This window comes from Antechinus flavipes, chromosome 1, assembly GCF_016432865.1.
Source record: "Antechinus flavipes isolate AdamAnt ecotype Samford, QLD, Australia chromosome 1, AdamAnt_v2, whole genome shotgun sequence".
Lineage (NCBI taxonomy): Eukaryota > Metazoa > Chordata > Mammalia > Dasyuromorphia > Dasyuridae > Antechinus > Antechinus flavipes.
Genome location: NC_067398.1, coordinates 655,119,397 through 655,179,743, shown reverse-complemented (window position 1 = coordinate 655,179,743; position 60,347 = coordinate 655,119,397). Strand labels below are relative to the sequence as shown.

The window sequence follows — 60,347 nt, the reverse complement described above, 5'->3', positions numbered from 1 at the left end:
GAGGAGGAGAAAAAGAAGCCGGAGGGGGAGGAGAAAAAGAAATGGGAGGGGGAGGAAAAAAAGAAGCGGCAGGAGGAGGAAAAGGAGGAGGAGGAGAAAAAGAAGCCGGAGGGGGAGGAGGAAAGAAGCGGGAGGGGGAGGAAAAAAAGAAGCGGGAGGAGGAGGAGGGAAAGGAGAGGAGGAGGAGAAAAAGAAGCCGGAGGGGGAGGAGAAAAAGAAGCGGCAGAGGAGGAGGGAAAGGAGGAGGAGGAGGAGAAAAAGAAGCCGGAGGGGAGAGAAAAAAGAAGCGGCAGGAGGAGGGAAAGGAGGAGGAGGAGGAGAAAAAGAAGCCGGAGGGGGAGGAGAAAAAGAAATGGGAGGGGGAGGAAAAAAAGAAGCGGCAGGAGGAGGAAAAGGAGGAGGAGGAGAAAAAGAAGCCGGAGGGGGAGGAGGAAAGAAGCGGGAGGGGGAGGAAAAAAAGAAGCGGGAGGAGGAGGAGGGAAAGGAGAGGAGGAGGAGAAAAAGAAGCCGGAGGGGGAGGAGAAAAAGAAGCGGCAGAGGAGGAGGGAAAGGAGGAGGAGGAGGAGAAAAAGAAGCCGGAGGGGAGAGAAAAAAGAAGCGGCAGGAGGAGGAAAAGGAGGAGGAGGAGGAAAAAAAGAAGCCGGAGGGGGAGGAGAAAAAGAAATGGGAGGGGGAGGAGAAAAAGAAGCGGCAGGAGGAGGGAAAGGAGGAGGAGGAGAAAAAGAAGCCGGAGGGGGAGGAGGAAAGAAGCGGGAGGGGGAGGAAAAAAAGAAGCGGGAGGAGGAGGAGGGAAAGGAGGAGGAGGAGGAGAAAAAGAAGCGGGAGGGGGAGGAGAAAAAGAAGCCGGAGGGGGAGGAGAAAAAGAAGCCGGAGGGGGAGGAGAAAAAGAAGCGGGAGGGGGAGGAGGAAAAGGAGGAGAAGGAGGAGAACATCTAGCACACAGATTACACATTAAGGTTTGCAAAGGGCTTTATAGGTGTTATCTCATTTGATCCTTATAGTTTTGTGAGGTTGATACTTATTTTATAGAAGAGGAAATAGACCGAAAAAGGTCAAGTGACTGGAGGAGGGGACACAAGGATATTAAGCACATGGGGTGCATAGGGTTCAGGAAGGACTAGGACCTCTGGTGTGAGGGCTGCTATAGCTTCTGGAAGTGCTCATCCACCTTTGGCGACCACCTGCCATCCAGCTCTAACCAGCTGCCATATCTAGTCTCAGCAGATGAGCGAAACCAGGTTCCAGCAGGCTCAAACTTGGCCAGTGAATGAGTCAGTCACCCCAAGCGTGTGAAAACTTCCCCCACTGGTATGGGCAGATAATTTTTTTTCCTACGGCCATGAAGGTGGCTGGAGCAGGTGTTGAGCTTAGAGCTCAGTCAGACATCAGAGATGACAAGGTCATTCTCCACGGTGACCCAGATCATTGCCAGTCCTCCTTTGTATGACTGGGAAAAGGCTGACGTAAGGCTGACAACTACCCAATTCTGTCTCACTTAAATCCAATTCCCTGCAGAGTGACTCTTAGAAAACAAAAGTTCTGAGACGAGCTTCTGAGACAAGGTTGGAAGTCAGGCTTTCCTTATTCCAACGCCAAGAAATCCGTGGTGCAAATCTACTAGCTAACTTGTGATACGGGTTTTCCTGCCAGTGGCTGCTGGAGGTCTAACTCAGACTGTAGAATGGATCTCTTCACGTGCGAGGATGACGATGATACAAGGAGATTGAGAGGCAGTTGCATTCTCTGACCTCTTTCTCCTCTTCCCTCTGCCTCCAATTTATTTCATTCCCAATCCACAAGGAACATCTGTGAAGGCTGCTTTGCAACTCCTTCAAGTATTACTTTCACTGTTAGGGAGGCTCCCGAAGAATTGTCCTGCCCCTTCACTTAGGCATGGTCCTTAACACTGACGTAGTCCGAAGAAAGCAGGGGAGGAACTCCTCTCAGGAAAGTGCTCATTTCTCACTTGGCTGCACTGCTTTGCACTCCCTCTGTCTTTTCTACTAGCTCCTCCTTCCCCTTGGAAAAATCCTTTTCTCTTTCAAGATTTCATTACCCTCTGGCCCTCTGATTGGTGGGTGGAGCCATGAACTCCAAAACCTTCATTAGACATCTTATTTCTCACGTGGTTACACTATTTAGGGACTTTTCTAATTTTTCCACCATCCCTTCTCCTCCCCTCCTTCACTCCTTCCCTTCCTTCCATGCTTCCTTCTTTACTTTCCAGTATCCTTTTGTGTTTTGTCTTTTCCCACTAGATTATAAGCTCTTTGAGGTCAGGGACTTTCTTTCACAGTACCTGGCACAGAATAGATAGTTTAATAAGTGTTTATTGACTGACTGAGGGGTGGTGGACTCTAGGTGCAGGAGGAATGTGTTGTCAGATGTAGTCAATGAATGCCTGGCCCTAGTTTGCTTAATTGTAATTCTTTGTTTAGGTACTAGATGGCACAGTGCACTAAGCATTGAGTTCAAATTTACCCTTCGACCTGACCAAATGGTCAGGTCACTTAACCCTATTTGTCTCAGTTTCTGTATTTGTAAAATGAGCTGGAGAAGAAAATGGTAACTACTCCAGTATCTTTTGTCAAAAAGCAAAAACAAACAAACAAACAAACAAATGGGCAGCTAGGTGGTGCAGTGGATAGAACAGCCCTGAAGTCAGAAGGACCTGAGTTCAAATGTGACTTCAGACACTTAAGACTTCGTAGCTGCATGACCCTGGGCGAGTCACTTAACCCCAATTGCCTCAGCAAAAAAAGAAAAAGGAAAAGAGAAAGAAAGAAATAAAGAAAGAAAAAGAAAAAGAAAAGAAAGAAAAAAAGAAAACCCTAAATGAATCATGAAGAATTGAACATGATTAGCCAACAAAGTGGGCATGGTATTGAGTATTGATAGCTATGTTTGTTGAGTAACAAGAAACCTTTAAAAAGAACAATAACCAACCAGGAAATTGAATAAGTTTCCTCATCTATAAAATGAGCTGGAGAAGAAAATGGTAAACTACTCTAGTATCTTTGTCAAGAAAACTCCAAATGGAACCACAAAGAATCAGACATAACTGAAAAATGACTAAATAACAATAAAAGACCAGAAACGTGTTGGTACTGTTTTAACTCTATTATTAAATCAGTACACTTCCTTCTTGAATTATATAGGCTATATTCATAGTGGGCCTCTGCAGAGATCTCTGAAAGTTGACCTGCAATAGAATCTTGGGAAATAAGGTAGGAACAATGGATATAGGGGGAACTCAACCTATGATTTCACTTTTACAAGGAAGTTCCAGGGAGGAATGTGGCTCTATAATTTCATTCACATGAGCATTCTTTCCATTAGTACAGAAGGAATTACCTCAAAAAAATGTCCATTGTCTTTAAGCTGAAACGAAACTCCTCAAGCTAGCACTGGCAGCCAGGCTTTCCTCTATCTCTCCAGCTTTATTTCATGATCTACTCCTTCACACACTCTTGGTTCTGGCAAAACTGGACAATTAGTCATTCCTCCCACTGCACATTCCATCTCCTACCAACCTACATTTGCACAGGCAGCTTATGGGCTTTGTGTCTGAAAAGTCCTTCCTCCTTTCAGAACTCTTGCTTTTCTTCAAGGCTCAAGTGAGATGCCACCTCCTTCATGAAGTCTTCCCTGATCTCTCTGTTTGTTACTTGCTTCAATTTCCTTGTTGGCTGTTTGTTTGGTTTTTTTTTTTTGGGGGGGGGGAGGTTGTTTCTTTTAAAGGCATATTGATACCTTTTTTATAGCTTTTAATTTACAAAACATATGCATGGGTAATTTTTCAACATTGACTCTTTCAAAACCTTCTGTTCCAACTTTTCCCTCCTTCTCTCTACCCCCTCTCTAGATGGCAGGCTGTCCAATGCATGTTAACTATATTAAAATATATGTTAAATACACTATATGTATAGATATTTGTACAGTTATCTTGCTGCACAAGAAAAATTGGATTTAGAAAAAATGTAAAAATAACCTGAGAAGGAAAATTAAAATGCAAGCAAACAATAACAGATAGAGTGGAAATGCTATGTTGTGGTCCACACTCATTTCCCATAGTTCTTTCACTGGGTGTAGCTGGTTCATTACTTAACAATTGGAACTGATTTGGATCCTCTCATTGTTGAAGAGAGTAAAGGCATATTGATAACAGACCTTCTTCAATACCACCCCCATACTGCTTTGTAATAAAGAATTATAATTAAGCAAAACAGGGCAGTACAGTTGGCCACCTGCTCTGCAACTTGTAGAGTAACCTGGGGCACTGAGAAGTTAAATGCCCCACCCAGGGTTACTCCCACAGTCAGTATGTGTCAAAAAAGAGATGGCATAAAATGCTCCCTACCATGGACAAAAGCTCTTCTTCTCCTCTCCTTTCTTTCTTGGGCTGGAGTCCCATGGAGGGAACAAGATTGTTTTCCTCCCTCCCACCCCACTCCTATCCCTGCCTTAAGCAGGACTGGAGCTTCAGAATAGAAGAAAAACCAAGGTATGCTCCCCTTCAACTGGGGTAGGAGCTAAGATAATAAGGGACAACTCTTCCCCAGAAGATCCCCAAGAGAACAACTGGTTAACCTTGGCAAGGGCATATTCCTTGCAAGTCCTCATCTAGTCTTGTTTTCCTTCAATTCAATTCTCTGAAAATGTTCTGATTTAACCTGATGGTTTCCACATTCACAAACTTTATTAATAATGACTTGATGAATTCTTGAATTCAGCACCATTCTTGTGGGATTGTTTCTCAATAATCATGTTTGGAGGAGCACTTTCATTAAGGCACACTTTCTTTTCTATTTTTTTATTGGTTAATTTGATTTTTTATGTAAATATTTTATTTTTTCCAATTGCATGTAGTTTTCAACATTCATTTTCTTTAAAAAAAAATTTTCAGCTGTATTTTATCTTCCAAATACATGTAAAGCTAGCTTTTAATACCTGTTCCTGTAAGACTTTGGGTTCAAATTTTTTTCCCCCTTCTCCCTACTCCAAGATAGCAAACAATCCATACAGGTTAAATATGTGCAGTTCCTTCAAATATACCTCCATAATTGTCATGTTGTGTAAGAAAAATCAGACCAAAAGGAGAAAAAAACATAAGAAAGAAAAAATCAAAGTGAAAATACTGTACTTTGATTCACACTCTGTCTCCACAGTTCTCTCCTTGGACTCGGACTGCATCCCCCATCCTCCATCCAGTTGGATCAGGAATTGCTCTGAATCATTGCATTTCAACATTCATTTTAAAAAAGATTTTGAGTTCCAAATTTTTCTTCCTATCTTCCTCCTGTCCCTACTCCCCTCCTTCCCTAGATGGCAAGCAATCTGATATAGGTTATACATATGTAATCATGTTAAACATATTTCCACATGTCATGTTGTGAAAGAGGAAACAGAACAGAAGGGAAAAAAACACAAACAAACAAAAAACAGAAAGAAAGTGAAAATAGTTTCAATCTGCATTCAGAATCTATCAGTTCTTTCTCTGGTCATCAATAGCATTTTCCATCATGAGTGTTTTAGAAATTGTCTTGGATCACTGTATTGCTGAGAAGAGCTAAGTCTATCATAGATGATTACTATACAATGTTTCTATTACTTTGTATAATTTTCTGCTGGTCCTGCTCAGTTCCCTCAGTATCAGTACATGTAAGTCTTTCCAGGTTTTTCTGAAAGCATCATTCATATATACAACTTGTTCAGCTATTCATCAATTGATGGCTATTCTTTCAATTTTTAATTCTTTGCCACAAAAAGAACAGATATAAATATTTTTGTGCATGCAGGTCCTTTTTTAAAAAGATCTCTTTGGGATACATATCTAAAAGTGGTATTGTTGGATCAAAGGAAATGTACGATTTGATTGTCCATTGAGCACAGTTGCAAATTCCTCTCCAAATGGTTGGACTAGTTCACAACTTCACTAACAATACATTGATGTCCCAATTCCTCCCTAACTTCTCCAATATTTATCATTTTCCTTTTCTGTCATAGCAGCCAATCTAAATGGCATGAAGTGGTAACTCAGAGTTATTTTAATTTACATTTCTCTAACCAATAGTGACTTAGAGCATTTTTTATGCCTAAATATAACTTTAATTTTTTCAACTGAAAACTGCCTATTTATATCCTTTGATCACTTATCAATTGAGAAATGACTTGTATTCTTCCCCCCAACAATATTTTATTTTTCAAATGCAAATATAGTTTCCAACATTCATTTTTGTAAGATTTTGTGTTACAAATTTTCTCTTTCCTTCCCTTACATTCCTCCCCTCTCTCCAAGACAACAAGCAATCTGATATAGGTTAAACATGCATAATCTTTTAAAACATATTTCCTTATTTGGAATGACTTGTATTCTTATAGATTTGACTCAGTTCTCTATATATTTAACAAATAAAGCCTTTATCAGAAGTGCTAATTGTAAAAAATTGTTTCCCAGGCTTTCTAAGACATACTGTCAGCAGAATGGAAGTTCCTTGAAGGCAAGCATTGTTTCATTTTTGTCTTTGTATCCTTGGCACCTGGCAAAGTGCCTGGTCCTTAATGTCTTTTGAATTAAAGTGAATTTCCTGCCCCATTCCGAGTTAAGAGTTCCTGCCCTCTTCAGATTGTTTCCTATTGCTTTCTGGGTGCACATTCTCTTTCCGTAGATTGTAAAGTCTTTGACTATAAACTCATTTTTGTCTTTTTTAATCTCCATTGCCTGGCACATGGGAGATATTTAATAAATACTTTTTGATTGATTGGTTGATGTAGTGGTATTCTTGTAGTGGAAGCTTTTGGAGGGTAGAGATTGGGTTTTATTTTGCATTTCCAGGAGCCACCAAAGTGTCTCACACAGCGTAAACATTTAATAGATGTCTGCTAAATTAAACTGAGAAGGATAGTGTCAGATCTGAAAAAAAGATTATCTAATAATCTCAGAAACATTATTTTGGTAGCAAATAGAGGATGTGTATATTGAAGAAAGGAGAGGCTGGAAACATGGAGACCAATAAACAAAGTCATAACCAGGAACTCTTTTTTTCCTATTTAATTGTTTGTTTTTTTCTAATTACATATAAAACAAGTTTTAGTATTTTTTTTTTAGCTCTGGTCTTAACCCTAACTTTTTTTTAGCTCTGATCTTTTTTAGCTTTTTTTTTTTTTTTTAAAGCTTTGGTCTTTTCATCATAAATAAATGAAATTCACCTGTATGTCCATCTTCTTCCCCTCCAATTTAGTTGGATAGTTGATTCTTGGCTGCAATCCAAGTTCCTTTGCCTTTCTCAGAGTATCAGATTCCAGGCCCTTTCATCCTTTAAGGTGGAAGTTGCTAGGTCCTGGGTAATCCTGATTGTGGCTCCTCGATATTTAAATTGTTTCTTTGTGGCTGCTTGTAATATCTTTTCTTTGATCTGATAATTCTGAAATTTGCCTACTATATTCCTTGGAGTATTCTTTTTTTTTTTTAATTTTGAGTTTCAAATTCTCTCTTTCCTTCCCTTCCCTATCTCCTCTTTGAGAAGGTATGCAATTTGATATAGTTTATACATGCGTAGTCATGCAAAATATATTCCCATATTAGTCATGTTATGAAAGAAAACCCAAACCAAACCCAACAAAAATAAAGGGAAAAGGTATGATTCAATATGCATTCAAGCTCCAATAGTTTTTTCTCTAGAAATAGATATCATTTTTCATCACAAGTCCTTCAGAATCATCTGGGATCATTCCATTGCTTAGAATACTTACATCATTCACCATTGATCATTGTACAGTATTGCTGCATAGCCAGGAATGCTTGCACCTGGAGTGAATTCCTTTGTGGGAAGAAGGTGATTGCACAGAGGAGAGCATATCATGTGATATGATTGTTTTGGGAGAGAGAATAGATTTATCTCCCAGAGAAACCATCTCATATCTCAAAGCCTGGAACTCCCACCCTAGAAGAAAGCAGAGGGAAGGCAGTTTGAAACAGGAATGACACAGTTATGGTATTTGTAGATGGTGCATTGGGTTTGCAGACTGGAGTGCAAGCAAAGAAGGCTGGAGGAATAATTCTCCTTCTTATAATAATACCCTAAGTGCTCTGCCTTAGTTATATGTTCTGCCAAATAAGAAAATATTGAAAAGTCTAAGTAAAAGATGATAAGGGTCTGAACTGAAGTGGTAGTTGTGTGAGTGGAGGGAAGAGGATAGATGTGAGAGATGTCATGGAGAGAAATGTCAAGACTTAGCAGCCAATCAGATATGGGAATGATAGGGGAGAATAATAAGTCTAGGAGGACTGTAAGATTATGAACATGAGTAGTTTGGAGAGTAGTAGTGTCCTAAGCAGAAATAGGGAAGTTTAGAAGAAGGTCAAGTTTAGAGAGGAAGGTTAACAGGTTTTGTTTTAAATTTGTTGAGTTTAGGGAACCTAGGAAACATTGAAGAGGAAGTCAATGCTTAGCTGGCATTCAGGAGAATTCCTGGCTATAGAGAGAGATTAGGTCTACATATCAGAATTTGGGAATCATAGGATTGTCTCTGTCCTGTCCTCTTAGACTTTGAGATCTACTAGGGAAAACACCATATTTTTGGCTTCCTTTATATCCTTAGCACTTAGCAGAGTGCCTAGCACATAGTAGGAACATAATAAATGCTTGTAAAATGGCTAATATAGAAATATATTTTGTGTGACTCCACATATTGTTATTGATTTGCTTGCTTTCTCAAAAGAGAATTTGTGATTCAAAATTTTTAAATTGTTAAAGAAAATTTTACATGGAATTAAGAAACATTTGGATAAATAAACAAAAAAGAAAATGCAAAAAGTAAGAATGCTTGTGATTGATAGAAAGAAACAGTTAAAATGCCCAAAGGGCTATAAAACTCTGCATATTCTTTAATCCAGCAGCGATTCTACTGGGTCTGTATCCCAAAGAAATCATAAAAGAAGAGAAAAAACCACATATGCAAAAATGTTTGTAGCAGCCCTTTTTTGTGGTGGCAAAGAATTGGAAAATAAGTAGATGTTCATACGTTATGGTATATTAAAGTAATGGAATATTATTGTTCTATTAAAAACAATGAACAAACTGATTTTAGAAAAGATTTACATGAACTGATGCTGAGCTAAACAAGCAGAACCAAGAAAACATGGTACACAACAATAGCAAGATTGTGTAATGATCAGCTATAACAGATTTGTTTCTTCTTGGCTGTTCAGTGACAAGGCAATCCCAATAAACTTTGGATGGAAAATGCCATCTGCATCTAAAGAGAGAACTATGGAGGCTGAATATAAATCAATTTGTGCTATGTTCACTTTGTTTTTCCTTCTGTTTTTTCCTCTCTCATGGTTTTTCCCTTTTGTATTGATTTTTCTCTCCTAACATGATTCATAAGGAAATAGATTTTTTTTTAAATGAATGTACATGTATAACCAAAAAGAAAAATGTTGTTTTTAGATGTAACTGGGGAAAATAAGAATAAAAAAAGAAAGAAAGCAGTTAAGTGACACAGTGAGGTCAGAGTGCAGCACTTTTTCTCCTGAACCCCACTGACTTTTTACAATTGTGTGTACAGAATTGATATTTGAAGGCATGAGAGGTGATGCAATATCCAGAATAATGTGTATAGAGAGTCCACAGCAAGGGGACGAGGCATAGATAATTGACAATCCAGCAAAGGGAACTGAGTTAGACAAGTGGGAAGAGAAAAACTTCCAGTGGAGAAAAAGGGAAATTACCCACATCCCAGGCTACAGTGAAGGCAGGAAGGATAAAGATTGAGACCTTGAAGGGAATGGTTTCAGATGAATCGTGGGATCAGTAGCCAATTGCAAGAGGTTGAGAAATACGTAAGTGATGAGGAATAGAATGAAGAGAGGAAAGATTCAGTTGTTCCAAGTTGTTTGGCAATAAAGAGAGGAGAGATGTAAGGAATACACGTGGAAAAGGTGGGGGTGGTGTGCCTTGGACATAATAGGTGTACTTACTAAATGTTTGTCAATTTTGTTATTATTGGCTATGAGATTGTGCATCTGTAATTGTATGTGATGAGTGTGGGATTCTATATATCTTTGTTTATGGGTGTGACTGGGCTTGGGTATATGAAGTTGTATGTCTGAGTACAATTGGCCTAGTATGTGATTAATATGAATGTTTTCTGGCTCTGTATGACTGGGTGTGACTGCATGTAACTAGGTATCTGGACCATGATGAGCCCCTGTAAACCCCCTAAAGGGAGTGTTGAGTGCCCCCCTCTCTGTGTCTCCAGCACAGGGGCTGTGGAGGCAAAGCTATGACCTCACTGGTCTGCCATTCCAGAGACATCAAACCCCCAGCCTGATCTGTACTCCGGCTTAAAATATAATTAAAGAATATTTAACAAAATAAATAAAAATACAATGAAATAGAGATAACATTTTAGTTTTTTATTAAAGCTTTTTATTTCCAAAACATATGCATGGATAATTTTTCAACATTGATCCTTGCAAAACCTTGCGGTCCAATTTTCTCCACCCTTCCCCAATCTCTCCCCAGATGGCAAATAATCCAATATATGTTTAAAATGGTAGAAATGTATAACATTGTATTTTAAAATTAAGTTAATATGCTGCTCTTACAGATTAGTAGCACCTGTTTCTACTTGAATTGGACACCACTGTTCTAATCCAATCCCTTCATTTTGTTTGTTTGTTTTGGGTTTTTTTTTTTGGCTGAGGCAATTGGGGCTAAGTGACTTGCCCAGGGTCACACAGCAATCCCTTCACTTTTAACTGGGGAAACTGAGACCCTGAGACGTGCAGAGTTTTGCAGGGAGAGAAAGGTCTTTCACTCAGGGTTCCGTCTCCTAGAGCTGGCTTTTGGTCATTGGGTTCATGCCCACTGTCTGTGTTGGACATGCATTTGCAGAGAGAAGCTGGGATCAGGGCTGCCATGATTGGGGTGAGGGGGTCAGTGGGGTCATTATAGGGACAGGACTAGGGTTGGGACTTTTGGGGACAAACCCCACCCCCAGGGCAGGAAGGGTGGAAGGGCAGAGAATGAAGGGTCAACTTCCCCTTCTCCTCGGGCTGCCTCCCACCCCAGCCTGGCCACACCTGCTGATCCCTCTGTGTGGCCCCTCAATGTAATCAGAATTACCCGGCCTGACTCGCGACTGATAGCAGAGCATCCAGACTCAACCGTCCAGCTCTTCAGGCCCAGCTGAGAGACCAGATAAAGAGGCAAGGGTTAGGAGTGGGTAGGTGTTGCCCCACCCCCTCACTCACTAGGGAAACAGAGGAGACTGTACCTGCTTCCAACCCCTGAGGAGTCCCTTCCTCCCCCCCAACATTCATGAGCACACAGTTCACAGTTGGAGTGGGAGCCCTGAATCACCCCCTGGAGCTCCATAATCTAGGCAGGCTTCCTGGAGGAGGTCAGCTTTCATTGAAAACTTTTCAATGCATATACAAATTTTATACAGAAATAGGGACCCAGAGAAGAGGAGTCCTGTGGGTACCCCCAGCCCAAGAAGTTGAGGGGGAAGACCCACAGTCCTATAACACAATCATCCTGGAGGGTCCAGCAAGTCCAAGCTCTGCCCCTCCCCCAGGTCTGATAAGGTGCAGGGCTTGGAAGGAAAGACCTAATTTTGATCTCTCCCGACTTCCACTTCCCTTTTCTGACCCATTCACTCCTGGGGTGCACATAGAGGCTAGAAGCAAAATGGAGCAAGACTTTTGTTTTCTATTTTCGGGCCTTCCTCTGCCTCCCTCCCCAAGCCTCCTCCTTCCCCCCTTGTGGTTCTAGCCTTTGCTCCTGGAAGGGTCCATCCTAGGAGACCCTGGATCTAAGGAATCTTGGGCATGGGAGATGAAGGATCCAGGATTCTCCATCTATGAGAGTTCTCTGTCTCGGTCTAAAGTGTGTATTTGGCACAGCTGGGTATTTGGGGTTTGGGTTTTGGGGGCCCTGGATCTGGAGATCTGGGGGTTCTAGGGTATGGTTCTAGATTCTTGATCCAGGGGTGGGGTCCTAGGTCCTAGATACTGGGTGTTGGATCTGAGGTGGGGCCATGGCTGGAGGAGGCAGGAATCTTTCAGTTGTATGTGTTTGGGGGTGGGGGGGGTTCTTGGTCCTGAACAGTGGGCAGAGTAGAGAGTGCAAGGGGAGGAGCTGAAAGCCATGAGCACCAGGAACAGATATGTTTGTCTCCAGAAATAGTGACCCTGGGGCTGCCCCCCCCCCTTATCAGTCTCTGTCCTCAGCCAATCAGCTGCAGGCAGAGGGGTTAGCTGTAGGGATCCCAAAGCCCTCAGAGTCACATCCAGATGGAGCTAGATGAGAGGACACAAGGCAGGCTGAACTTGGGGGGACAAATTTGGCTGTTGAGATGGCCTCACTGACAGAGCTTTCCTTACCATCGGTCAGCAACCTGGCCAGCCTGGGGCTGGGACCCCTGCAGGACACACAGCCCAGGAGCCACAAGGTGAGAAGGGGGTAATAGGGGTATAGGGGGGCAAGTGGGGTCTGGGGGCTTGTGATCTGGGACTGGGTTTGGTTTGGTCTGGGAGCCCGGGAGGGAGCTTGATAAATCATGGGATTATGGGGAAACTGAGGCCCTAAGTTAGGTGAAATGGGGGGGACATCCCCCTTTGTCTTGGAGGGGTTTTTAATGACCTCTAGAGGTAGTATGCATGGGCAGATATTTTATACCTGGATCTACGTCTCCTCGCACCTGCTTCTAGGGGAAGGGAGCAGGAAGCGGGAAAAAGGCCCTAAGGTGCCCAGTGGGAACCTGAGGGACAGTATGGGACTTCCCGCCTGTTTGAGGTCCATGTGTCCTCGGCTCCCCCATCCCCCTTACCATACCATCTCAACATGTGGGTCGAGATAACAGTCTTATCTATTCCCTCCAGTCTCTGGGCCCAGGAATGCTCGTCCACAGGTTGTGGTTGGGGTGCAAAGGCGGACGGGCAATGGAGAGACCGAACGAAACCCTCTCTCTCAGGACCCCCAGCCCTGACCCCTTTTCTGGACTGGAGGGCAGACTGACCAGGGCCCCTGGCCGCGCTTCTGAGGAGTTCTGACAATGTCTCCTCTCCTCTCTCCCTCCCAGTGGTGGCAGATAGATGAGGCTCCAGAGGTGGAGCTCCCAGGGGCCAGTCACTGGCCCTACCAGGTGAAACAGGAACACCGGGACGCAGGACCCTGGCCTGAGCAAGTGGAGGGGGAGAGAGGGGCGGAGGCGGATGACCCCTGCTGGGACCTGGATTTCTTCCTCACCAACTTCCCTGGGCCAGGACCAGGACCAGGACCAGGACCAGGACCAGGACCAGCGCCAGGGCCAGCATCAGGGCCAGGAACTGAGCTCTGCCTAGGTCATTCCTGTAGCCTGTTCCCCGAGGGCCCTGGATTTGTTGCCGAGCTCCAGGATCCTAAAGAGCAGCCCAGCTGGGGCTGCTCAGCACCTCGGCCCCTGGCCCCCGAGGCAGCGCCCTTTGGAACGAACCCCTTACTTCCAGGCCCCAGCCCTAGTCTCAAAGCCCAGGCAGGGCTGCCCCCATTCCCTGCTGCCTGCCTTAGGGAAGGAGAGGGCAGCTTCCCTCAGCCTGGGGCTGGCTACCCGGGGCCTCCAGTGATGGCCCCCTATGGTTTGTTGGGGACATACTCAGCTTTCTACCCAGCCCCTCACTACCAAGCCCGGTTCCAGCTGTATCGGAGAGAGCCTGGGCCAAGCCCTAGCCCCGGGCCTGGGCCCTTGGCCTTCCTGGGTCCCCCAGCGCCCCCCGAGCCCGGGGATGAGGCCTCTAGGCCCAAGCGGAGTCGCCGCCCTTGGGCCAAGAAGCGCCAGGCCGCCCACACCTGTGGACATCCGGGCTGTGGAAAGACTTACACCAAGAGTTCCCACCTCAAGGCCCATCTCAGAACCCACACAGGTAAGAGAGCCTGGAACTGAGGGAGGGGCCTCCACATCAAGAGTAGTTCTTGGGGAAGCTCTGAGGGGGGAAGGAGGATTGTTCTCTAGAAATCCCCTTCCTTAAGGCCCTACTGAAGGCGCCTTCTTCCCCTGAGATGGGTGGATAATCCCTGGGACATTGGGGGTTCCTTATCCCCTTGGGATAAGTCCATGGAGTCACTGGTTCTCCCTGAGGATTCCTTGACCTGGGAGTCACTGATACATTGGGGGGGAGGGAAGCGATGTCTCCAAGTCCATGTCCAGCAGGTCACTAGCAGAGTACTGAGGGGAAGGCCTGAGGAGCTCCGAGACTGGAGGGAGACCCGGTCTGTAGGCAGATTGACAAGCCCCCCCCAGACCGCGATCCTGAGTGGAGATGGGGTTTGTATCCTTGGCAATGCTCAAGCAGATGGGAGTGTTAAGGGGGTTCCTCCTCCCTGCAGGGGAGAAGCCCTACGCCTGCTCCTGGGAGGACTGCGGCTGGAAGTTTGCCCGCTCGGATGAGCTGACCCGGCACTACCGGAAGCACACCGGACAGCGCCCTTTCCAATGCCAGCTCTGTTCGCGCGCCTTCTCCCGCTCGGACCACCTCGCCTTGCACATGAAGCGCCATCTGTGAGACCTGAGCCGGCCTCCAACGAGGGGACAGAGCCCAGGCAGAGCCAGGAACACGCCACAGGGGAGGGGCCACAGGCAGAGGCTTTGGGCAGAGCCTGCCGCCAGGCGTGGAAGGAGGCAGAGACACGGAGGGTCGCAGACAGGAGGATGCTCTCCCTGGCCCCCAGGAGGAGAAGCACGACGACTCCATCACCGCCATGTCCTGCCAGGGGCCACGAGCTCCGGCCGGCAGACCCGTGGGGAGCGTTGTCCCTGGGACTTCTGCCCTCCCCCTGCCCTTTAGACCCCGTTGTGACTCAGCATGAGGGACCCTTCTGTTCACAGGCTTCCCACCAACCGTCCTGCTGCCCTCCTCACGATCACCAGGCCGTGTCTGTGAATGGTTAATGCTCCCGGCCCATCCTCCCCCGGCCCAGTCCGCTCCTTCTCCCCAGCCCAGGCCCATGGGATGGACAGTCGTGGGGGGCCCCCAGCCTGCTTTGTAAAGCTGCCTCTTCTCCCTGTTGCTCTTGGATAAAGTTTGTGATTCTGACTGGCTTGACTTTGTTGCGGACAGGGGACCAAAGGGTAGGGAAACAGAACTGGGAACAAGGAGGTCCTAACCCTGACCCAACAGTTAGAGTACTTGATGCAGGTACAGCTTTGGTATCTGTCTCACTGTCCCATGGAGGACAGTTCAGTCCCTGGGCTGAGATGAAACAGCTTCACTTTGTGCCTGACTCATTCATCCGTTCACATTTGATCATTGAACGGATCTTTATTAATCACCTTCTGTTTGCAAAAAGCATTATACTAGAATAGTTACAAAGTCTAAGCAAGGAACAGCACCTGCCTCTGCTGAAAGCCCAGAGTTAGTAGAGGGAGAAGACATATAACAGATCATACACTGATATCATACAGTAGGTAGATCCCAGCATCCTGGCTTAATCAATAAGCATTTATTAAGCTCCTATTGTGTGGCAGGCTCTGCCCTTAAGAAGCTCAGATTCAAATGGAGAAGACCACATGCAAAAACAAAAACAAAAACCCTCCAACTAGTGCTTACATGGGATAGTGTAAATTGAAGGTGGTGGTGGGAAAGTGTGTGGGTGGGGAGGGAGGGGGGAACCAAGGAAGATCTCTTGCAGTTAAGTAGGATTTGAGCTGGGTCTTGAAGTTAGGAAAGCTGGGAGCCAAAGGTGATAAGGGAGAACATTTCAGGCCTGGGAGACAGCCAAGAAGGCAGAATATCCTGTAAGAGAAACAGCAAAGAGTCCAGTATGGCTGGGCTATGGCATATACCAAGGGGAGTAATACAAGCCTGGAAAGGAAGGAAGGGGTCAGATTTTGAAGGGCTTTACAATCCAAGCACTGGTTTTATAGCTGATCCAAGAGGTAACAGGGAGACCCTCATTTATTGAGTTGGGAGTGGCAATATGGTCAGAGTTTAGGGTTTGGGACAAAGTATTTTAGTAGGTGAACAGGAGATAGATGGGGATGGGGTGGGGAGAGATGAGGCAGGGATATCTAGTCCAACTTAAAAGAGGCCCAGAGAAGGTAAGTTATTTGCCTCAAATCATGCAGAATAAATAGCATAGTAAGACTGAAGTCTCAAAAGAGAGCCATTAATAGAAATCAACATAGTTTGTTGTTTGTTTGTACATAGCTGTTCACATGTTTTCTCCCCCATTAGAATGAGTTTTTTGACAGCAGGAACTCTCTTTTTCCTTTTTTTTTTTTTGGTAACAAGGCATAATACCTGACACATAAAAAGTGCTTCATGTTTATTGAATGACAAGGGATTAGGGAAGGTGCTCACTTCCAATGTCCTTAGACTGATGTGAGCCCTCCTAGAAATAAAGGTCATGCTCCAAGGATGAATGGATGGGGACTGGAAGGCCTCTGCTTATTCCAAGTTCATTAGTAGGAAAGGTTACCAGTAACAGATGGGAAGTTGAGAGCCTAGATGGGACAGGATCTTCTTGCCTTTTTGTTTTAGCCATGGCATTATCCAAGCATAAATTACAGTGCAAACTTCAGACTTATACTTTGTGATGGTTTTGTATGTTCAGCAGTTTGGCTAGTTCCTTAAAAATGTCTTCAGTTAAGGAAGTGTGGTATATTTAAGAGACAGCACTGCGCTTTGATGAACAAAGACTTGGGTTCAAATACCAGAGGAGAGCATATCATGTGATATGATTGTTTTGGGAGAGAGGATAGATTTATCTCCCAGAGATAAAACCTGTGTAATCTTGAGCAAATCATATCACTTCTCTATGCATATTTGTTTAGTCATTTATAAAATGAGATAAAATGGCCTCTAAAGATCTCTTCTAGGGGCAGCTAGTTGGTGAAGTGGATGGAGCATCTGCCCTGAAATCAGGAGGACCTGAATTCAAATCTGACCTCAAACACAACACTAATAGCTGTGTGACCCCAGGGGAGTCAAGTAACCCTAACTGCCTCACCCCCCAAAAAAAATTCCTTCTAGCTCAAAAATCTCTGACCCTATGAGGTTGTCACTTGCCCCAAATCACATGGCTAGTAAGTAGCAAAGAAACAACTTAAGTCGGAAGACTGATTCCAAATGAAAGGGATCTATTTTCTTACATTGGGGAATGATTTGAGAAAAAGCCTGAAAGTTTGATGAAAGGACTTAAAATACCGTATCTGGAGTTTTAATTTTACTAAGTGGCGCTGGACTTGGAATCAGGAAGATTCATCTTCCGGCTCCAGCCACAAATCCCTCCTAGTTCCTAGTTGTGTGTGGGCAAGGCACTTAACCCTGTGTGCCTCAGTTTCCTCATCTGTAAAATGAGCTGAAGTATGAAATGGCAAACCATTCCATTGTCTTTGCCAAGAAAATCCCAAGTGGGGTCATAAAGAGTGGGTAGACATAGGAAACCATTGCAGAGCGGAATTATCCTTCCTCACTACTCTCACCCTGAGAAGAATACTTAATAATTCAACTAAGGTCCCAGTGATCTATTCTTGCAGGTTAAGAAAGGATCCACAAACGGTGTCCATATTTTCCTGCCCATCGTGGTGGCCGGGAGGGAGATAAATGCCAAGCCTCCGCGCCTTAGCCGGTCTGGCCAAAGACTAACTTTCCTACGGAACCCCAGGAAGCTTCGGGAGTCGATCCCAGATCTCAGACTCTCAACCCGGGAAGGATAGGAATGCTTTCTCTTCTAGCTGGATCCTTGCAGCAGGCCTGCAGGTGGGCCAGCGGAGAAGGGTAATCAATCTTATTTTGCAGACAGAAAAACAGAAGTGCGGGGAGATGAGGAAGAGGAGGAGGGTGATGGTGTGACAGCAGTCCCTGGAGTTGGGGGCGGAGTCTGGCTGGGCATCCAGTGGGCGGACCAGTAGATGGGGGCGGGAATTGGGGGTTGGGTGCTGTCCCCGGAAAGATGAAACTTCGCGCCTTGCTGTCTCAACCGGTTTAAGGCCTATGGGTCGGGAGAACTGGGGTCCCGGGGCCTGCGGTAGGATTGGAGACTTTCTCTTCCCCCTCTGGGGCGGAGACTTTCAACTCCAGTGACTGCGAGCAACCGGTGTGATTTAAGGAAGTGAGAGTTGGTGGGGAAAAAATCTCAGGGGCCGACTTGTGATCAGCCGGGAGTTCGCTGGTTCTCGGTCCCGGGGGGCGCCCCCGCTTCAAGCGGGGACACTGCTGAGCCTCTCGGGACTGGCTCATAGACTCCCCTCCGTCCAAGCCCTCGGATCTGCCAGAATCAGCACACCGTGGGGATCCCCACCTCCAGCACCCATACCCCCGTCCTCTGGTTACAGACCTCACCTCATGACGACCCTCCTGCTCCTGGCAGGGCTCCTTCCGGCCGCCGCTGCCATCTCCTGCTATGGAGACGCCGGACAGCCTGTGGACTGGTGAGTGAGAGGGTCCCCCTCATCCCCCAGTAGGCTTTATCTAGAGAGAACAGCCAACTGAGCTGGAGTCAAGAGAACGGGAGCTTTAAAATATTTAAGTAATAACTTTTGTGATGTTGGGCAAGATCCTTCTGAGCTATGGGCCTCAGTTTCCCCACTTATCAAATGAAGGGATTAAATAAATGACCACCAAAGTCCTTTTCAGTTTGAAATCTGTGATCCTGCAAAATAATTCTGCTTCCCCACAATTCCAGTCTCTCTCTCTCTCTCTCTCTCTCTCTCTCTCTCTCTCTCTCTCTCACACACACACACACACACACACACACACACACACACATTCACTCACACACATTCCTCCATTTAACTTTGATCACAGTCACTATCTTTCTGTCTTTTCTGTTCCTGTCTCTTTTTGGCTTCTCCGACATGATGGTAGACAGAAGGGTTAGCTTGGGTTGCTTGAGGGGGGTCTTTCTCTTAGGATATGGACCCTTAGTTCTTTATTTGTGTTCTGGGATGAGTTCTAGATTTGAACCTGAGTTTGAGTCTTACTTCTATCACTCAGAACAAGTTTCTTTCCTTCAAATTTCCCTAGATGTAGAATAAGATATTTAGATTAGAAAATGAACTCTAAAGTCTCTTTTAAATTACCCAGTACTTTATCATCTTGGATACAGAGCAGTCCTCTCACTTCTTTGTGGGCTGCCCTGCTCCCTTTCTTTTTTTCCTTTTGAGGCAGTGAGGATTAAGTGACTTGTCCAGGTTCACACAGCTGTTTGAGGCCATATTTGAAGTCAGAACTTCCTAACTTCTAGATCAGCACTTTGTTCACTGCATCCCCCTAGCTGCCCCCTGATCCCTTCTCTCCTCCCTCCCTCTCTCCTCCCCAGGTTCGTGGCCTACAAGCTACCTGCTGTGAACAATTCTTTGAAAGGACTCAACTACATGTACCTAGATGGGAATGAGGGGAGCTGGCAAGAGGGTGCCACAGCCATCGACAGCCCCCAGGGAGCTGTGGGGCGGACCATGAATCAGCTATACCAAGGCAACTTGAGTGAGGTGAGGGCTGGGGCCAAGCACTTGAGGGAGAACGTAAAACTAGCCCAGTTTTCTGCTCACGTTTTACCCAAAACTTCCTTTTAGCTGGCTTACCTACTATACAATGATCAGCCACCCTCAAGTTATGGAGTCCCTGACACCAACTACAGAGGACACACCAAAGGTGAGATTCAATCTTTTGTGTCTACCTTTGTCTCTATTTTCAGTCCTTAAATGACCCATTCTTTCCCCTGTGATCCCGGGTCTAGACTGGCCTTCTCACTGTCCTTGTGGTCTGGGTGACCCATACCTCTCCTCAGCTGTGTCCCAGCTGAGCTCACCTGTCCTTCCTGTCAGCCTCAGGGCTGGGCTGATGACTCCCCCTCACGCAGTTTTCCTCATCCCTCCCATCAGCTTCTGGGACCTCAGGAATTCCGGCCTCTCCCTCTCTCCTTGTCTGAGCGTTCCCCTCTCCGTTTCAGGCGTGCTTCTTCTGAACAGGGATGGTGGCATCTGGCTGATTCACAGTGTCCCTCACTTCCCACCACATGCTAAGTCATCCTATAGCTGGCCCCCAACTGCCCAGGACTATGGACAGACACTTCTTTGTGTCACCTTCTCTTATAACCAGTTCCGAGAGATTGGTGAGTGCTGGGAGCACCCTTGGGGAGGACGTGCCTGTGGACTTGAAAGAGACTGATCTCTGGGAGGAGGGGGGGCAGCTGACCAGGTTTTTTTCCTTCTCTACCCTCTGGGTGTCCTCCTTCAGGCAAACAGTTGACCTACACCTATCCCCAGGTGTATGACTACAGGCTGGAAGGAACCTTTGCCCAAGACCTGCCAGAGTTAAAACTTGCTGCCCAAGGCCATCACGTGGACCAGGGCCCCTGGAATCGAAGTGTCACCCTCACCTCAAGAGCTGGGGCTGTCTTCCGGAGCTTTGCCAAGTTTAATGACTTCCAAGATGGTGAGACCCAAGTGGGGCAGAGAAGGCATCTCCACCCCCACCCCCTGGGCCAGAGATCTTCAGTGTTTGGGCCAGCTTGGGATAGGGCTGACACTAGGAGCTCAAGTCTCTCAGTCCTTAACTGGGTGCTGTCTCCCACAGACCTGTACTCGGGCTGGCTGACCTCGGCTCTGCACAGTGACCTGTTTGTCCAGTTCTGGCCCAGAACAACGAAAGTGCTCCCCTCCAGCTGTTCGGACCCCTTCCACGTGCTAAATGTGCTGGAGCTGGCCTTCCCTGACTCCGCTGTACCGCCCTTCAGTGCCACCCACGACCATGCCAAGTGGTGTGTGGCGCTCAACAGCACCTGGACCTGCATAGGGGACCTCAACCGCAACCATGCAGAGGAGTATCGTGGTGGGGGAACCCTCTGCTCCCAGATGCCCATCCTCTGGAAAGCCTTCTGGCCCCTGGTGAGGAAATTTGGACCTTGCCCACCACCGAGGCCCAAGGTCAGGGGACATTGAGGGCAGAGGGCAGAGAGAACCTGGCCCAACTCCTCGGAGGATAATCTACCCACCCCTCCTCCTAGGGGAGAATAGAATAACTGGGAGTCTCCCTGATATATGTGGTCCGTCCTCCTTCCCCTAAAAGCCCTTCTTGTGCTCTTCAGTCTTTGTCACGCTTTTTCGTGCCTGAATCACTCTCCTTGTCCACCTCTTCCCTTAGGGAATTCCCAACTTTCCTTCCTTCCTTCCTTCCTCCTTCCTTCCTTCCTTCCTTCCTTCCTTCCTTCCTTCCTTCCTTTCTTCCTTCCTTCCTTCCTTCCTTCCTTCCTTCTTTCCTTCCTTCCTTCCTTCCTTCCTTCCTTCTTTCCTTCTTTCCTTCCTTCCTTCCTTCCTTCCTTCCTTCTCTTCCTTCCTTCCTTCCTTCCTTCCTTCCTTCCTTCCTTCCTTCCTTCCTTCCTTCCTCCTTCCTTTCTTCCTTCCTTCCTTCCTTCCTTCCTTCCTTCCTTCCTTCTTTCCTTCTTTCTTTCTTTCTTTCTTTCTTTCTTTCTTTCTTTCTTTCTTTCTTTCTTTCTTTCTTTCTTTCTTTCTTTTTTTATGTGATCATGATTATACTTAGAAATAGTGTCTGAGGCTGGATTTAAACTCGAGTTCTCTTGACTCCAGGACCAGTGTCCTATCTGCTAAGGCACCAACCACCACCACCACCTTTTTATCTTGGCGGGTAGACTCCCAAATATTGTATATTATCCTCAATTATTTTGAATGGAATTTCTCTTTGTATCTCTTGCTGCTGGACTTTGTTGGTAACATACAGAAATGCTAATGATTTATGTGGGTTTATTTTGTATCCTGCAACTTTACTAAAGTTATTTTGAGTTTTTTAGTGGATTCCCTAGGATTCTCTAAGTGTACCATCATATCATCTGCAAAGAGTGATCATTTGGTTTTCTCAATACCTACTCTAATTCCTTTAGTTTCTTTTTCTTCTCTTGTTGCTAAAGCTAGCATTTCTAATATAGTATTGAAAAGTAATGGTGATAGTGGGCAACCTTATTTCATCTCTGATCCTATTGCACCCCTTTTTTTAAAACGCCACTCAAATGCTGCTTCCTTTAGGTCATCTTAGATTGCCTCCTCCTCTATCATATGTAGCTGTTGGTCCTCTACCTGCCTTGACATACTATGGAGATGACCTTGGATTTTTTTTCCCTGAGGCAATTGGGGTTAAGTGACTTGCCCAGGGTCACACAGTTAGGAAGTGTTAAGTGTCTGAGGTAAGATTTGAACTCAGGTCCTCCTGACTTCCATACTAGTACTCTATCCACTATCACACTTAGCTGCCCTGTGACCTTGTATTCTTAAAAGGTACAAGGTCAAGTTTGAGGGAGTTCTGCTGAATTGGAAGGACTACTTCCTCCTCCTCCCCCCCTTTCTCCCCCCCACCCCGGCCCCAAAAAAACCCTCTAGCAGCAAATACAAAGCCTCTGTTGAACCCTTGATAATCTGACTCTCCCAACCTTTCCAGTTTTCTTACCCTTTACTCCCTTCTGTTTACATGGATAATTTAATGGCTCTGCAGAACCAGGAGATCATTATATACCTCAACAACGATACTGTTTGAGGATGTATTCTGATGGAAGTGGATCTCTTCGATAAAGAGAGCCTTAATTGATCAAAGATGGACAGAAACAGCTACACACAGAGAAAGAACACTGGGAGATGAATATAAACTGCTTGCATTTTTGTTTTTCTTCCCGGGTTATTTATACCCTCTGAATTCAATTCTCCCTGTGCAACAAGAAAACTGTTCGGTTCTCCACACATATATTGTATCTAGTATATACTGTAACCCATTCAACATGTAAAGGACTGCTTGCCATCTGGGGGAAGGGGTGGAGGGAGGGAGGGGGAAAATTGGAACAGAAGTGAATGCAAGGGATAATGCTGTAAAAAATTACCCTGGCATGGGTTCTATCAATAAAAAGTTATTTAAAAAAAATTAATGGCTCTGGCCTTCTTACCATTCCTCCATCAAGATGCCTCATCTTTTGACTCCAAGTGTTTTCACTGGCTGTCACACAAGCCTGGAATTCTCTGCTTCCTCATCTCTGCCCCTCTACCCCTCCCCCCCCACCCGCTTTCCTGGCAACTATAAAATTTCACTTAAAATTCTGCCTTCCACAGGTCCCCCCTAAATCTAGTGTCTTTCCTCTGTTGATTGATCTTAACTTATCCTGTATATGATTTATCTGAACAGCTTGTATCCCCCGTTAGACGGCAGGCCCCTTGAGAGCAGACACTAGGGTTATTGAGGGTTTTTTGCCATTTTTCTATATCCCCAGTATTTAGCACAGTGCCTGGGACATAACAGGTACTTAATAAATGTTTATTGACTTACTGAGGAGGGGTCTAATGATAGACTATTCTATTTGTTTTCCAAGAACCAGTTTCAGGGTAGTCTGGTGGCAATTCAGGCTTGGGGTTGGAACAAAGTGATATATCACTTTATATTATATTATATTATATTATATTATATTATATTATATATCACTTTATATATTTAAATAGAGACAAAAAATAAAATGAGACATGTAAACAAAACATTTCACAAAAGATGATTTGTGAACATATTTAACAAAAGGAATTTACTCAACAAGAAGACGTGTAATTGGGGAGTACTGGCCAAACAGTACTCTAACAATTTCTTGTTGACTTTATTGAGTAGTGATGGAAAACCTTTTTAAACTGACTGCTAAGCCAGAATTGAGCGTACATGCAAAAGATTCAAAGGATCAAAAAGATCTCTCCTTTTCCTGATAAGTTTTCTAATGAGAAGAAAAAAATGTTTTAAGCTGGATAGGGAGAGATGTAATAGCAGTAACTTCAGCAGCCTATCTTATTTCCATGTAGCAACCATGTGGCCATGAACACATGGTACTGCTTCTATTCGGTGTTTTCTATTTCTTGGTCTTAGCTGAATAACTGTAAACTTAATAGACCAGGCTCCTGTGAATTTTTAAAGGTTGAGAGAGCATTCTGAAGCCCAACAGCTAGAGTCCATAAGAGAATCTTTTAGTAGCCACATCAGCCAACTCTGGTGAGAAATCAATCCTAAAGAACATTCTGCTTGACCCAGGCCATGAATTAATTGACTGGGACATCACTCCTGCAGCAATGGAGAAATTTAGCCATTGGTTATGTCATAGCCAGAAGTGAACTTGACATGGTGAAAATTTGAAACCATCACCTCAATTCTGAATCTAATTTCCTCAAAGAACAGTTGGGAAATTTTGTTCAGTTCTTATGTTATCTCCAGTTTTCTCATCTCTAAAATGGGGATTATAGCAGCATTTGCTTTCCAGATTTTAGTGAGATTTAAATAAGATACTTGTGAAGTGCTTAGCACACTGCTTAGCATATGGCAGGGACTACTGTTATAGTTGTATTATGTCTTCTTAGTAAATATCCGATGATATGTTCAGCTGATATTGGAAGAGATATTAATGGATAATTGATATTGGATGAGACATACTGGATGAGACCTAGTATTAGGACCTGCTTCTTTCTCCCTCTCTAAGCTCTCCGAGTTACTCCCAGAAGCCTAAGGGAAGATGTAGCAGAGATCTGACTCAGTAGTCCTTGTGGGGGATAGGAGATTGAAACCTAAATTTGATCATGTCTCTTTCCAGCTCAAAAAGTTCTTGTGCTCATTACTCTATGGTAAAGTCTCTGCTTGGCATTCTAATTCCTTCAGAATCTGGCTCAAATAGACCTTTTTAGAATGACTTCACATTTTTCTTTATCACACTACATGCCAACCAAAGCGAGCTTCCTGCTATCCCCATGTACACCATCCCATCTTCCAATCTCCCACCTGTGAGCCTTTGAACAAGCTCTCCCTCTTCTCCCCTTAACTTCCTGAAAATCTCCTCCTCAGTGCTACCTCCTATACTAGATTCCACGCTTCTCCCCCGAATTGCTTTGTATGTATCTTGAATATATTTGTTCAGTCATTTCAGCCATACCCAACTCTTTGTGACCCCATTAGGGTTTTGTTTTGTTTTTTGCAAAAATACACGAGTGGTTTGCTGTGTTCTTCTCTAGATCATTTTATAGACGAGGAAACTGAGGCAAATTGGGCATGACTTTTCAGGGGTCACACAGCTAGTTAAGTATCTGTAGCCAGACTTGAATTTAAGAAGATGAATTCCCCCTAGGCTTGGCACTCTATCCACTGCATCACCTACCTGATCCAAATTTGTTTTCCCCCAGTAGAAAATAGAATTGTTTCATTTTTGTCTTTCCATTCCAAGTACCAAGCAAGTTGCCTGAGTCACAGTAGATACTTGATACTTATTGAATTGAAGCCACCAAAAAAATTAAGAATGAACAATTGAATCTATCAATACCCAATAGACCTCTACCATTTCTTGCAGAAATTCAACCTGTACAGCTTACTTACCACAACAAAGAGCTCCAAAGAGCCCAGGAAATGCCTTGGTTCACAAACCCAGAGGATAACTCAGATCTAGAGCACAAATTCATTTATAAAACATGGATGAGGATGTGGAAAATTCTTAGTAGTATTGAATTAAAAAGTAGTGAATTGCAGAGGAGAAATAAATGAAAATATAGGCTTCTTCCAGATTCAGGTAAATACTAAGATTTGGGGTGGGGAGAAGGGACAGAGAAACCACTGATGGGATTTTTTCTTAAAATGGTGATTGGGAGGAACACCAGCAATGACTGACCCATATATCTCTCATCACTATAAAATCTTCATGAGAATGACCTGAATGCAATAGGATGCTGAAGATAATGCTCCATTCTCCAAAGGTAGATATCCCCAAAGATTCCCCCTACTCAGTTTCCTAGGAATTTGCTCTAACCAAAAAACTGGCAGAAAGGGACTGAGTTGATTAATAGACTTGCTCTCCCAGACAATGAGAGGAATTGTTATAAAGGAAGGTCTATGAAAAGGGTCACTCTTCAATACCAGATATCAATTCCCCAGTTTCCTCTTCCTGAGTAGCATCTTCCATTTCAGTCCAGTTCAGGCAATGGCTCTGCCCTGGAAGGTCTCTGCACATTAACATGGCAACACAGAAAGTGGTTCTGGAATGCCTGCAAAAATTCTGTCCTTACAACATTTCCCTAGGCTATGAAACATGGGAAATGGATATTTGAAGTGATAATCTCAATCTATAAATGAGAAAGGACTTCAAAAGAGTATGAAGTGTGATCCCAACTAGAAAAGTTCCCCTATAACCAACTGAGGGATTAAACAGAAAAGGTACAGTTATTCTTTCCACACTGCAACTTTGCCCATCATAATTTAGATTTATCACAGGTTGGCCTGAGAAATTAAATGAGAATTTTGGAGTTTTGCAGAAGCCAAAAATGACAGATAAGGCCAGTAGATGACACAGAGTCTATGCAAAAACTTGACCAAAATTTTACAAGGTACTATAAACACTCCATAAGAGAAAAAGAAAAAAAATCCAGACTTTTGTGATATGAAGGGCAAGCCAAAAATTTTTATGCAGATTTTCTAGATCTTGGAGTGCTGTACACCTAATCCCTGAGATGTAGAAGGAACTGTAGTAGGTAAGCATGATTCATTTTCACCTTGGAGGATCTCCAGTGGAATGTCCCAGGGATCAGTGTTTGGACTTCAGCTGTAAAACATTTTTCCTCAATGATTTAGATGAAATCAAAAATAAAATGGCATACAGATCAAAGTGGTGCATGACATAAAGCTTAGTGGAATAACTAACAAGAGGACAGATTAAGGATTGAAAAAAATGACAAGTTAACATGGGTCTAAATTTAATAAGAATATTAATTGATAGAGATGTAGAGTTTGATATATGGGTTTAAAATGAATCAATTTTGTAAGTGTAAGACCTAAGAGGAATGTCTAGAGAATAATTTATCAGTTCAGTAACATTTCTTAAGTGCCTGCTATGTCCCAGGCTAAATACTGAAGATATAAAGACTAAATCCAGTCTCTATTCACAACGAACTCACAAGGGAATAAAAATGATAAACATGAAGCAAACTGAGTGGAGGGCATATTGGAGATAATCTCAAAAGAAAGGCACTGAGACTGGGGAGAGAGGGAAAAGTCCTTGTAGAAGGTAGGACTTTGCTGAAACTTGGAGCCAGGGCAGCCAAGATGAGGAAAGAGAGAGTTCCTGGTCTGAGGGCTAACCAGTGAAAACCTTCAGATCCTTCAGTATCCTGTATGAGAATCAAAATAAAGCTAATATCACTGCATCAGGAGCGAGGGTGATATGGTCAGACTGGCATCCTGAGATGCATTTGACAGATGAATGGAGGATGGAGGGGAGTGGAGAGAGGTTTGAGGCAGACAACCTTCAGTCATCCAGGCATTTTGGGATGAGGGCTTGCATCAAAATGATGGTTGTGTCAGAGGAGAGAAGAGAGAACGTGTTAATGTTAGGAAGATAAAGACTGATTGGATGAGAGAGAGGAGTCAAGGAGGAGGTGAAAATGGTCAGTTGGTACTCCCAACAGCAATGGGAAATTTGTTCAGTTGTTCTTCAGCTTTGTCCAACATTTCATGACCCCATTTAGGGTTTTTTTGGCAGAGATTCTGAAATTTTTTTGGTATTTCCTTCTCCAGCTCATTTTGCAAATGAGGAAATTGGAATTGAGTTGTCCAGGATCACACAACTAACAAGTGTCTGAGGCCAGAAGATGAGTTTTCCTTACTCTGGGTCTTTGATAGTCTATCTGCTGCGCCACCTAGCTGCCCAATAGGGAATATATAATACAACTAATTAGCAAAAAATCAGAAAGAGAACTCTGGGAAGACCTCATGAAATGAACAGGGAAAAAAAGAAACAAAAAGACCAAGTGTATACTATTAATATTTGAGAAAACGCAAATGGCTGTGGACAAAGAATTTTGACGGGAATGTGGAATGAAAAAGTATCACATATTGAAATTTAAATTGTTTCCAGGCAAGTTTACTTGGTTATATTGCCATTTAATACTTGTTTTCAATGAAGCATTTTTTTAAATGAAAAAAATCATTTAGACCTGGAAGAAAATTGAGCCACATTCTCTTCATTTTTTATGAGGAAACAGATCTAAATGACTTCTCTAAAAAAAAATCATACAAGTAGCCAGAGGAATAGTGTCCAGGGCTAGGAAAGTGACAGCTCTGCTGTACTTTGCCCTGAACAGACTGGAAGTAATGTTTCCTACCTGAAACATTGTTTCCCATTCCGAATGTTAACATTTTGATTTAGGGGCTGATCAGAGCCATGGAGTATGTCAAGGACAATGATAAGAATATCTAGAAAAGTGTTCTTGTTCTTTTGTTTTCAAAAAGGACCATGACATCAGGGAGGTGATGTCACAACATTCAAGTGAATTGCATTGAAGTGAGGGAGGATAGTGTGCAAAGTCATCAGCTTCCCTCTCTCCTCCAAAGGCATCTGGGTCCAGTGGCTAGAGTGGATCGGGTTAACTGGAAACGGCGCTGGATGCAGTGGGAGACCTTTGGCTTTTTAGGTTAAGCTCTTCAATGGGTCTCAATTTAACTAAAGGTAATGCCCAACCAATGATTAAGCTAGGTAAGAAATGAGGCAGAGAATGGCCAATTTTAGGGGAAGACCCTCAAGATTTCTGGCCAAAACACAACCAATTGATATTTACACTCTCACTAAGACAATCAGGGCCCAAACAATGACCAAGTGGGACTTGTTCTGAGACCTATTGTTGGTCAGTGAGAGCTAGAGTGATTAGGGTCTAAGGCATGATCCTTATTAAAAATTTAGCCCACAAACCCCAAGCTAATTTGTGGGGTTTCAGGGATCAAATTTTACATTCCTTTGGGTAGAGCATCCACAGGTTAAGGACATCAGCTTGAAAAGATTAACCAGATGGTAAAACCATTTGTGGATGAATTGAATGAACTGGAGATACTTAGTCCAGAAAGGACATGGACAGGAAACATGATATGTTCAAAATAATGGTATAGAAAGCTGCTTGGAGGATGCTTGAGACACAAGATAACTTCATTACAAGAAGGATAAAACAAGATGGTGGAGGACTGGAGACCATGCCATGCTAGGACCAGATGAAGAAACTGGGGATGTTTCATTCCATTTAATTCAATAAACATTTATTAAGCATTTATGTGTAGAGCACTGTGGTAGATGCCAAGGATACAAACACAAAAACCAACAATCCCTGCCCTCAAGGAGCTTCCATCTTGGGGGGAGGTAGTTTACAAGTGACTAATACATATACAGAAAAGTAAATATATGTAAATTTGTGATGCATACATATATATATTTATATAGTATGTATGAAGTAAATACAAAGGGGAAGTAGGGAAAGCACTAACCATTGGAGGTAGTGGTGTGGTGGAATCAGGTATCAGGAAAGTACTAGTTACTACCTGAGTTGAGAATTGGAGAGCCAGAATTTCCAAGCAGAGGTGAGTTGGGAGAGCATTCTAGATATGGTGGTTACGTTTTGAGGAAAAGTTAATGGGTTTCTTTAAAATTGTTTTAAAATTGTTCATACCGATGGGACATTCAAGAGGAAATTCCAGCAGTGTAAAGTGGAACTGGAGCTAAGGGCTGAAGTTGTCGAAATAAGGATGATCATTGAATCCATGGAAGCTGATTAGGCCACCAAAAGAGCGTAGAGAGAGGAGGGCACAGATCTAGTCTTGTGGTACACCTACATTTTGGAGGCAGTACATGTTTGCTGACCCAACAAAGGAAACTTGAGAAGGAGCAGTCAGACAGATAGGAGACCCAGGAGAGAGTAGTGTCACCCAAACATAGATGGTCAAACATGTCGAGGAGGATGAGGATTGAGAAAAGGCTATTAGATTTGGCAATTAGGAGATCATTGCTAACTTTGGAGAAAGCATGTTCAATTAAAATGGTGAGGTCAATACTTAAGATTACAAGATTATGAAGTTTTTAAAGTAAAGGGAGAGAAGAGAAGTAAAGCCAAGGAAACGATACATACAATAACAATGTAAATGGAACCATTCAAAAAAAATGTTGCAAAACTCCTAAGAAGCATGGCTCCAACGAACAGAACACTCCCCCACCACAAACCTTTACAGATGTAGGTCTATGAGGGTGGCACATTGCACATATTTCTCAGATTTTTGGCATGTATTGATTAATTTTTTTTGTCTTTTTTTGTCTTTAAAAAATACTTGTTTTATAACGTGACTCAATGAGAGAAGGGAGATACTTAAAATTATGCCATTAAAAAAAAACTTGTCATTTTAATTTAGGAGGGGAGATCAATAAATGATCAAATAAGACCAAACAGTTCTCAAAAAAGAAATGCAAAAGGATCAAAATAGGAAACATACCTGCACCTACCTACCAGCATTGTTAGGATCAAATGATATATCTGTAAAGTGCTTAGCGCAGTACCTGCCACCTAGTAAACGCTATATAAATGTTAGCTATTATTAGTAAATATATGAAAATTATTCTAAATCACCGATACAAAACACAAGTCAAAACAACTTGGGCTTAACCTCAAGAAATTGGGAATGGAATTTTAGTCAGAGGAGTTGCAAAAAGATAGGCACACAATTGGTGGAGCTGTCAATCACTTTGGAATTATGGGGCAGGATGTGCCACCATATTCTTTTGCTAGAGATCCTACTCTATTAGATACCTACCTTTAAGGAAGTGAAAAAAACAAAGCTCCAGCATAAAATAAAATATACCTAATAGCACTGATCTGGAGACAAAAATAAGACACCCATTAATTCAAGAATGATAAAAAAAAGTGATGGAATATTATTGCTCTGTAAGAAATGACAAATATAAATGCAGATAAGCATGGTAAGATTTAGGTGGACTAATAAAGATTGAAGCAAGAAGTGCCAGGGACAAAGTATGCAGAATGATTACAGCAATGTAAGTGGTTAAGGACAAAACACTTCATAATAATGACTATGCTCAGCCTCTGAGATGTGACAAAGTGTGCTTCCCTCTTCTTTGAAGAGCTGGGGAACCCTGGGTATGAAATACTACCTTGACTTTCAGATGCAGTGTTTCCTTTGGTTTTGCTGAACTGCTTTTTCTCCCTTGTTGGTAAGAAAAAATATTTTCAGATATAAAGGTGATCATTAAAATTCAGCTAAGTTTTTAAAGGGTGGATAAGAAGCAGAAATGCATGATCACCATCAAATGTCTGATGGGCTATCATGAGGAAAGGAATTGCATGAATTCTACTTCATCCCAGATGGCAAAACTAATCAAAATAGATAATGCCAAAAAAAAGAAATTTAGATTTTGTTTAACAGTCTCCTAACAGTATTAGTCCAAAAGTGGAATAGCTGCCTGGGAATATGGTGATTATGTAGTAGAGGTTATCTTGTTCAGGAATGAGTTGGGCCAGATCTCCAAGGCCCCTTCCTACGCTGGGATTCAGAGAGGTTCTTGTGGTTCTGAGCCTTTAGCCCCAGCCTTGGCCCATTCTGAGCTTCAATGCTCCTCTTTTTAACTGGCTTGGGCCACAGTTTTGCATTTCTCTGTAGTTATCCGAGTGTGCTTCAGTCTCTCAATTTTAAAAAACCACATAACCACATTCTCCTCAGCAGGTCATCCTCCTCTTCCTCATCTGCATTGTGTTTTCGGAGCTTCCCAGTCCTCGTGGGACAACTCTCCCCGTACAATCTCAGGGCGCGGAAGCCTATCCCTCAGCTCTCTGCCGCCTTGTCCACTATCCGTGGCCACTCGGCGGAGGAGACCCTCTCCCCAAGCTGCTTCAGTCCAGAACAGGAGCTCCCTTCTCCTCAGCCTGTCTGTGGAGGCCAGAGTGCTGGCTTCCTCTGCCTCGGGCAGGTGGCTCCCGCCAGCCGTCTCTTCCATCACTCCCATAGCATGCTTCCTTGCCCCGTCTCCTCTCCGTTCCCCACACATCCTCCTTCTGGCCGGGAGAGCTCGAGTGCGCAGCCGAGACAAATACCATTGGTTCTCTTTCCATTGAGTCGGCTGGGTGGCCCAGTGGATAGAACTCGAGTCTGCAGTTAGGAAGTCCTGAGTTCAAATTGGGCCGAGGACCCTGGTCTCCACTCCCTATGTGAGCCTGGGCAGCTCCCCTCAGCCCTGCCTGTCTCCGTTTCTTGTAGTAGCGCCTCCCTCCCAGAGTTGTGATGGGTGTGTCTATACATGTACAAAGTGTGTCCCCGCACACAGTGACCCCTGTGAAGCACCTGCACACGGTGAGTGCTCGATGCCGCCTCTCCCCCGGTGCCCAGCGCTCCCCTCCCCCAGCCGCAGAGTCCCTCACTTAGGATGGCTTAGCAACGCTCTCCTCGGCAGCCCGTTTTATCTGAGGTATTAAGGTCTCTAATCTGCCGCTCTGGGGCCCCCCACCCTGCTGAAGCTTTTTCTATCTATAGCTCCACGCTACAGCAGAAGGCCGAGGTACCTCTCTCTGCGGGGCAGCTTTCCTCGCTGGCTCAGGCTGACCGGGAGGGTTACAGGCCCGACTCACTTTTGTCTGCCGGGAATGAAGGCGTCTGGCCCGGGCGCCCTCCGGGGGCACCAGCTGCTGTGTGGTATCTGGCTGGGTCGTTATGTGAGCGCTTCCTTCCCTCGCCACCTTCCAGTTAAACCCACCAGCTCAGATATCACCACTGCCCCCTGTGGCAGGTCCAGAGAGCCTGGAGCCCAGGATGCGTAACACGCACTTTATTTATATGTGTACATATGTATACAACCCACTGTACAGTCAGTCTGGTGCTGCCCTCCAGCCCTATTTACCCAGGCCCGGAGGTGGGCCAGTGTCTGGGCCCACCCTCAGTTCGCTGACCCCTTCTTGGCCAGGCCCGGGCCGGGCACAGGCAGCCCCGACTCACTCTTGGGGCCTGGGAGAGCTGGGATGGGGAGGGCGGTGGGGACCTGTGGATGACCCGGCTCAGAGCCAGACCCATTCCGAGCGGAAGGTGGGGGGGCTACAGGGGCAGAGCTCGCGGGCTCCGGAGAGAGTTTGGGAGACGTGGGTTTAGTTCGGGGCAAGCTCAGCGTGGTTCTTTCTTCCACCACCTCCAGGACCCAGCGCTCCTTGGTCACCCTCCCCCCAGGGGTCTCAGGGGGAGGCCTACTGACCTCAGACTTGGGCTCCACAACAATGGGCACGGGGGGCAGGTCATTGCCTGGGCCTCCCCGGGGGGACGTGGCCGCCTCACTGGCACTGCTGCGTCTGCCCACCTCATACTCTTGCACGGGGCTCAGGGCTGCCTTGGCCAAGGCCCGGGCCGCCCCTCCTGCATCCTCTGTCTGCACCCCCTGGTGCCTCGTGCCTGCCCCTTCTCGGTCCAGTGTCCGGCCTGGGGGTGGTGCCCGGGGTGGGCAGCCAGGAGGGACGCAGCCCCCCGACCACGGGGGCTCCCCCCGACTGCCGCCCACTTCCCTTTCTTTGCGGGAGGACCCTTCGGCCTCTGGGACTTTGCCTGGGCCGGGAGGCCCTGGACCAGCAGCCGACTTTTCTTCCTTGGGGCCGTCACCCCCCCGTGGCCCAGCTAGAAGAGGGTCTCCCCCACCCAGACTCAGGGGTGACTCTTGGCGGCCCAGTCGCCTCATAGGTGGGGGGCGCTGGGCCCCGGGCCCGTCAGCGGCAGCGGAGGTGGGGCCTGTCTCGCCCTCAGCCTCAGCGAGGCTGTGCAGCGCCAGCTCTCCGTGGAAGTCCTTGCGGAAGTCAGGGTGCCCCACCTCCAGACTGTGCTTACGCAGGGCCCCCTTCTTGTCAGTACCCAGCGGGCAGCCCAGCTTCTCCGCAGACTGCACCCTCTTCAGCAGCGGGGAGCGGGGGGGCTCGGCGCTCTTGGGGCGTGGGCGCACCACAGGCGGGGACGAGTGTAACTTGGCAGGGAAGCTCTGGGTGGTGTGGGAGCTGCCCACCGTGTGGCCGGGCAGCGGGGGCGGAGAAGACTGCGTGGGGGAGGGCGTGTGCGCCAGCGGGGACAGGGGGATGTTGCCGGCAGACTTGCAGCGGGCCGAGCGGTACTGCCGGTGCAGCTTGGGGGACAGGCCGTGAAGGGTGCTGGGCCGGATGTGGTGAGAGGAAGAGGCCGGGGAGTTGGGGGTGCTGGACGCGGGGGAGCTGCTTTGAGAAGAGGCACCTGTAGGAGGGGAAGGAATTGCGGAGAGGAGGCAGGTGAGTGCGGAGCCCAGGGTCCCGGAGCCCCCCTCGTCGCCCGCCCCGGCCACCGGGAAGCCTACCTAGGTAGGCCGAGTCTGGCGTGGAGCGGTAACTGTGTGTGGGGGAGCGGGCGGGCAGGCCGTGGGTCGGGGACCCAGGGAGGCTGTCGCTGGAGGAGAGGGATCGATTAAGAGATGAGAGGGAGCGGCTCGTGTGAAGGAGGTTGGACTGCTTGGTGATCTTGCGGAACAGAGAGCTGCGCTTCCTGCTGAGGGCCGGAAAGAAGGGCGGTGAACGGCCCGGCCTGGTGTGTGGCCCCCTCCCCCTCCCCCAGCAAGAAGGTTCCAGCATCCGTGCCCATCTTGTGGCAAGGGAAGCTGAGCCTTCTGCAGGGTCTCACCGAGGAGACCAGTCAGAGCAGCGTCTGTCCCGGGCTCTTCCCCACTCCGGGGCTGCTCCGACCCCCGGGAAGCCTGGGGAGCCCCTACCTCTCTTGACCCTCCTTCGCCGCTGGCCTCTTGTTCCTCCTGGCCATCTTGGCCTTGTAGCTGCTGCGCCGGGCGGGCCCGATGCGGATGGACGTGTTCTCAAACGGCGTGGTCGTCACGGCCACTTTGTTCCCACTCTACACGTGCCAGGGCAAAAAGGCCACAGCTGGAGGTCCTCTGGACCCTGTTCTGCTCCCGGGACCGTGTTCCGGAGTCTCCTCCCCCACTCAGCGCTCCCCTCCTCGGGACCTCACCAGCCCACCCCGCATCTCGTCCTCTACAGGGGGTTGCCCCGCCTCCTTCCCAGTTCCTGACCTTGAGGATCAGCTCCACCACCTCTGGGTGCACCATCCCGTGCACAGGCTCCCCATTGACATGGGTGATGAGGTCTCCTGCACAGAGTCCAGCCTCCTGGGCAGGTCCTCCCTCTTCCACATGCTGTCAGGGCCAGGGGACAACAAACGGTTACAGGACCCTCCCCCCTTCTCCCTCAGAGGGGCAGTCCCTGCTGGGGGGCAGCCAGAAGCCACAGCCCGAGTCCCACAGCCGCAGACGCAGCAACTTTTATTGCCAGAGCCCTCTGAGATGCAATGAGCATCTTCCTGGTATAGTAGAATGTCTTTATATATACTCTCAGCCCCAGGTCAGTCCTAGCTAGCCACGCATCTATTTACCATATAGGTGACCCTAAAGCAAGCCATTGTTCTGCTTTTAGGCCGTTTCCTCATTTGCCAAATGAGGAGATTGGACCCATGATACCTAACGTCCCTCCTAGCTCAGGCACCTATGACCTTATGATAAAAGCCACAAAAAGCCTGGGGCAGGAAGTACGAATCTCATTTAGTGACTGGCCCAAGTAGGTGGGACGGCCTGGCCCTAATCCTTCCTTCCCACACATTCTGCCTTTCCCCCCTATACCAAATTAGCAGCGGCTGCAGGGTGGCTGGACGAGCTGCAAGGAAAGGGGCCTTCTGGGAACCATCGTCTCCTCCCTGAGCGACCACCAGCCCTTGCTCCCTGCCCTAGGAGATCGGACACTCACCCACACAATGTGGTGGACACTATAAACGTCGGAGTCACCCATGTAGACACGGATAGCCCTGAGGGTGAAGCCGTACTTCTTGCCTGAGCGCTGGATGGTGATGGGGGAGCGGAGCGCGCTCACCGCGGGGGAGTAGTCACGGCTAGGAGACGAGTCCCTCGACGATGGGTTGGAAGAGAGTGACCGAGGGGACATGGGACTGGCCAGGGGAGAGCTGCCGTGCTGATCTACTGTGGACATGGGGATTGCGGATGGTCAGCCAGTGGTCCGCAGCGTGAGGGCAGTTGTCCTGCCATGCTAAGAGATCCTCTTCAAGGCCAGAACCCCCCACCCAGCATCCAGCCCCTGCAATTACCGGTGGGGATCATGACCGACAGAGCAGTAGCTGAGGCTGACTTGATGACCTTGCCGCCAGGGCGTGAGGGCCGCTTCTCTGAGGGCTCCCCGGAGATCTGCTGTTGATGTCTTGCTCGTCGGAGGACCAGGTCATTTGTGGCTTTGGGGGCTGATGGGTCTCCTTCTTTGGGGGGTGGGACCAATTCACCTGGTTGGAAATAATGGCTGCAGTGCCTTAAGGCTGCCAAGTACACTTCTAACAACCAGGGATAGGATGGAGAGAGGGGGATGGAGAAAAGGGGAAGGAAAAAACTCTAGAACCCAACTGGCCCCATCTTTAGAGAAAATCCGACCCCCTGCACCCTCTCAAGGATTTGGCGATAATGCAATGAACCCAGTCCAGAGCAAAAGGAGAGGTTGTCTCCAGGACTCTTAGGATCACAGCATTTAGATCCAAAAGGAGCCTCAAGAATCATGTGAGCAAAGGAGGGAACAGAGTCAGAAGGAGGGATTTGTTCAAGGTCATCTAGTTAGGAAAGAGCAGAGCTCTTCTGTTTGGGGAAGGGAAGGAACGTTCTTGAAGCCCCTCCTGGGTGTCAGGTCCTGTGCAAAGCACTTTACAAGTAGGATCTCACTTGATCCTCACATGTCTCCTGGCAGAGACATGCTTTTATACCCATTTTATAGCCAAGGAAACTGAGTCGACAGATTGAATGATTATTCAGGATCCCTTTACCAGTCACTGCCTGGGCTGTGGGGAAGCAGAGAAGAGACAAGGGGCAGACTCACCAGTCTCCGAGTCTCCAGTGCTTGGGGTGCTGTCCCCTGCAGTGCCTTCCTTGGGAGCTCTGCTGTCTAGACTACCGGGGGGGTCAGAGCTGGGCCGGGGAGGCCTCCGGACCCTCCCTTCATCCTCATCCTCCTGGGGAGCGCTAAAGCGGCTGGGCTCCAGGAGGGCCGAGAAGCGGCGGCGAGCGCCCAGTGGCGGGCTGGCCTCCCCCTCCAGGAAGGAGGACTCGGAGGCCGACAGACGTTTGCTAGAGCAGGAAGGGCCAGGCGAGTCAGAAGCAACATTCGTCCTCCGTCAGACACCTCCCAGTTTCACGCGGCCCCAAAGCAGAGAGCAGCTGGAGGATTCCCCTGCCTGCCATCCCTGCCCCAGGCCTCTGGCTCTCCTCTGGCTATGGATCCCGCCCCATCTTGTAGGCCGCGGTCCAGCCCCTTCCCCAGCTCCCAGCCCAAGCCCGGGCCCCAGCTCACATCTCGGGAGACCCCCCCCTCCAACTCTTGTCACGCAGAGTGAGGCCGCCCAGCCCCTCCCGCTTGCTGGCTGCCTTCTCCTCTTGGCTCTTGCTGCTGGCTTCCCTCTTGCCACTCGTGGGAGGCTTGGGCTCATGTTGGGACAGCTGTTCCATGCTGCTGTATACCTGGGGGGTGAGCTGGCCCTCAGGAGGGAATCCTGGCCTTCTGCCCCCGCAGCCCCCGATGCGCCCTCCAGGAGGCCCCCCCCCCGCCCCGGGCCCCGTGGGGGCCCCTTCCCAGCCTTCTGCCTCAGGGGCAGGGGAGCTTACTTTGCTGAATCGGGGAGAACAGGAGGAGAACTGGCGGATTTCCACGGGCTCATCCTCCGTGGTGTCATCTTCGTCGTAGGAGTTGACGTGGTGGTACCTGTCGGAGCGGGCTGGGGGCCACCATGAGCATTGGGGCGTGTTGGGAGGTGGAGCGGCTGCCCCTTACCCCGTGCCCTTGGGGCCTCTGCCAACCCCTCCTCTGCCCCTCCCCCAGGCCCCAGAGGGACCCCGCAGGAGGGTGGCTTGGGCTGGGAACTCACTGTCAAAGTAGCTGGTGTCATCCTCGGACTCCAGGTTGGGGATGAACTCAGCTTTCTGCCGCAAAAGGCCTGTCCAGTCCAGCTCCCGGAAGAAGCTATGCTCCTTCACCTCAAAGGCACCACCTGGGGTGGGGGGGACAATTGGCCCTAGGCAGGGGGCCTAAGGGCCGTCCAGGCCTTAAGGGGGACACCAGGCAGCCCTCCTTACCTGCACCCAGGCGCACCAAAGGGTTGGTCTGCAAGAGGGAGGATATGAGGAGCTGGGCATCGGCCGGCAAGGCCTCCTCCCCCTCAGGCCACAGAATGTCATCTGCAAGAAAAGGGAGGGAGGGATGAAGCGCACAAGCAAAGAGGGCCGGAGAAGGGGGCCCACGGGCATCAGCCAAGGCCGTGAAACTATCACCTCCCACCATGTCACAATGGGGCGAGCTTGGGGCGAGTCCGGCAGCCCCTCCAGCCTGGTTCCCCACTGCCCCCCTCACCTTCCGGACGCGACTGGGGCTATGCTAATCTGTGCACGCGCTGCAGCCCCCACCGCCCGCACCATCTCCCCCATTAAGGCAGGGTCCCCTTGTGTGCTCCGCGCCCCGCCTAGCACCGGGGTTTGTTAGATGAATGTGAGCATGAGTGACTGCCCATTGGACCGAGGAAGGGTGGCCGGCGGCCAGTGGTAGGACGACAGGCACACGCACCACTGATGACCTGCCCAAACAACTCTTCGGGGGTGTCTCCAAAGAAGGGCACACAGCCCACCAGGAACTCATAGAGGATGATGCCCATGGCCCACCAGTCCACAGGTTTCCCGTAGCCCTGGCGCAGGATCACCTCGGGTGCGATATACTCAGGTGTCCCACATACCTGTGTAAAGACCATGAGCCCCCTAGCTCCGAGCCTGCTGGGCCCCAGCCACGACCCCGAGTCAGACCCCCTTCATGCAAAGCCCTGCTGCCACCTCCTCCCACCTGCTTATCCAGGAACTCTCGGGCATCCTTCTCGATGTGACCCTCATACAGGTTGGTGGTGAGGCTCATCAGGCCCATCTTGGAGAGGCCGAAGTCCGTCAGCTTGATGTGGCCCATGGAGGTGATGAGGAGGCTAGGGGCATGGGGGCACCTCAGAGATACCCAGCCCCATCCCACCCAGCCTGCAAAGCTTCAGGAAGTCCCTCTGGAGAGGCATTGTAAGGAGACAAACGCCTCCCACAGGCCCTCTCAGTGCCCGCCCCCAACCCAAGCCCATGGGCACACACCCCTTCCCACCACAGACCTTGACACACTAATGAGGATTAGGGGCTGGCAGGGCTGGGGAGCTGGGGGCGGTCCATGATTGGAGCTGGGCAGCAGTGAGCAGGATATGAATAAGGGAGGATAAGGTGACAGGCAAAAGGGAATAAGGATATTTGGGAACTTGGAGTAGAAAATAATCAGGCAAGGATATAAGAGGTGGAAAGAGAGGGGGACCAGTGCTGGGGGATGGCAAAAGGAGTTGAGGGGTGGGTGAAGTCCAGGGATGTGAGGGACCTATAGAGAGAGCAGCCCCAGGAAGTCTGTGGAGGTGGGGTCTGGGACAGTGAGGAGAACAGAGGGAGTTGTGGGGGAGAGGAGGGGGTTCCCTACTTGTCAGGCTTGAGGTCTCGGTGCACGATGCCATAGTTGTGCAAATACTCCAGCGCCAGCACTGTCTCTGCAAAGTACATCCTCGCCATCTCCACAGGCAAGGCCCCTATGTTCTTGAGCAGTGTGGCACAATCACCTCCTGTTAAGGGGGTCCCCATTTGTCCAGGGCAGGGAGGGCAGTGCCAGACCCCTTTCTCACCAACCCACAGCTTGCTCAATAGCTGCCTCTCCCCTTGTTCTGAATCCCAGCCTTCTGAGAATCTGTGCCTCTCGCCTCCATCTTATTCCATTCCCGCACATGGCACTGGCCTGCAAGCCTGGAATGACCAGGGCCATGTCTGACATGAGTGGCTCTCTTCAGCCTACAAGACAGGACTCCCAACTTCTCCCTCCTCTTTCCTCAGCAGATCTCCCATCTAGACCGCTTTATCCTTATCTTCCCTCTTTTGCTCTATTCTTATAGGTGAGGTAGCCCTCCTTTCCAAGGTGATTCGTTACACTTGTGCTTTCACATCCCTCACAAGTGTGCTCTTATCCAAATTCCATTTCTTTCTCCCTGTATATTAGCTTCATTTTCACTACTAGCTACATGCCCATATTCTTCTATTCTTAAAACAAAACCAAAAAAAAAACAAAACCCTTCCTGTGTGACACTGTCTCTTGTACTAATTAGCACCTTCTGTCCTTATCCTCATTGACAAACTCCTAAAAAGAGTACTTTACAATTCCTATTTCTCCTCCACATAATTTCTGTGCAGACACCTGCAATCTGATTTCTGACTCTACTACTCAACTGATCAGTAATCAACATCTGTCTGTCTCTCTCCTTCCCTCCTCCTCTCTCTTCCTCCCTTCTTCCCTCCCCTCTTTCTTTTTCTCTTTTTCTCTCTCTGCTTCCCTCCCTCCATCCTTTCTTCCTTTTCTACTTTCTCTTCTCTCTCCACCTTCCTTCCTCCATCTCTCCCCCCTTCCTCTTTTTCTTCTTCTTTCCTTCTCTCTCCTTCCTTGTCTGTCTCTCTGCCTCTCACTGTGTCTCACTGTCTCCTCTGAATCTCTTTAACCAATGACTTCTTAACAACTAAACCTGTTGGTGTTTTCTCAGTCACGGAAGGATAATCTCAAGAGTTCTAAGGGCACTTGACAGCTATTTAGTTCAATCTGGTCCTGAATCAAAACGCCTCCTACAATATGCTCAAAAAAAGTGGTCACCCAGTCTTTGCTTACAAAGCTATAAAGTGAAATGTCTTATTCCACCAGCAGCTTATCCTACTGCTGGACAGCTCCAAGTAAGCTTTCCCTGACATTTAGTGTAAATTGGTTCCTTTGCTGCTCTTTCTGTCCTATGGGGCCAAGAGGGGCCAAATCTTTCTTTCCCAAGAATCCTTCAAATCCTAGAAGACAACTATCAAGTACAAACACACACACACACACACACACACACACACACACACACACACACACACACCCCATCTCTTCTCCAGGGTAAAAATTCTCAGTTGCTTCAACTAATCCTCAAATATCAGGAACTTTAGGGTCGTCTTCATTCTGTCTGCTCTCTTCTGAATAATGCTCAGCTTTTCCATCCCAAAATGTCACAGATCTAAATACAATGCTCTGGGTGTAGTCTGATCAGGACCAAACACTAGCAACAGCTACAAACCGTCATTGCTCTTTCCCTGAACATCAGCTCTCTCTTAAGGCAGACTCAAGCCTGGAAAGCTCCTTTTATCCACTGTATCACACATCTTTCCACATTATGTCATCTACACATTTCATAGACTCATATAATGCTATAAGTTAGTGCTGCCTGATTTGTTTTCTAAGTCCACGACACAATTATTCAATAGATAGAATAGAATGTAAGCTCTATCAGGACAAGAAACATTTAATTTAATTTTTGTCTTGATATTTCTAGATCCTAGCACAGAACCTAATACAGAGCTCTAAGGTATTCTTCTGGAGACCTCTTTCCAAGCTGACATAAAAGCAAGAATGACACTTTTTGGCTGTGGCATTTAACCACACCTGAATTTACCTAATTATTCACTGTCTACTCCAAAACTGCCCATGAGTTTTCCATGAGAATATAATGAAAGACTTTATCAAATGCTTAATGTTAAAATCTAGATAACTTATCCAAAAAGGAAACAAGGTTAGTAGTTTGACATGATAAATTCTTATTGAAGTGATGCTGCCCACTGTGATCACTACTGACTTTTCTGGATTTTGTTAACCAAGCCTTCAATGAGACTTTCTAGAAATTTGCCTGAAATTGAAGGAAAGCTCACTGACCTAGAGTTTGTAGACTTCAGTGTTGTTGTTGTTTTAATTGGGCTATTTGCCCTCCTCCAATTCCGTGGTGCCTTTCTTTTCTCCATCATCTTTCTCCATCTTCCTCCATCATCTTTTCTCCATTTTTCTCCATCCTGCTCCATCTCCATAATCACTGACAGTAGCCCAGCAAGAACATCTGCCAGTTCTTTCAGTTTCCCAGAAGGTGGTTTGTCTGGACCAGCTAAAGAGACCTCATCATCATCTCTCTTACTATTTCTGCACTTATCTTGCTTTTCTCTCAGCTTCTCATGATCTTTAATCACCCCTTGCCTGGATTATTAAGGGCAGCTAGGTGGTGCAGTGGATAGAGTGAGTGCTGGACCTGGAATCAGGAAGACCTGAGTTCAAAGCCTGTCGCTTACTAGCTGTGTGACCCTGGACAAGGCATTCACCCTGTTTGCCTCAGTTTCCTCATCTGTAAAATGCCTGCAGAAGGACATAGCAAACCACTCCAGCACCTCTGCCAAGAGAACCCCAAATGGGGTCACAAAAGTCAGACACAAATGAACAACAACCAAACAACAACAATCTGGACTGTGTCTAAGGCTCTTCCACTAGCTCTACTCCATCCTTCACAAAGCTGATGTTTTCTGCTCAAAAAATGGGCTCCCTATATCCTAGAAGATAAAATACATACTTCTTAGCCTGACATCTAAGACCTTCTTCTACTTGGCTTTATCTAGTTTTTTTTTATGATTACTTCCTGCTAGGCAAACCTGATTGCTAGCTGCTCTCTAAATGCCATCACTAGCCTTTGGGTGTTCTTGCAGGGTAATTCTCCAAGCCTGGGATAGTAACCCACCCTCTTTTCATCTTGACCATGTCATTCTTCAAATTCCAGCTCAGGGTCCACCTCTTCTAGGAAGCCTTTCTTCCCTGATACTTTGGATGACAGTGAACTCTCCTCAAATTTTCCTTGAGCCTTTTCTACAGATTTCAATATCACTTCTAAAGTCAGTCTAGCTTATCTCCCTTGTGCACTGGGCTAGCTCCTGAGCTCCTTAGGGTTAATGTCAATGCAATTTCTCATCTCTGTATCCCCAGCACTAGGCACAGATCCTTGCACACAGGAAGTAATTAATATTTAAGATAACTGGTCTTTCCTGCGCTAGTGGCCAGTGATCACCATCACCTACCTTCCACATATTCCATGACCATGCAAAGGTGGCGTTTGGTCTCAAAGGAGCAGAACATGCTGACGACAAAGGGGTTCTCGGCAAAGGTGAGGATGTCACGCTCCACAAATGCCTGCTGGATCTGGTTGCGAAGGATCAGGTTCTGCTTGTTGATCTTTTTCATGGCAAAGCGCTGGCGTGTCTCTCGGTGCCTCACCAAGTACACAGCCCTGCAAGGGACAGACAACCCTTCTATCCTCCTCTCTTTGGTCTCATCTTTTCCCCTTCTCCCCTCTGGCCTCCTCCTCTCTGTGTGGGCCCAGCCCCTGGTTCTTACCCATAAGCACCATTGCTGATGAGTTTGATGGTCTCAAAGTCATTCTCACCAGGGGGCTTCTTGGCCTTGGGGGTGGCGCCACGCCCCTGGAAAGAAGGAAAGGAAAATGGTGTCAAGGAAAAGAGAACAATTTTAGGTTCCCCTCAGGTCCCCGCTCCATCCAAGGATGTCATCCCTGCTCACCTCTGCAAAGTCATCCTGCTCAGGGGTGTTGGAGCCTCCACTGTCTTGGTCCTCAAGATGAACTACATCTGGGGAAGGACCAAGTATTGGGGAGAGGGTCCGGGCTCCTCGATCACTCTTTCCCTAAAACCTGCTCTTTATATATGCTGGGGTGGACTGGGGGGGGAGAAGAGTCTGACCCTGAGGAACCCATTTGAAGCCCTGGGATGTCCCAACCCCATGTTTCTGACCCCCACTCTAAGAGAGTAGATAAGGTGGGCCCCTCGAGCCAGTGCACCCTGACTAGACCTAACACCTGGAAAGGGATCTCGGGTGAGTCCAAGCTGGCTGATGATGTAGCGAGGAATGTCTGTCTTCACCAGGTGCCCTTCTTTGGCGTGGTCTTCAGCTGCCTCCAGTAAGTGGTAAAACTCCTCTGGGTTAAATTCCTGAGAGCAAAAGGAAAGCTGGGCACTAAGAGAGGTGGGCACCGTGATGGGTCTTTCACTTCTTAAGAGACTAATCAAGAACAAGGCCACAGGGTGATCCTATACAGAAGCCTCGGGTGTCAGGCTCCTGACCCAAATGCCAGCCCCAGACTTGTCATTTCATCAGAATGAAGAGGCCCTTTCCCCTCTGAGCAGCTCCACCGCCTCCTTCATTGGACCCACCCCATTCATCAGGATCTCTCCCCAGGCCTTTGTCCATAAATCCTCCAAGGTCCCATCCCCTTGAAGACCCCTCTCTCACCAGACACTCCAACAGCCGAGCTGGGCGAGAGATGATAATAAGCAATTTCTTCACTAACTGAGTGACAAAGGCAACTTCCAGGCTTTCAGAGCGTTCATAAGCCTGAGGCAAGAGGGAGAAAGAGGGCTGAAGAATTTAGAAAGAAAGACTTAGGAGGAGAGGATGGGAGTTGGCAAGGAGGCCCTCATGAGGGACACAAGGACGTAAGAATAGCTACAGCTGGCCTAATCCGGGGGGGGGGGTCAGCGAATAGCAGGGAGACCTAGAAGTCGGGGGGATGGGCTTGGGCCCCAGATTTGGGGGGTGCTACTTTCCCCCAACCTCACGTCTGCTCTCACATCCTGTAGCAGCTTTTCCAAGTTCTCCTGCAGCTCGTAGAAGTAGACAGTGGTGATAAGGCCATCGTGGGACTTGGCCAGGCAGTCTCGAGCAAGCTCTATGATCTGGTGATGGATGAAGCTGAGGACGCCATCGGCCAGCGGTAGCACGCTCTCAGGCTCAAACGATCGGGTAAAGTCTCGTAGCTTCTCTTCCATCTGTGCCGTAGCCTGCAGGGCAAGAGACTGCTTTGAGCGCTGGTGCTTGGGGTCTGGGTGGGGGGGCCTGCAGGCTTGGATCCTCTGCCAGGAGGCGTCAGGGCCGGGCCTGAAAGGACTGAGCTGAGGCGCGGGGAAGGGATGCTCAAGGACTGGGGAACAAAGGGGCGCGGACCCCCTCCTGCTTCTCAGGAGGGTACTGGAGGGCGCTGCCCAAGGTCACACAGCAAGTGGCTGAGCCACAATTTAGACTTCTGTGGAGACCTCCCCACCACGCCAAGTGTTCTCATGACAAATGAAGGTTGGAGACTGATGGATGGGAGTCCGGAGAAAGGGCCCTGACAAGGGCACTGGGGCCCCTGTGGGCTGAAGATGGGAGTGGGGAGGGTCCTCTTCCTGAGATCTGGGGCCATTCTGATGACAAGGCCTGCAGTGGCAGAAAATGACCACAAGGGGGTGCTTGAAGCTAACAGGCAAGATCAAGTTCATTGGTAAGGCGACTGTGGAGCAAGGCTATGGTGCAGCTCTTGGGCGGCCAGTCGCTGGGGGCCTGTCTCACCTTGGGAAATCTCTCCTTGTACACATGGTTCATCATCACGATCTCATTGTCATAAGAGGAAGGGGAGCGCCCAGGGCTGCAGGAAAAGGTCGTTTTATTCAGCCTTTCTCTCAATAGGACCGTCCCCTCTCTGACCCATCCATCTCCTCCCTCAGGGTCCCCTTCTGGGGCCCCGTGGGCTTCCTTGTCACAGAGTCCCAGCTCACCCCTAGCCCAGGTCCTGACCCTGCCCAGGAGGGGGGTCCCGGGAGAACCAGCCTGACCTGAGGCTTCGGGAGCGGGGCCGAGCAGCGGGTGAGCGACGGCCCCCATCCTCATCCGGGATGCTCTCCGTGCTGCCAAAGTGCTTGGACAGGAAGTGCAGCTCATCCACCGTTGGCTGGTAAGGGAGCTGGTGAAGCCGCTCTTGAGAGGAGCAGGACGACTGGGCAGCCGAGGGAAAAACAAAGTAGAGAGAGGGGCAGTAGTCAGAGTCATGAGTCCCCTGCCCCACCCTCTGGACACCCAGTGCTACAGGCCAAAATCAGGGATTTCCAAGGACACAGAGAGAGAGGCTGGAGACTTAGAAACAGACCTTGAGGGAAGGGCTAGAGCTATTTTTTTAAAAGCAGAAATGCTTAAAACCTGAGAGGATGGTTATATGGTGGACCCTGTTGAGATAGCTCCACAGTGAGACTGGGGAAGGGGCAGAGAATGTGGGGAAAGAAGAAGAAGCAACTTAAGAAAGCTGGTGGGGATCGATGATGGAGTATCCTGCCTCCAGCCTTTACTTTCCTCACTTACAGAGACTGTGGAACTGGGCGTATTGGTGCCATAGCCAGAGGAGGGAAGGGAGGCCAGAGACCAGCGGCGTCCATCGGCCCTGGAAAGCAACCCATATAAACTTCAGAAGCAGCTGGGAGAGATCTGCTCCCTTTACTTACACACACACACACACACACACACACACACACACACACACATGCCCTCCCTAGCACTTTTCCCAGAGGTCTCCATGACTCTCCCCAGGAAGCATACCTTCACCCTTCAGGAGACAAGACTGTCTCAGTGTCCCTGACCCAAACCCTGAGACAGAAATAGGACATGGGGGAGAGGATGTGAGGCAAGGAAAGGAAAACTGACAGAGAGAAAGAAGCAGCCCAGGGAGAGGGTGATGAAGAACAGAGGAGGATAATTGAAGGGAAGAAAAAAATATGGGAGTCTAGGGAAAGGGAAAAGACTTGGGAGAAGAAGATTGAGGAAGGGTGGATGAGACAAAATGAGAAAGGAAGGGAGAAGAACAAGGAAATGAAAGAGGCTAGTGGGAAATAATAAGAGACCAGAGGAAGAAGAGCATATTAGGGAAAGTAAAAAGGAAAGGAGAGAAGGATTAAGAACAAATGGGAAGGGGGAAATCCAAGAGAAAGCAAATTAAAATGAAAGGGAGAGCTTAGACAAGGGAGGAAATGAAGGGATGAGGATGGTGGTGGAGAGGAGAAGACTGAGGGCAGAAAGAAGAAAAGAAAAAGACAAGAGAAAATTAAAGAAGTGAGGAGGGATAAAGAGTAGAAGGAAAAATAAGAAGGAAAGAGAAAGTTAAGGGGAAAAGGAGAAGAAAGTAGAGGGTAGTGAATTAATGGTTGGGAAGAGTCACAAAGAATGGAAGAAAGAAAATAACAGGTCAAAGGATATGAACAATTTTCAGATGATGAAATTAAAGTCATCTATAGTCATATGAAAAAATGCTCTAAAACCCTGTTAATCAGAGAAATGCAAATTAAAACAACCCCAAAGTACATTTCACATATATCAGATTGGCTAAGATGACAGGAAAAGATAATGATAAATGTTGGAGGAAATTGGGAAAACTGGGACCCTAATATATTGCTTGTAGAGTTGTGAAATGATCCAACCATTCTGGAGAGCAATATGGAACTGTGGAACTATCCAAAGGGCTATAAAACTGCATACCCTTTGACCCAGCAGTGCCATTATTGGATCTGTATTCTAAGAAAACCATAAAGGAGGGAAAAAGACCTACATGTGGAAAAATGTTTGTAGCAGCTCTTTGTGGTAGCAATGAATTGGAAAAGGAGTGGCTGTCCATCAATTAGGGAATGGTTGAACAAGTTGTGCTACTTGAAAATAATGAACATTACTGTTCAATAAAAAATGATGAACAAGCTGATTATAGAAAGGCCTAGAAAGATTTACATGAACTGATGCTGAGTGAAACAAGCAGACCAAGGAACACATTGCACACAATAACTGCAAGTATGTGTGATGATCAACTATGAAAGGCTTAGTGGTTCGCAGTGATTCGAGAATCCAAAGCAATCCCAATAATAGACTTTAGACAGAAAATGTCATCTGCATCCAGAAAAAGAACTAAGGAGACTAAATATAAATCAGCACATGATATGTTCATTTTTTTTCTGTTTTTATCTCTCCATGGTTTTTCCCTTTTACTCTGATTTTTCTTTCCCAATATGATTCATAAAGCAATGTGCATTAAAAAATAAAAATTACAATAGACTTTTTTTAAATGAGAGACCTGAAAGGAGAAAAGGTAAGACTAAGAGAAAGAATAGAGAAAAGAGGGAGCAAGAAAGAACAAGACTTGGGAAAAAAAGACTACTAGGGAAGAAGGTTGTCAAGACTGAAGACCAGGATAGGAAGAGTGACAAGCAGAGGGAGACAAGCAAGTTCTTTTCTTTTCTCCCACTCTGACTCTCTTGTCTGCTTCTGTGTCTTTTTTTTTTATCTCTTTTTCTGTCTCCATCTCTCTGTCTCTGTTTCTTTTTTCCTCTTTCTTTCTTTTTACCTTTGTCTTTTGTCTATCTGTGCCTTTTTCTCTGCTTTTGTCTCTATCTTTTCTGCCTCTGTCTTTTCTCTGTCTCTCTGCTTCTATCTCGCTGCCTGTTTGTATCTGTCTTGTCTGTGTCTGTCTGTCTTTGACTCTGTCTCTTCTCTCCACAGAGCTAGTGACTGCATTCCCCATACACATACATTTCATCCCCATCTCTTCCTCACCAGTTTTCCTCACTTACTTTATATACAAGATATATTCTAACCCTCAACATGCTTAGAACCCCCATTCTGAATGAACGTCTTTCTCCTTATGCCCTCACATACATTCTCACACATTTTCAACACATCCACTTAAAAGTGTCCCCATTTCACCTCTCAACCATTTCCTCATACATGACCTTGTCACCTCTCACATCCTCTCACTCATCCCTTATCACTAATACTCTCACACAGGTCCCTATTCCCTCTTCAGCATTCACTCATATATCTCACCATCCCCCTCACACAACCATTCATCCATTGACATTCACTTTCATACTGCTCACACAAATTCCCATAAGCTCTCAAAGATATATATCACCAGCTCCCTTCACCCACTCACTCACTCACAGGCCCATTCCTAATCCTTTACTCTCTCACACAGGCATCAACTTAGCCCCCCCAGGTTCGAAACCTTAGTCAACCTCAGTTAACCTCAATTCTTCACTCTTCATCCCTATGTTTGGTCAAATCTAGAATGTCTTCAATGGGATCCCTTCTCTCCAATCATTGCACTATCTCTCTAGCTCAGGCCCTCTGTACTTCTTGTCTAGATGTTAGAATAGTCTTCTGAGTATTCTCTCTGCCTCCAGTCTCTTCCTTCTCCAATCCATCATTTACACAGATGCCAAATTGTTATTTCTACAGTGATTGGGTCATTTCTTGGCTGAAGAAAACTTCAGTGATACCCTGCCTCTCTGACTAGAGATTCTGTCTGGCACTTACAGCCTTTTACAATCTATTTTTCCAGACCATTTACCTCACACACCTTCCATTCCAGCCATATTGTCACATGCTATTTTTAAAATCTGATGTTCCGTCTCCCATCTCCATGCATTGGCCCAGGCTTTCCCCTGCACAATATCTTGAGTCCTTCCCTGTTTCCTAGAGATGCTAATTAATGCTTCCCCCAAATTACAAGTTCTTTGATATTTACGTATATAGACATATTTGTATTTACTTATCTGTGTACATGTTGTTTCCCCCCAGTAGAATGTAAACTCCTCAAAGGCAGGGGCTTTTCAGGTTTGTCTTTGTATCCCCAGCACCTAGCATAGTGCCTGGCACACAGTAGGCACTTAATAAATGCTTGCTGACTTGATTTAAATGATAGATCCTATCTTCCCCATACACACACACACACACACACACACACACACACACACACACCTCATCTCCTGACCCCCTAACTCATACACAGTTTTATTTTCCCTTTCTTAAAGGACTTACACATTCATACCTCAAGCCATCCCCTCTGCCTCCCTACACACATTCATTCACACACTGCCCCTTATACCTCTTCTCCAGAATGGGTCTGGGATACATAGAGCCCTGCAATTCTCACACAGCCCCATCTTCCTTTCGATCACAAATAGCCCCTTGTCCCTCATAGCATTCACACGACACATACACTCACATGCACACATAAGACACAATTAGACCTTTCCCAACACACTTACTCCACCTTCCTCACCTAGTCCCCGAGTCTGTTACTTATATGCCCATCTTCATTCTGTCTCACATGCACACAAAACCCTTACCTTTCCCTCTTTTGGACCCCCTTCTTTCACACTCACTCTCCTCCCCTGCATGTAACTGCTCATACATTTCATATGTACCATCCCTCCATGCCTTCATTCTCCATTCCATTCCCTTTTACACTTACATTCATAAATATCACCATTTCCCTCTCATATACAAACTCACCTGCATCCTCACCACTCGTCATACACACGTCAGCTACCTTTCTTAAAGACACTCACACACATTAAAACATGTTCACATTCCCTAATACTGATATAGTCACACATATTCAAAGCCTCTTCTCATACTCACTTGTCCCAGGCCTCACACATTTACATGAATATATTCTCACACTCCTTATAGGAACATTCCTTCCTATACCTTTTATACACATAGACCCCGCCCTTCCCTGCTCATATAGAGGCTCCTCCCCTTTCACACACACAGACTCCCTATCTTCCCTTCACTGTTGGGGATTGCCTAACCTGAAACAGTAGAAACTAGTGTTCCTCCTTCTCCACACTGAAGTTCCTCTTATCCAGTCTCCTTCCTTGCCTCCCTCCTTATACCTCTTTTCTTTCTCATGGTATTCATATCCCCATATCTATCCCCCCAATCACACCTTCAACATTCCTACCTCTGTCATCCTCCTCCTAATACCCACCCTTCTTTCTTGCCCCCTCACACAATATACATCCTCTTCTCCTTCAGACCTCCCCCTCTCCCTCTTTCTCCACCACCCACCCATCTCCTCTTGCCCCACACACCTATTTCCCTTTCTTACAAGATCTATATCTCCCATACTCCCTTCTTCTACAAAGATCCACAATCCCATTGCCCTCACCTCTATAATATCCTCTCTCCCTCTCATAATACCCACTCTCCCTCATACACAACATAGCTGCCTTCTTTCTCGATTTCACATGATACCCATTCTCCTTCTCTCTCCTCACACACAAACCCCACATCTCCCCCTATACTACCTATATTTCTCCCACCCCTTTCTCTCTCACATACACACAAACACTACCCATATCCCCTTCTTCCTATATATAACAATCTTGATCTTCCACCTTCTTTCTTATGGCAACTCCTTGGTTCACACACATCCACCTCATTTCTCTCCTTTACATATACACATCCAGCTTTTCTCTCACTTTTTATAGCCATCCTTCTATCTTCACTGCACTTCCTGCCTTGCCACATGTTGACATTCACATACAAAATACCCATCTCTATTCTCACACACAGATGCCTCTCTCTCACATATAACCATAACCCTATGCCTCCATTCATTCCCCTTCCACACAATATCTATGCCTTTTTTTTCCTACACAAAGCATCAATACTCCTCTCCTCTCTAGGAGAATGTATCCATTCTCTTACATATCACACAAATATACCTGCATCTCCCATTCATCACCTCTCTCTCTCTTCCCTACACCTATCCCCCCATAAACATCTCCTCTCATAAACTGCTTTCCTCTTTCACACATATATCCTATCTTAAACATTAATATCTGCTTATCATAGCCACATTTTAGCTCTATCCAGTCCCTTCCCCTTCACACCTATATCCTATCCCTTCCTTTCAACCCTCTACAAATATCCCTTCCTCCCCCTCCCTCTCTTTTTCCCCTTTCCTCACCACCACATACATACTTTCATTTTTCTTATGCATTCCCCTAAGATTACCTCTTCCTCACTCTCCACAGAACACCATATACCCCCCCCAACTTCCCAGTCCCCCTCTTCACATACATTATCCTTTTCATACACATATAGACCTCTTTAACTTTCCCTCACATTAACAGTGATCTGTATCTCTTCTAAAATAGTTCTACCCCTCCTTTGCTCCTTCTTGATATAAGACTTCCATTCTCTTTTCCCAACACAGACCCCACCCATGCCACCTTTTATCACATGAAGACCTGCCATCTTTCTCATACATATATATTCAAGCTCCTGTTCCTTTTTGACATTCCTTTATCTTTCCTTGTTCAGAGAATATATGTATACTATCCTCCTCCTTCACATACATACCCATCTATTCTATCACACACACACAAAACTTGCTCAAATTCATCCATCTTCCATGCTCATGCCTCTCTCTCTGTCTCTCTGTCTCTCTCATATACAAACACACACACACACACACACACACACAAACACACAAACACATACACACCCCCATCCCCCATCTCACAAACAGCCTAACTCCACCCTCACAATTTCTCACACAACCCCATAATCCTCTCATCTACACCTCCATTTCTCCTCTTACACATACATATACCCATTCCTTTTTTTTCATACTGCCCAGTTCCCATCTCATAAAACCTACAGTCTCATCTCTATAAATGTACACATTCCCATCCCTCTCCTCAATCACACTCTTCATGTCTTCATTCATTCTTTTCCCCTATCTCTATCTACACATATTCATCTAAGTTCCCCTCTCTTACCCCCAATCCATACATAAATATCCCCATTCACCTTTCTCCCTTTAAGTTCTTACCCCTTACACGTATCTCCGCCCATTACTAAGTCTCATGCACATAGTTACCACCCAAACACATTCATATATCTCCCATCTTAAATACAAACATACTCTCACGCATGTCCCCATTCTACCCTACTCATACATGCCTGCATTTCTCACAACACTCATACACATTCCCATTCCTCTCTATCTCATCCCTATTCCCTGCCTCTCTTTGTATATATGCACACCTATTCCCTCTCATACACCTATCCTCTCCTCTTCCCCTATAATATATATATAAACATTTCCCTTTTACAAAATACCTATTCTGCCTCATACAATCACTCTCATGTAATCATACTAGCTCATACCTGGCTTTCCTTCTCATATACACACTCCATTTTCTCCCTTCTTATAACCCACACTCATTTCTCTTATACTCTCTAACAATTCATTCTCTTCTCTTTTTTCTACAACTTATATCCTTCCCTTTCTCTCCATCTCACATATCCCACCTCTTTCCTTTATACACAAATACATATATACCTACTGCCCCCCCCATGTGTGTGTATGTGTGCACACTCAATGTTTATTCTTCCCATATATCCAGGCCCCCATTCATCCTCTCATATCCATATGCTGCCATATATACTTTCATACATATATATTCCCAAAATGCATATCTACATACACATACATACACACATCTTCATTCTAGCTCTATCCAATCCCACAAAGACCCTTATATCCTCTTCTCATTACATACACTTCTCTCTCTAAAAACAAACTATCCCAAATCATATATAATATGGACCCAGCCTTCCCTAGTCTCTTAATTTATAGTCCTATATCCCCCACTACAGATACTGATCTCTCCCCACAATCACCTAAACAAACATACAGATCTCCCTTTTTGCCTCTCTTGCACACCTTGTCATATGCAAGCCCATTTCCAGTTTCTCCCTCATACACACATGTATTACACAGCCACAGCTAATTCTCACAACCTTCCACATAGACCCCTATTCTCCTCACAGAGATCCTCAACCCCATCTCTTACACACAGGCCACACCACCTGATCATCTATATACATATTCAACATTCTCTCTCACACTCAACAACCAATCTATCCCCTACCCACTGCCACACACCCCCATCCCCTCCTTCTTCATATACATTCATCTCCTTATCATTTACACATCCATCTCCATTCTGTCAGATACACATTTTACCCCCTTGACATATAAACCCATACCTCTCCTTTCTTACCCCAAATCCCCCTCTCTTACATCCACCCCCACATTTTCCCTTACTTTCACCCACACCTATCCCTTCATTCCCTCACACACAAACTTATCCTCTCTCCCTCCTTTCCTCCTCCTGTTTCTGTCTCTGTCTGTCACACACATACACACACACACACACACACACACACACACACACATACTTTCATCAATACATATTCATCTTTTTCTCATAATGCACGCCCTCTCATGCCCAAACTCATCACATAAAAATCTCTGATAACTCACACACTGACACAATTGATCCTCCTCATACTTACCTTCCATCTTCTTTACACATTTACCATTCTCACATACACCCATTTCACCTCTTTTACACAATCCCATTCTTAAATTCTTCCATTTCCCTTTCAGATACATCCATTCCCGTCTTTATACAGACACACACAACTCCATTCCCTCCCTCTTACATACTTCCATTCGATCTCTCACACATTCACACATAAAGCCATCACATAATTGGTCTTTCAGAGTCCAATATTTTCCTCCTCTTCTCTCACACTCAGGTCCCTCATCCACTTTCTCTAACACATATTCCACTGCTCCCTTTTCTCACATACCTCCATTCCCCAATTCCTTTTTCTCACACACCCAGATCTCTTGCTCATACACACCCTTACCCCTATACCCCATCCCTTAACACAATTCTACTTCCTCCCCTCAAAATATGTTCGTCTCCTCTCATGCCCCGTCTCTCACTTCCTTTATCCTTCATGAACAAATCATCCTTCCCTGACACAGAAAGACATAATACCTATAATCTGTCTTACCCAACAGACTCTTTATCCTCTTTTTGGCACACAAAAATACTCATTTTCCCCTTAGGTCAAAAAATCCACAAGACCTTCCCTTCCCCTTTTCATTCACATAGAGATCTCTCTCATCTTCTCTCTCATATACACACAGATCTTCCATTTCCACTCTTATACAATATGGACCCACCTATCCTTAAGTTTAGACATAGACCTACCTTCTCTCTCTCCTACAGTCATCCATCCTCCTCTCATACACCAATACCCCATCTCCCTCTCTGTCCCTCACTTTCACGTACACAATTATCCTCACCCATATAGATCTCCAAACTCTCCTTAACTCACATTAATGCCCCCATCTGTCTTCCTCTCATTTACCCATCCATCCATCTGCCCTCACACACAGAGACCTTTCCATCCCCACCCCCTCATGCACAGATGTGCCCCATCTTTATTCTTTCATATTGACACAGGACTTTTTTCTACTCTCTCACACACAAAGACTTGCATTCCCCTTTTCTCTCATGTATACATTCTCATCTCCCTTTTATAAAGATAATCCCATTTGCTCTCTTCATGTACACTCAGACACCAGTCCTCCCTCATAACACCCACATCCCATTTCATTCTCATACACAGAGATCCCATCCTTGTCTCTCATGCACAAAACCCCCACCCCCATTATGCCCTTTCTCTTTCACACATATACAATCAACGCCCACAACACACAGACACACTCACACATTCTCTCTCATACACACTCTCACTCACACATACTCATCCTTCTATACACAGAACCTTTCTACACATAAAATACATTCTGATCTCTCATGCACACACAGGCCTCCCTATCCCCTCTTTAATACTCAGATCCACTCATGCTTTCTCTCTTTTTGGCCTTTTCTTACAGCCATAGAGCCGTGACCTCTCTCACAAACAAGACCGCCCTTCTATGTGATCCAACATTTATAACACATTTTAAGGTTTGCAAAGCACTTTACCTATATTAGTTCATTCAGTACCAACAATTCTAAAAATCAGGTGCTATTATTTACATCAATATTTTATGGATGAGGAAACTGAAGCTGAAAAAAACTTAAGTGATATGTCAAGGATCCCAGAGAGGTAGATTTTGAATTTTGGTCTTCCTGACTCAAGTGTGAGATCCATCCACTGTGCAAATTTAATTAAAAGTCATCTCTACTGCCATCTCCCTAGCTGCCCATACACATAGAACACTCACTTCCCTTCTTCATATACAGACTTCTTATGCCCATTCTCCCCTACACAGACCCCTGCATTCTCCTTTGTGCATGTAAACCTCTAACACCTATAAACAGATCATGTCTCAACCCCTTTTCATAAACACAGACCCCCATCTCATATCTCACACATAAAGACCCATCTTCAGTTTCCAATAACATACCTCTATCCTTCCACCTTCTCACATACATCCTTCCCTCATACATAAACTTCTTAGTGGAATAGATACAATATTGAACCTCTAGTCAGGAAAACCCAGAGTTCAAATTTGAACTCAGCCACTTACTTTACTAGTTCTATGTCCCTAGACTGATATTTGACTCAGTTTCCTTAACTGTAACATGAGGGATAATAATAGCACCTACCTCCCAGAATTATGTTAAATACTGTAGGTACAAAGTGTTTAGCAGTGTACCTGGCACACAGTAGGTACTTAATACTTATTCCTTCCTTCCTACCTTTCCGCCTGCCTTCCTCTCTCCCTCTCCATGTTTTTTCCCCAATCCCTCTCTCATGCACACACAAAGGATACATATCTATCCTTTGCCTCTCTTTAATTATCACATCTTCTCTCCTCCCCTTGCACACATTCATCCTCCTTACATATAAGTTTAAATATGTTCCCACCTTCTCTTACAGTCACTTATCCTTCCTTTTTCTCACATACAATATTCATCCATGTTCCCTTTCTCCCTTACATATGCACATATATCTCTAGTTCTGCTCTTGTACACCACACAATTCCATGCATTCCATGCATGTTCCCACTTTCCCACAATACACTCATTCATGTACCAATCTTCCATCTCAAATGCATGATGTATACCCATTCTTCCTTCACGCATATACATGCCCCATTCTTTCTACCATACACACATCCTCACCCTCCATCTTGGAAGATATCTACACTCATGCATACATGTCCCTATCCCTCTACACAGGTTCAGAATCATGGGCCTCATTCATGTGTACTCCCAATCTTTTCATGCATGCAGAGGCCCTGATCCCTCAACATACATTCATTCATTAACAAAGCTTCTGCCTGCCCCTCCCACAAAAGTCACACATGGTCCTCAACCTCACTCTTTCTCACAAACATATGCTTTCCTTTTACACATACTCATACACACAGTCCTAGCATATCCCCCACCACTACCACCACCCAGTCATTAATGGGCCTTCTTCCTCATTTCAAAGTATGGCATTATCCCAACTCTCCTCACACCCTCTTCTCCTTCTCTTACACTCACTCTCACCCCATCTCTCTCGCACAAACCCCATTTCTTTTCTCTCATATAGCCCCCCATGTCCCCTTTATACATCTCATCCTCCTTCACATATTTCCATTTCCTCTCTGTCTGTCTCTCTCTCTCTTTTCTCTCTCTCTCTCTCCATATATATCAATCTTCCTCTCACCCCACTTTGCTTTCTCATACACCATGATCCCACCCTCACACAGCCCCATCTCCCCTCTATATGCCCCCTCCCTCTACAGGGTATACCCCCCACGTCTCTTCTCCCAAACCCTCACCTTTCCTCTCTCATACTATAACCTCATGCTTCCCCTCAAGACACAATCCTATCCATCCCACTTTCTCACACACACAAGTCCCCATCCCCCCTCATACACTCTCACTCGTACACACACATAGCCCCAGCCCCTCCTCCCCTCAGCCTCACCCCGGGCTAACGGCCGCCCCTCCCCCAAAGCCTCCTGAACCTTCTTTCTCGCGCGATGGGGGCGGGGGAAGCGGGGGCGCGCGCGGGGGCGGGGGTTGAGGGGGTCGACGGCAGCTTGCCAGTTGGACAGTCAAAGCTAGCGCACCCAGTATCACCACCCGGGGTTGTCATAGCAACACTGTTAAGTGCCTTTCGGGAGCGCGCGCCGAACTAGAAACTGCTCTGCCCCGCCCCCAAACCAACAACTCGCAGTCTTTGCGGGCCCGATCCCCGGGAATTGGGCGCGTGGCCGGTCCAGCTAGGTTCATAGTAACTTATTCCCAGAGCTCTTCTCCCTTCCTGTCCGATCCTACCACAGTCATGGGCACAGGGGCAACTAGTTGGGCAGCATATAGCGGGATCAATTCTCCCAAGAGCTGGGAAATGGGAAGTGGGGATGCGCAGCGCGGGAATAGGGGAGGACACTCACCTTCGGGAGGAGGCGAACGAGAAATGGGCAGGAGTATTGGGTGAGAAGTTGCGGGGGCTGTCCAAGGGGCTGCTGCCTGAAGCGGGGGGGAGTGGCGGCTTAGGCCAGAGCTGCCGTGTCCTCCAGAGTACCCTTCCTTTATAGTCCCCTCGGCCATCAAACCCTTTCTACTATTTTGCCTCGACCTTAGTCAATGTGTCCCCACCTGGATCCAGCACCCTCCATTTTGGCCTCGCCTCCATTTAGCCCTTATTCTACCCTCGATTCTCTTTGGTCTGTTCAGCCCCATATGGTTCAGTCCCTAAACACCCTGAAGGCTTTGTTCCGATCTGGAGCAGCAATTCTGATGGCCTCTGAAACCAGCTCTAGATTCAAAATTCTAATCGAGGATATCCTCAACTTGGCCCAACCCGGCTCAAACCGAACCTCACCTTTCCAGTCTCCAACCTGACCCCACCTCTCCTAATTAGCCCAGCCTCTGCTCTATCTGGCCCCACCTCCTTTCATATATGGCCCCGCCTCTAGCCGGGACAACCCAAGTCTCCTCCCAAGAGTCCCCGACAACCTCTCACCCTCCGCCAGTCTGGCTTGGCTTTCCACCATCACCACCTTAAAACTCACCTATGTGTCCAGGAAGTGGAGAGTGGGGCCTCGGTAGAGTAGGTGACGTGCTGGTCAAGATGAGGCTTTTCCTATTACTGGTACGGCAGCTGCAGGGAGGGGAAGAAAAGGGAGGGGAGGCGGGCAGTGCCGAGCAGAGTCGAACAGAGCCGACCCTCAACTCTTCTGTCTTCCATGCCTACCCCCTCGGGAGGAGGGGGAGCAAAGCCAGATGAGTTTGGGGGCCTGTAATTCTCTGGGCTCTATTCTGGGGACTGGGGACCAGGTGCTAGGAGCACCCTGAAGCTTGTCAAGGATCCATATCTCCATCCCACCTTAAGCAAGGGCCCCCTAGGGCACTGTGGAGTCAAATGTTTGAGTGAATGTATGTGTGAGAGAGAGAGACAGAGACAGAGAGAAGAGAGGGAAAGGGAGAAATAGATCGTTCGTGGCTATACATCTGCCACAGTGACTTTCTGTTATTCTATGATTTCGTGACACTACATTACTGAAAATGTATCTTATCTCTGCTTCTGTATCTCCTTGTGTTTTTCATTAGTGTCTCTGTCAAGTCTCTGTTATTTCACTTTGTTTCTGTTGCAGTAAGATTCTGTTTCATTGTATTTCATTGTCTCATGACGGGGCTGTGTGTGTGAATGTGTGTATGTGTATGACTGTACTGCTGCATGAGTGTGAGGTCTCTGTAGTACTGTGCTACTCTCTGTATGGCTCTATGTGTGAATTTCTGCGCCTGAGTGACTGCTCTTTGATCCCCTTCATCTGCCTATGTGTCTGGATAACTATGTATTTGTGTGTGGAGGGGTGAGGAGCCCAGTTCTCTCTGACCCCCCAGTAGAAAAGAGCATGGATTAGACTGGGGATCAGAGGAGGGCAATGTCTTTAGCCCTGCTTCCCTCACCACCCCCACAACCTGAGTGCCGAATGTTGTCACTGCAGCCGTTGCAGTGAAGCATCTCATTAGATCATGCAATTGGGAATTGGGGGGGGGGAGTTAGGCCTGGTGGCCTTAGCTATTGTTCACATGGAATGGCACCCCCACATCCCGTCTCCACTTCTCCACTCCCCACTCCATCCCCGCCCAAATTCCCCAAACCCCAGTGGCAGAGGCAGAACCCAGCTGTGCCCACAGACAAAGACGCTGTGCCCACCCCAAGCTCGGCTTTTCCCCCACCACGACAATATCTCTCCAAAGATGTACAGCATTAGCGGCCTTTCCTCTTACCCTGACCCCCCTACCCCCCCTCCCCTCCAACTCCCAGGGCCGCTGAGAGAGCAGACCTGCTGCTCTACACACACACATCTGGCGCAGCTGGACTGCCTCTGCAGCAGCAGCATCCCTGGCCTGGACCCCGCCCTTGCAGCAGCACTATAGAGGCGCCTCAGAGCAGGGCCAGGCCAACTCCCTCACCACCTCCCTCCCCCCACTTTTGGGCAAGGGCAGGGGGCTGGGTTCAGGGCTTCAGTCTAGGACTGGGAAGTGGAAGGGTCTCAAGTTGGAAAAAGTCTCACGGGTTGGGGAGGATCTCAGAATCTGGGGGAGATTCCACGGACAGAGAAAAATGGGGGAGGATGGGCAATAAGGGGTCCTGGGGTTTGGGGATCACATAGGGCCTGAATTCTGGGGGGTACTGATGACAGTCCAGTGGGAGTGAGGGAAGTGTTGGAGGTGGGTTGAGTGGTCAGGGCCGCGGGGCTATTACCTCTTGGTGCGGCGGAACATGCTGCTGTCAAGGAAATAGGGCATGGAGAAATTGGAGAGCACGGTCCAGAGCGAGTCAGACATGGTCCAGGGGCGGCGGCGGCGGCGGCGGCGGCGGTGGAGACATGGCGGCGGCAGGTGCGCGGGGCCGGGGCCAGGGCAGGGACGGGGAGCTCAGCGCCGCAGCCGCAGCCGCATCCAGCCCAGCCCAGCCCGGGGAGAGCCGAGAGCCGCGAGCAAAAGAGCCAGCGAGGGACAGAGGAAGGGAGGGAGCACGGGGGAGGCGGGGGCCAGAGTGAGCGGAGGGAGGGA

General features: G+C 47.0%; 3 protein-coding genes across 5 annotated transcripts; 2 read left to right on the top strand and 1 right to left on the bottom strand.

Annotated features, from left to right (window-relative positions):
* Positions 1-12,275: 12,275 nt before the first annotated feature.
* Positions 12,276-15,082, top strand: KLF1 (KLF transcription factor 1). The gene is made up of 3 exons (XM_051971631.1): positions 12,276-12,462; positions 13,093-13,912; positions 14,376-15,082. The coding sequence occupies exons 1-3, from the start codon at positions 12,367-12,369 to the stop codon at positions 14,549-14,551; spliced, it is 1,092 nt and encodes a 363-aa protein (XP_051827591.1). The 5' UTR covers positions 12,276-12,366; the 3' UTR covers positions 14,552-15,082.
* A 2,836-nt stretch (positions 15,083-17,918) lies between these two features.
* DNASE2 (deoxyribonuclease 2, lysosomal) lies at positions 17,919-21,666 on the top strand. Its single transcript, XM_051971632.1, has 6 exons — positions 17,919-18,420; positions 19,311-19,479; positions 19,564-19,642; positions 19,941-20,102; positions 20,228-20,425; positions 20,567-21,666. The coding sequence occupies exons 1-6, from the start codon at positions 18,335-18,337 to the stop codon at positions 20,929-20,931; spliced, it is 1,059 nt and encodes a 352-aa protein (XP_051827592.1). The 5' UTR covers positions 17,919-18,334; the 3' UTR covers positions 20,932-21,666.
* Positions 21,667-32,570: 10,904 nt separating this feature from the next.
* Positions 32,571-60,128, bottom strand: MAST1 (microtubule associated serine/threonine kinase 1). Of its 3 annotated transcripts, none has more exons than XM_051971628.1 (26): positions 60,037-60,128; positions 58,337-58,425; positions 57,716-57,791; positions 45,973-46,051; positions 45,453-45,613; positions 45,190-45,265; positions 44,433-44,642; positions 44,095-44,196; positions 43,661-43,793; positions 43,366-43,433; positions 43,183-43,268; positions 42,867-43,075; positions 39,397-39,535; positions 38,743-38,875; positions 38,473-38,638; positions 37,989-38,090; positions 37,781-37,903; positions 37,521-37,630; positions 37,210-37,376; positions 36,739-36,986; positions 35,969-36,205; positions 35,614-35,843; positions 34,887-35,009; positions 34,572-34,708; positions 34,164-34,351; positions 32,571-34,063 (listed from the first exon to the last, which is right to left on the bottom strand). In XM_051971628.1, exons 1-26 carry the CDS (start codon positions 60,117-60,119, stop codon positions 32,742-32,744), a joined length of 4,797 nt encoding a protein of 1,598 aa, XP_051827588.1. In that variant the 5' UTR covers positions 60,120-60,128; the 3' UTR covers positions 32,571-32,741. The 3 variants fall into 3 exon arrangements, with proteins under 3 accessions (XP_051827588.1, XP_051827590.1, XP_051827589.1); XM_051971630.1 differs by having other exon boundaries at positions 34,164-34,348; positions 35,614-35,840; XM_051971629.1 differs by lacking the exons at positions 57,716-57,791; positions 58,337-58,425; positions 60,037-60,128 and adding an exon at positions 57,098-57,126.
* Between the last annotated feature and the right edge of the window lie 219 nt (positions 60,129-60,347).

Coding starts and splice junctions, on each gene's coding strand:
- KLF1 (XM_051971631.1), top strand. CDS start 12,367: ATGGCCTCACTGACAGAGCTTTCCTTACCATCGGTCAGCAACCTGGCC. Junction 12,463..13,092: donor CACAGCCCAGGAGCCACAAG/GTGAGAAGGGGG, acceptor TCTCCCTCCCAG/TGGTGGCAGATAGATGAGGC. Junction 13,913..14,375: donor CCATCTCAGAACCCACACAG/GTAAGAGAGCCT, acceptor TCCTCCCTGCAG/GGGAGAAGCCCTACGCCTGC.
- DNASE2 (XM_051971632.1), top strand. CDS start 18,335: ATGACGACCCTCCTGCTCCTGGCAGGGCTCCTTCCGGCCGCCGCTGCC. Junction 19,480..19,563: donor ACCAAGGCAACTTGAGTGAG/GTGAGGGCTGGG, acceptor ACTTCCTTTTAG/CTGGCTTACCTACTATACAA. Junction 19,643..19,940: donor CTACAGAGGACACACCAAAG/GTGAGATTCAAT, acceptor TCTCCGTTTCAG/GCGTGCTTCTTCTGAACAGG.
- MAST1 (XM_051971628.1), bottom strand. CDS start 60,119: ATGTCTGACTCGCTCTGGACCGTGCTCTCCAATTTCTCCATGCCCTAT. Junction 43,434..43,660: donor CACCCGAGATCCCTTTCCAG/GTGTTAGGTCTA, acceptor GTCCTTCCCCAG/ATGTAGTTCATCTTGAGGAC. Junction 39,536..42,866: donor GGTCATGGAATATGTGGAAG/GTAGGTGATGGT, acceptor CCCCCTTAACAG/GAGGTGATTGTGCCACACTG.